The 70,023-nt window shown below is 50.6% G+C and overlaps 3 protein-coding genes across 5 annotated transcripts in view; 1 reads left to right on the forward strand and 2 right to left on the reverse strand.

Annotated features, from left to right (window-relative positions):
- Positions 1 to 4,784, reverse strand: part of Tnnt3 (troponin T3, fast skeletal type) — a 5,126-nt gene extending 342 nt beyond the window's left edge. Inside the window, exons 1-7 of the mRNA XM_052194965.1 lie at positions 4,741 to 4,784; positions 4,061 to 4,177; positions 3,892 to 3,969; positions 3,529 to 3,642; positions 3,299 to 3,408; positions 3,059 to 3,149; positions 1,279 to 1,319 (exon numbers count right to left, since the gene is read on the reverse strand). Coding sequence (XP_052050925.1) covers positions 1,279 to 1,319; positions 3,059 to 3,149; positions 3,299 to 3,408; positions 3,529 to 3,642; positions 3,892 to 3,969; positions 4,061 to 4,144 — 518 coding nt within the window. The 5' untranslated portion in view covers positions 4,145 to 4,177; positions 4,741 to 4,784. The remainder of the gene's footprint in view (positions 1 to 1,278; positions 1,320 to 3,058; positions 3,150 to 3,298; positions 3,409 to 3,528; positions 3,643 to 3,891; positions 3,970 to 4,060; positions 4,178 to 4,740) is intronic.
- Positions 4,785 to 20,789: 16,005 nt separating this feature from the next.
- Lsp1 (lymphocyte specific protein 1) lies at positions 20,790 to 56,121 on the reverse strand. Of its 3 annotated transcripts, none has more exons than XM_052195001.1 (11): positions 55,982 to 56,121; positions 31,946 to 32,092; positions 29,329 to 29,487; positions 27,288 to 27,384; positions 26,877 to 26,969; positions 26,651 to 26,694; positions 26,417 to 26,498; positions 25,326 to 25,454; positions 24,946 to 25,023; positions 24,708 to 24,814; positions 20,790 to 21,148 (listed from the first exon to the last, which is right to left on the reverse strand). In XM_052195001.1, exons 1-10 carry the CDS (start codon positions 56,047 to 56,049, stop codon positions 24,725 to 24,727), a joined length of 987 nt encoding a protein of 328 aa, XP_052050961.1. In that variant the 5' UTR covers positions 56,050 to 56,121; the 3' UTR covers positions 20,790 to 21,148; positions 24,708 to 24,724. The 3 variants fall into 3 exon arrangements, with proteins under 3 accessions (XP_052050961.1, XP_052050951.1, XP_052050971.1); XM_052194991.1 differs by having other exon boundaries at positions 20,790 to 21,153; XM_052195011.1 differs by lacking the exon at positions 29,329 to 29,487 and having other exon boundaries at positions 20,790 to 21,153.
- Positions 22,231 to 23,544, forward strand: Prr33 (proline rich 33). The gene has a single exon (XM_052194978.1). The coding sequence runs from the start codon at positions 22,231 to 22,233 to the stop codon at positions 23,542 to 23,544; it is 1,314 nt and encodes a 437-aa protein (XP_052050938.1).
- Positions 56,122 to 70,023: the final 13,902 nt, after the last annotated feature.

Genomic DNA, 70,023 nt, shown 5'->3' on the forward strand with positions numbered 1-70,023 from the left:
CCTGACAGGGCCTGGGCACTAGTGTGGTTAGGATAGTGTTAGCTGGTTACCTGGGCTCACCTTCTGTTCTCCTGCTTCGGCCAGGGGAATTACTGCAGACAGACCCATGCTATCCTAGCTTTGAAAAGCCTGTGCCTTTCAGGATGGCGGCTAAGGATAGCCAGTTCCAGGACTTAGGGACCTCATTACCTGAAACCCTCTGTACCCCAGCAAGCTGGAAGCAGGGTACGTGCTGTGTGAGGCTCTAGGCTGGCAGGAGGATGGAAGCCCGTGAGCTCTGAGCTACCCAGTGGGATCTTGGGCTGGTGATGTGGCCTCACGGGCCTTCTTGAGCACCCTGACACATGCATACACCTATGTACACATGGCGTTTCATCAAACCAACCTGTCATGATCCTCCAGCCCACCCAGTAGAGATGGGAGCCAATAGCCCCTTCCTATAGTATGGAAGGAGGGAGAAAAATCCCAAGAAACAGGAAGTCTAAACAGCTCCAGTTGATTTTGTTCTTAAAATGGGACAACCCCATATCCAGGGTAAACATCCGACACCTAGTATTATATCAAACTAAGAACCCGGTCAGGGGTCACTGTTGTAATAGGTCCTGGAGTCCTGTGGGATCTGATTCTTTGTGTGGAGGGGTTCCCCTCCTGAGGCATCGGTTCATTTATTCATTCATCCCTTCTCCACAACCCCTTCCCCTTTCTTCCCATTTCCTATCTCCCAAACTGGCCTTGAAACTTACTCTGCAGCCTATCTTGAACTTCTGATCTTCCTGCCTCTGCCTCCCTCACAAAGTTCTGGGATTATGGATGTGCTCTAATGAAGGTACTGAGATCCAAATAAGGACCTGTGCCTCCTGCACAAGCACTGTACCTACTGAGCTGTACCCTCGTGCCACCTCTATTTGTTGTTATTGTTACTGCAATTGTTATTGATTGAGATAAGCCTTCATGTAGCCCAGGCTGGCTTGATCCTGCTTCCAACTCTGGAGAGGCATGGAGGTTGCAGATATCATTACCACATCCTGTTACAGGCTCGTGGCTGGTTAGCACATCACAGAAGGGGAATGTAACACCACCTCCCCACCTGGCATGTCCTGCATGCAAGAGAGGAAAGAGCCAGTGGGTCCCAGGACCCCGTTAGTCTTGTTACTGCTCTGCTTAGGGCTGGCTACCAGGAACCCTCGTTCAGGAACTGGCTAAAATGTCAGGGTTGCGGGTGGCTGGCCCTGGGGACTCTAGGCCCAGCACAGAGCAAGAATGGACTGAGCTACTTACTGCTTCTGGGCTTGGTCAATTCGGCTCCTGAGAGTGGTGATCTGTAACAACACAGGTGACTTACTGTGACAGAGATCTGGGAAGCCCAGCCAGGCATTGGCTAGGGAACGCATGTCTTCACCACAGGGCAGGCCAACTGTGGCATCCCCACTGTATTCTCACTGCAGGGACACAGCCTCCTGTACCATTTTCCTTACTGTCTCCTGGCTCCTTTGTGGGAGGGCACTGTTCTTTGTCCTTGGACTGTGTCTTGACTTGCTCTCTCTAGCTACCGCACACAGCAGCTCCCAGCTGGCCACTTACCTTGTGGCTGCGGCAGGAGGCAGGCAGGCAGACAGAAGGGACAGGGTGGAAGTAAGGCCTTTAGACCTCTCTAAGTTCCACCACTGACTCCTGATCCTGACCTTTCTGCTCCTTGGTCCATGGTGCCTGCTCCTGACTTGGTGGCTCACAGGCTCTGGCACCAAGTGAACCTCTGAGAAGGCAAGGGCCTTTCTTTCTCATCTGCCAACAAGAGCATCGGGCCGGCCTCATAGCCACCAGCAGAAGTCAGGAGGGAGGAGCTGGGACAGGAGGGAAAGACCCTTTGCCACCAGTGTCCTCAATGACCCAAGTCTTTGCCATGCGAGATGCTAGCTGAGCATTGCACACCCACAAGCCTGGCCTATAGCAGGCTCTGCCTACTCACAACTTGGCCAGCATCTCCACTCTGGCCCGGACAGTCATGATCTAGAAAAATCAAGATGGTTACCAGGTTGGGTGGGCAGTTGAGGCTTCAAGGCCCTGATATGTATTGGGCCAGTTTTCTGATGAACAGGTAGACTCTTTGAACACAGGAGACCAGATATGGGCAGAATATATCTGGAGATTATGGGTTTCTGACCCAGCTACTGTTGCTGAAAAGAGTAGCCTGGCCTCTGGTGGATCCTTCTTTGAACTAGCTTCTGGGGTAGACTTGAGGCTGAGGGATGAATCTCTTTCTAGGGATGGCCAGTGATGGAGGTGTGGAGACCAAGGCTCTTCAACGTTGAGCAACTAAAATCTATGTCATCTACCCAGAGGTTGCAAGAAGGTTTTAGCTCATCTTCCCAGAGATTGGAAGAAGGAGCCAGGATTCATTGATTGTCTCTCTTGATGGCTGTGGAAGATGCCTATGCGTGAGTTCCTACTTCTCCCCTCACTGGGCACTTGGAGGGCCAGGAGGGAAGGACAGCACTGATTTTCCAGCGAACCCAAGGTATTTGCATTTGCCCTAAGTACAGTAGGCACCAGGACAATATCCTTCCCTGAATCCATGGTGCTTAAGAACAAACAAGCTTGCTTCTACCTCATCACTCAAGGAAGGCCCTGCCCCATTTCTGTAACTCCTTACCTTGCCCTCAATACCTATGAAGGTTGCAACCTCATCCCAGATGCCCTGACCCTACCTTGAGCCCCCAAGAGACACAGTACTGAACTCTCTTTTTCAGTTCAAAGGAATGTTTGAGTCACCCTGGCTATATGCTTGCCTTCCCTGAAGAGGCAAATGTCATGGGAATCTCAGCAGTTTGAGAACACACAACACTTCCATCTACAGCACTGGCCAATTCAGATGCAGGGCCCAAGCTGATGGATCAGGTACCTGCCCTGAAGGTTAATCTTCAGTAGTGGCCCCAGTGTGGAGCCAGGTCTCAAGGCAAAGGCAGGACCAGAGTATGACTGGGATGTGGGGAGAGAGTTGCCTCCCCCCTCCCCAGAGTAAGACTCTGCAGGCCCCAGAGCCAGAGATGCCTGGACTCACATCATATTTCTGACGTTTCAGCTTCTCCCCAAACTCGAATTTGTCAGTCTCCAGTTGGTACAATGTATCCCAGAGTTCCTTGGCCTTGTCCCTGGAAAATGGAATAAAAGGGGGTTTGATGGGGTGAAGCTAGAAAAGCAGGGCCCAGGACCTTGCTTCCTCCTCCAGCAATCACAGAGAGCTGTGACTCAGTTCTCTGGGGGAAAGGCCCGGCATGATTTGGAACCCCCGCCCCCCCACCTCAGCTTGTCATCACTAAGATGGTCGATGTTCAGAGGCTTGCGCCTTTCGGCAAGAATCTTCTTCTTCATTTCCCGGGCTGTCTGTTTCTTGCCTCTCTTCTGGTCAGCCTGGGGAGGAAAGAGAGGGGATGAAGGGCCCGGTCTCAGAAAGGTATGTGGGACAAACACCAGCCTCACCTGAAGGCTCTGGGTTCTGGTTCACTTCAGGGTTCTGAACGTGTTCCTTACCTTGGCCAGATAGCTGCTGTAGTTGGCACCCATGGAGGACAGAGCCTTTTTCTTCTTCATGTCATCTTCAGCTCTCCTCTTGGCATCCTCCTCCTCTCTTCTGGCCTTCTCCTCCTGTGGAGACCCCACCCCCACCTCAAGATCCTCAGAGGCTGTCCTTTGAGCAGAGTTCCAAGACTAGCTCTGGGCTTACAACCTCCTGGAAGGAAGTTGCTCTTTTTCTGTGTTTCTGCAGAGCAAGAAGCATTAACCTGGTAGCTCTGATTGCTGGCCCTAACAGAGGGCCCAGTATAAGGAAAATCTAAGACCCTGGGCTTTTCTGGATACATGGGCTTAGGGGCGGCAGGATGGTACAGTCCTTACCGCCAGTCTGTTCTGGCGTTCCCTCTCCTTCTCAGCGCGGATTCTTTGCTGCTCTGCCCTCTCTGCACGGCGCTTCTCCTGCAGCCAAGAGGGCAAACTGGTCAGCCCTTCCCTGTCACGCTCAATCCCTGTGGAGTACCCAGCAGCCTCCTAGGGCAGCAGTGCTCACAATTCTTTCTTTAAGTGCAATTAGCTCTTCTTCTTCTTTCTTTCTAGCTTCAAAGTGGCTGTCGATGAGGGCCTGCAGCTCCATGAGGTCCTTGTTCTGACGCTTCTTCTGGATATCCTGGGGGCGAGAAAAGTTTCTACCCCTTCTTGCCAGCTTGGAACCTACCTCCAGCTAGGGACACCTTCTGCCAGATCCCTACTGCTGCTGCCCTCCTGAAGCTCAGTATGGCCTTGACCATAGGGTCAAGGTACTACCCTTCCCATGGAGGAATCTAGGTCCTAGCTGATCATGAAGCCAGCACCATTCTTGAGGTGACCTGGTTCAGACTTGGCTCTGTCATCCTCAGAGATAGCTTCTTGGGCCTGGCAGAGAGGAAACCATGAGATTAACTTGCTGAGCACAAGGATAAGTGCTTGAACAAATAAATGGACAGATGAATCGGTGGTTAAATGGGAGACAGTTGAGAGATGGGATGGGCTGACTGGATGGATTTGTGGGTGCAAGAATGTATGGAGGGAATGGGAAGGGGTGCCAACTTTCTGGGGTCTAGGAGTGAATTAGGAGAGTGTGGCCTAGAGTTGGGCTGCCATCGGTCTGGCTGCTTGAGAGGATATGACCGGAAGCCTAGCCTAAAGTCCAAAGAGTTTGGGATGAGGGCGATCTGGACCCCATAAACTTACATCGAAGTCTACTTTCTCCCCTTCCGGGATCTTAGGAGCAGTAAGTCTGGGGAAGAGACACAGAAGTTGTTTCATAAGCAAGGACAACATCCCACAGAGGAGCCCAGCCAGCCTCGAATCTAGGCTGGCCCTCCTTCTCTTTCTTGCACCCTGGCACCCAACAGAGCGGGTACGTCTCAACTAAAGCAGTGCTTCCTAGCTCTTTGTTCTTGGGTTTCTAACCCATGCCCCCTAGAGTAGTTTGCCCCTTCCTAGAAGGTATCACCCTGCTTGTGCCCATCTCTGTTTTGCTCACTGCTTCATGCCACCTCTTTCTCAGACACACAAACAAATGCAGCCAGATCCTAGCAGAAGGCAGGGTGGCTGGCTACCACAGGCCCTCCAGGGCCAGTGACTGGCATCAGCTTCTGGGGTGAGACCTGTCCTGTGGCTCTGGACACTTTTAGTCTTTCTTTCTGAGTGCTCAAATGAACGAGAGCCTGTAAGGGGAAAAGGAGCCCCCAGCCCGCTGGCCGGCCGAGCGACCCCCTCCTCCTGCCAACACATTCCAGATGGAGCAGGGAGCCCAGACAACCGCGGCTTTTAGAAGCAGGCCACAGAAGAAAGGGGAGCGGAATAGCGATCAAAACCTGGAGAGGGAAGGGATTTTTCTAAGCTCTGAAGCCCCAAAGTTCCCTCCCAGGGAAAGCTGTGCAGATGATGTTGTGCAAATGAAAAACTTATGTATGTGGGGAAAAAAAGAGCAAAAATTGAAACGCAGAGGGGGAAAAAAACAGACCGGGGGAAAAAAAAAACCTTTTCAGCAAATACAGAGAAGATTTATATCCCTGAGTAAACGGACGATTAAGCAAACACGGAGACGTGTCAGCCACGAGATAAACGAGCAAGGGGCACAAGCCACTGACTTGCAAAGAAAGATGACCAGTTAACAAACATGGACGGTTAGTGGTGGTGCCATCAGAGGAATGCTAAGACAAACATCCATGAGATGTGGTTGGCTGTTCATCAACGGGTGAGGGGCAGACGCCCGTTCCCGCCTTTGGGCGCGGAGGGTGTGGGACACAAGACTGCTCACAGCCCACGTAGGAGACCGCCTTGGCTGGGCCCTGGTGGAAAGCAACTTGGCAGTGAATGTCAAAGTCTTCAGAGCACTGGTCTTCTTTGACCCAGTAATTCCAGTTCTGGGAATGTGGCCTAGGCAAATAGCCCTCAAGATGGAAAATGATTTCTGCCCAGCGTTATTTATGATTGTAAAATATTGGGGGAAGCCTGTGATCAGGGAATGGTTAGGAAAATTATGGTTTGTCCAATTGATGGAATATTATGTGGCCATTCAAAATATTTAAGAAGACTATGTAAAAACATGGAAAAATACTTATGAATAGTGTTACATTTTTTTAAAAGCAGAATTCAAGGCTATATAGACAGTCCCGTGCTTGAAAAAACATAGTCAAGATCTTTATTTTCCAAGAACTCCGTGTAGAAAAAGAACAGGAAGAAATAAAGATCTTTTTTCCCCTCCCTGGTCCTTTCCACAGTCTGGCTGGTGGGTGAGTGGGAGAATTATGGATGGATTTTTTTCCCCTTCATTTGACTTTTATGTATTTTCCAAATTTTCTTAATGAGGTGTTTTATTTTCATATTGAGAACATAAATAATTTTTCTAAGATGAGAAACTATCTCAGAATCCTGCATTACTTTATGTGAACTTGATTTAAAACAGCATTCAAGGGAGGAGCGTGGGCCAGTCCCTCTTCACCCAGCGCCATTCTTTTCTGGAGGATGGGGAGGGAATGAGGGCCCAGTGCCAGAAGTTCAACCTGGTTCAGAGTGGGGGGGACCGGCAGAGAGGTTCAAAGGGACGAGAAGGAGTGGTGCATAGAAGGTTGTGGGTCCATCTACCTCCTGGTGTGCTCACAAGTAAGCAAGGCCTCTGCAGAGTGACTCACGAGGGGCCCAGCCCCTGAGCAGTCTGTTCTTTTAGACCAGGTCTATCCAGAGTGGGGTCTCATCTCAAGTAGGAGATCCTCCCCTCTCAAGATCATTAAAAAAATATTTATCTGGAGACCTGGGCAGCCTCCCAGCATACTAAGGCATGGCAGACATGTGGTGCCTTCAGTCTCAGTTCTGAGCTTTAGTCTGTGGCCAGTGGCCTCCTCCTTGACTGCACTGACTGATGGGAAAGAAGCATAACCTATTGTCTTTTCTATTCATTTCTACTGGCAACTCTGGTCCCTAGTATCCTCTGCCATCTGAGCTTTTCTTGTAAAACAGGCCTGGGCTTCCCAACCCACCCTGGTCTCATTCCCCTGTAGCTCTGCCTGGACCCCACACTTACTTGGGTCTTGGTTTCTCCTCTATTCATGACAGCCAGGATGGGAAGAGAAAGAAAAAAGAGATCAGGTAAGAGAGGATAGAGCTTCCTGCCACAGGCTAGGGGTTTCTACTCAGCCCACCCAGGCCATCCTCCTTCTCAGAAGCATGGAGCCTATGAAATTCCCTAGGGGCTCTAAGAAGGCCTTAGGGTGTGGGGTGGAGGCATGGAGGCAAGAAAGGGAGAAACCACAGCAAGACATACATGTCCCTATAGGGCTGGGAGGGAGGGAAGGTAAGAAGACAAGAGGCCTGGAGGACAGATTTCTGGAAAGTCTGGGTAACACCTGGGATGCTGGCTTGTCTCTACTGACCAACCACCTGCTTCTAAGTGGCCCCCTAACTCCATGGTGGATGTACATAAAGCCTTAGCATCTTGTCACTGAGGTCTCGTGCCAGGGAGAAAAGGAAGACAGACAGAGACATGGACGGATAGAGTGAAAGGGCTGGAGAGTCAACAACATAGACACTGGACTGTTGGTTCTTCTTGCCAGAGGCCTGTGCAGGTGGAGCAGGGGGCTGCGACAGCGGCTGGCAGGCCTTACCTTCTTCGTCCTCCTCCCGCTCCTCCTCGGCGACAGCATCTTCATGGTGTGGGCGCAAGCGCACATGCAAGAAAAAAGCCACGCAGCTGCAGAAGTGCAGAGGCCACACAGCAGCGGTGGCCACATGGAACAGCAGAGGCAGGCACGCACAGAGCCCCGTGCCTGAGGGTGGCAGGGCAGCTCCTACACCTTCCCGTAGCGTTCATGGGCACTTGCTGTCCAGGCTGGCCTCTAACTCTCAATGTGGCTAAGGATGACTTTGAACTCCTTATCCTCCTGCCTCCACCTCCCAAGGGCTGTGATGATAAGTATGTGTTTGCCACACCTGGTTTATGCAGTACTGGTAATTGAACCCAGGGCTTTATGATTCCCACTGGGAAGAGCCCGAGGCTGTTCTCTACCTTCCAGTGCCTTCCATTGCTAGGCCTGTACCTGGGCACATACTGTGGTTTTTACAGTCTCTTTCTTACAAACTCTTTGTAAGTCTTTGTTCATAGAGTCTGCCTGGGATCCAAAAATATTTTTTGGCTCATCTCTATCTGTGAGCTTTGACAGGTTCAGCCCCAGGACAGGGCCTCATGATCCTGGGAACCTGCCCTCTGACCCCTGAGAGGCTTTTTCCCATGCATCTTGGTGGGGCCTCTCTTCTTCCCTTCCTTTCGAGCCTTGCTAGGCTGGTTGTCCTGAGGAAAGGCTGCTTCCTGTCAGTGTGACCCACTCCAGCAGAGGTTGGGACTGGTATTGACCACAGCTGCTCACCATCACCCTTCCTTGCACTGTCCTTTCACCCTGCTCCGGCTTCAGCAGAAGCAAGGCTGCTGACGTGCGTGCATTCTGTCTGCCTGGAACACAGTGAGACCTGACAGGGAAGCATCTAGGACTCCTAGGACCTTTGCACTTGGCCAGTAGCCAACAAGCCCCATCCAAGGTGTGTGTGTGTGTGTGTGTGGGGGGGGGGGTTCTTGCTGCCTGTTCTGACCAGTGCCCTTCTGGAATACCTAGTTCTCACCCCTCTAAAGACATACGGTTACTTAGCAACCAAAGCCTGTGGCGGCACTGCCTCAATAGGCAGCTTAGATCTACAGGAGAACCTAATGCCACTCTTGCCTAACATCTTAGGAGTGGCTGTCAAGGAAGCTGTGGAGAGCTGCAGAGCTTTCGCTTGCATGAGGTCCAGGGGCGCGGCCTAGGGAGAAGTGAAGGGGCTGATGGGCTGGCTCACTCTACCTTTATACCATTTTGGGGACAGAGAAAGATGGGGTGCTCCCAAGAGTTGTATGAGAGGCAGCTGCATAATGGCAAGGTAAGGCTTCCTCCCCCTGTGCTCTGTCTCCCCACCCTTCTGTCTGTCCATTTGTCTGTTAGAAAATCTCAGTTCTGGTCCCAGGGAGGCCTGGCAACCCAAGGTGTGTGGCCTGAGAACATCCCTGGGTCCCTCTCCTAGCACGGTCTTATCCAGGTGCTTCCTTTCAGGCCCAGCTTTTAGGAGCCTGCCAACATGTACATGGAGGGGCTGAAATGGATTCCCTGAGTCCAGCCCCTCCTCCCTTCCCCAGTGTAACCAGCCCTGCTGCTAGACTGACAGCCCCCTCCCCCAACCCTGTCAATTCCGCTTGATGGGTGTGTCTGGCGCAGGCCCAGGCGCTGGATGGGATGCCGGGATCTGACTGATTGCCTGTTCTCATGCATGGCCCCCGGCTGTTCCAGGTCTCTGACATCCCCACCTTGGGCCTCAGCCTGACTTTCTGCTTCACCCCACTTGCCCCTCCACCCTCCCTTCAGACTCACCCCTCCTTTCTTTCCTCCCTCTGGCTTGATATTTGGGGTAGGTTGGAGGTTACCTAACCAGCCTCTTTGCTTTGCTCTACATACCCTGATGAGGCCACAGAGGGTCCCCACGGATCTCCAGCACCATCTTTCTAAGATTGGCTCTGAAGACCCAGGACAGCCCATATGTCCCATTCAGTCTTCCTGATTCAGGCACAAGAAGAGCCTCGTTGCTCCTTGCCCTTAAATACTGTGACTGGGGACTGCCACTGTCAGCCACCTAGCCTAAGAGATCAGGCTAGCTTCCTTATTCTGTACTATCCTCAGCCCAGAGGCCAGCAGGGCTTAGTTGGTAGTGGGTACATTGGAAAGGGTGTGAGAGACAGTTAATCAGAGAGGGGTAAGGGAAGAGGGAAAAGCTGTGGCTGTGAGGTGGACCTGGACCTACCTTCTTGGACTTCCTCTGTGGAGCAGCACCAGGGGAGGAGAAACGGAGGGAGGAGAGAGAATGAATGAGTGGAAGGCAGTGTGGGAGAGGGGAGAGGGACAAACAGGTGTGTAGTAGGGATTGGTAAGTTACATGGCACCCTCTTGTTCCTTTTTGGCTGGCTCCTGCACACACCCCCACATGGCCACATATGTCATGTGGCATTGAAGTCACGTCACATACCTGGTTCGGGGGCTAAGGAGGGCCACGGAACAAGAGGCAAAACCACGAGTCAGAGGTCAGAGAAAGGATCCAGGTTAAAAGGAAACAGCCGGTCACCGAGGGGTGGGATACGTGCAGGAATCGAGCAAGATACTGTTAGAGTTAGCTGGGGTCACGACACCCTCAATCCCAGATTCTGGGGCCCTGCTCAGAACTTGGGAATAGGAGGGGTTGAAGAGAACCAAACTCACCCCCAACCTCTTCTGCCTCACAAACAGGGAAATTGAGCTGAGGGTTGGGACTCTGGCTCTTGCTTTCATTGCAGAGTGGTATTTGATTCCTTCCCTCATCTGCCCACCTCCTGTTTGCCCTCAGCTGGGCCCCAGTCTACAGTTGAAGCCTACTTGGAGGCTCTGGTACCCCAGGGGAACAGTCTATTCCTTTTTTTTTTTTTTTTTTTTTTTGCCATCCCAGAGCAAGGTGCAAAAGCCCTTTCCTTAGGCCATGGTATAACCCTTCAAGAGGGTTGAGATGGGCCTGTGATTGGGTTGATGGGGAACACAACTGGGTAGGGAAATTTGACTTGGTCAGTCCTCATATCAGGCCCAGAAGCAGGGCCTCTGGCTAGTCATGCATCGATTTCTAAGGACCCGAGCTCTTTGGACATTTGGCTTGATGGTTCTGGCCTGGCAAGGGTCTCAGTTATCACCATGGGCTATCGCTGGCTTCTCTGTGGAAGGGAACTCAACCTATACCTAGCTCTATAGTCCCCCCCCACACACACACTCCTGTACTAGGCTGCCCTCTAGCATTGGAAACAGCTGGCAAAATTGGGGCAGCTGTGCAGTTTGTGGGAATTCTTGAGTTCTCATTCTCTTTGGTCAAGCATTGGCCATGATTAGTGGGTTATGTGGGGCCACATGGGGGGCCCCTTGGTTGGCTGGTGCCTCCTTGCTTTCCTGCCCTCTTCCCCACACCACATGGCTCCAGCCAGACCCTGGGCTCCACATGGGGACCAGAAGTCCTGTATCCTCATACCTTCCTCCTGGACTTCTGCGGCCGAGGAATGCCCAGGGTGCAGGGTGACAGGGAGGAGAAAGGATAGGATTAGAAAGGAGCACACACGGCAGGCCCTTAGAGACAGGGGCTGAGGTCACAGCCCTCTCAGAGGGAAGGTTACATCAAATTCACCATTAGAGGGCAAGGACAAGTGGGGGTCAAGTCCTAAGCCAACTCACCTTCCTCTTGGGCCTCCTCTGAAGATGAGCAAAGGTAACAGACAGATAGCATGTAGGGAAGAGAATGAACAAGGGCAGCCATTAGAAACAGGGCCTTTCTTGGATTCTCTTGGGCCAAGCATGCCGAGCAGGTCAGATTCCCATGCTTGGCCCACAGTAGCTAGCCGCAGCGAACAGGGACCCTCAATCATCAGCCAACAGTGTTCCTGCTGGGGTACCAAGATTGTATCTTCCTCAGGCCTGGCCCACTATACCCTACATCCCATGACAGTGTTTATAATTCTGCTCTATAGGGTATGGAAGTGAAGATCAGGGGTAAGCTCATGTGTTTAACCATTTCTGACCTAGGAGCTCCCATCTAGCGGTCAGGAATGAAAGTAGGCCAAGAGATTTTGAGAAAACAAGACCCTCTGGCCAACCCTAGGGAAGGGCAGCCCCCAGGGCCACATCTCACTCAGAAACCAGCCTTTCCATCTTCTGACAGCAAGATGCTTGCTCAGGTTGTTAAGGTAGCAGGTATTTTCAAAATATTTTGAAAACACAGCACCCAGCAGCCTTTGCAGGATGGCCTGTCTGGTGAGTTGCGTGAAGTTTCCCTAAGCTGAGCAGGTGCCAGGAGCAGACAGCTTGTCAGGCCTGGGAACCTCTGTGCTGGGCTGCTCCCAGGTGCACCAAGACTCAACGTTTTGCCCGCCCACACCTGCCCAGGCACGACAAAGCCAGGGAGGGGTCTCCGGCAGCCGAAGGGTACAGTGAAGGAGAGAAGAGAGAGAGAGAAAAGGTAAGGACAGAGACAGAGAAAGATGACAGAGAGACAGAGATAAAGAGACAGGGATAGAGAAAGGCAGAGATAGAGACAGACACAGACAAAGAGGGACAGAGAAAGAGCTGGAAAGACAGATAAGGAGACTAAGAGAGAAGGTACAGTGACTGTAGGGGTTACAGTGCGTGAGGTCAAGACCCTTGTTATTAATGAATGAGTTTTAATGGCCAGAAACACACCCCACTTCACACACCGTGTACACAGTGACCTCAGGGCATGTGTGAGTGGTTAATGAGTGTCTATTAATCCATCCAAGAGATAGAGGATTAATGGTTTAATTAATGATCAAGCCATTGACCATTAATTAAATAATGGCATTATTAATCACTAACAGTTAATTAATGACGAGTGATGTTGGTTAATAGTGCATTCACAAGGAAGGGAGTAGACAGTTAATTGTCAGCTCAGGGAAGATCCCCCAAGGCCTTCCCAAGGATAGGCATTGAGAGGCCTCTGGCTTCCTGAGTTACCTTCCTCTTCGTATTGTTCTGCATTAGAATAGAAGAAAAGAAAGGAGCTGGGTTAGCAGAGAGAGAACTGCAGGGGGTGGAGGTGGGGGAGTGGGGGGGTGGGAGGTGGGGGGGTGTAAGGCGTTTGAAGGACGCGCTTTGTCCCTACACAGTCCGGTACTTTTACTGGCTAGAGATCAGGTCTGGGGATCTTCAGCCCAGTGATGCTTTGTGGTAGCTTGGGGAGATGGTCAGTCAGCAAAGTGCGATCCCAGGATTCGAATAAAAAGTCAAGTGTGGTTTACACACTCTCAAAATCCCAGTGCTGAGGAGGCAGAGATGGGAGGACCCCCAGGGGCTTGCTGGCCAGCCAGTCTAGGTTAATCATCAAACTTCAGGTTCAGTGAGAGACACCCCCGACCCCCAGCCCCCCAATCCCCCCCTGTCTCAAAAGGCAAGCTCCTGAAAATGACATCCAAGGTTGACCCACACATATGAACACATCTGAAAACACACACAGTGTGTGTGTGAGTGCACATGCGTGCACATGAACACAGAGCCTTTTTGGTCTCAGAGGGGAAAATATCTCAGCCACAAGGGATATATTGGATGTCTCTAGATTTCATGTCCTACTGTGGCCATGTGAGTGACCAAAGGTGACAAGGACAGGGAAACTGCCCACACAGACTCAAGTTCTCAGGGCTTCACAGATACTCAGGTATACAGGATTGGGGCAGGTCAAGGTGTGAGCACCACAGGGGAAAAAAGTAAGCCAGAGATTCAAGATAATTTGGGAGAGGGATGTCGTTGAAGCTCAATGACTGATCTAGCTGGTCAGGGACTCTTGGACGATGGGTCCCCGAGGGACAAGTGCTGTCCATAGTCAAAGCTCTCCTCCCCACACCAAGAGTGACTCTTCTGTCTAGAGATGGAAATATATAGAGAAAAAACAGAAGATACTTACCCTCAACTTGTTCACTGTCATGGTGGTGGGAGTAGCAGGAGAGAGAGAGAGAGAGAGAAAGAGAGAGAGAGAGAGAGAGGGAGAGAGAGAGGTGAGCTTGAGCTGCTGTCTTGAGGTAGATGTCTGTAGGTGATGCCAGGGGTCCTATCCCACCAACAAGAGGGCTGACCATACAGCAGGGTACTCACGTTTCCTCGTCAGACATAGTGGCGGTGGGTTGTGTCTGGAGATGGAGAAGGGACAAAAGGGACAGTTAGGAATTGCCTTCATTTAGAAGCCTCCCAAGAGTAGGCTCTCAGAGATTGGGGCCTAGAGGGGATGTGTATAGACAGTTGAGGGCTACCTTTTGATCCCCCTGATTGGCCTTTCTCCCCATAACTCTGATCCCCCTTCTTCTTTTTCTGGCTCTAGCCTGGAACTTAAGACTCCATAGCTGATTGGCTGATGGAAGGTTGTCATATGCATTCCACCCTGGACAATGGCTCCTCTCCAGTATTTCTAGGGAATGCAATCCAAAATGCAGAGACATGCACAGGTTGTGGGTAAGAGTTTCAGGATTCTCTGGATCTTGGGGACATCCTTGCTTGTCTGAATTGATGGCCTTTGTCTAAGAAACTACCCTAAAATGGCTGAGCCCAGCTTTAAGGGTCCAGATATGCTCAGTCTGCCAGCTCTTCTTCCCTGGGTGAGCTCAAACTTCCTACTGTGCTTCATGTTTTCCTTGGGAGTCTGACCTCCTTTGGGGTACCCCCAGGGCCTCTTTTCTGTTCTCTGAAATCCTCTGAGGTACCCCTTCAAATCAGAGAGCCCATAAACATTCAGTCTCTTTATCTCCATCCTGTGAAATACATGGAGACTGAACTCACGGGATGGGTCTGAGAAACATCTCCGTGGGAAACCTGAGCTTGACACCCATGTGCTGAATGGACTGAGCTAACAGAGCCTTAGATCTCCCAGCACCACATCTGGGACTGGGTACACAGGCTCAGGCATGGCGGCTACAGGGAGAGAGAAGTTGGTTCCTGTGAACTGGTCACTGTACATGCCTACAGTGTCTGGGGCCTGGGAACCTTCAAAGAACTGTATCAGAATGTTGACTCAGAGTTTGACAAACAAAGGTCATAAAAACACAACACAGCTGACTTGAAGACAATAGCTCTGGTGTCCCCAGGGAGCATATATATAAGAAAACTGTTGTTCAGGGGCTAAAAATGCACCAGCAGCTTGATGCTAAGAAGGGGGCGGTTTCTAAGCCCTGTTGATAACATTAGCCTTCCCAGAACAACTGAAACTTCCTGCAGAATTAACCCACAGATACCTGGGAGGCCCGTGGCCAAGCACCAGGCTCAGCCCTGCCTCATCTTAGAGCCTCTGTGTAGACTTCACCAACCATAAGGAAGCCATCCGGCCAGAGCTGCCCCATCATCTTGCTCTGCTCTCATCCCTACCAGTCCTTCTAACTGCCTTCTTTACTGTCTTCTGCACTCCCCGCCTCTAACAGGGGCACTCTGTGGGGTGGGAAGGCCAGTGGGGTGGAGCAGTTGAGCTGAGGCCCCATCTGCTTTGCCACCTCTGGTCTTCACTGGACACACACACCTGTCAGCAATGGAGGGAGGGGATAGTGGGGGGGATGTCCTGCCAGCAGTGGAGGGAGGGGGTAGTGTGTGTGTGTGTGTGTGTATGGCAGGTGTCCTGCATTTATAAGGAGTCAGTGGCAGCTGAAGTGTCCAAAAATAGGCATCAAAATTAGCAAGACTCCTCTGTCCTGAAACCCAAGATGTCAGGGGGGCAGGGTACTGAGAGTAACCCAGCCATCTTGGCTCCCCTCCTGGCTCCTACAGGCATCCACCCAGCAAGGGCAGCCTTGCACCCTTCCAAAGTGAGGTAGCAACGCTCTTGTTTGAGGTTGGGAAACTGAGGTTCCTCGTCTTCTGTAGAGGTTGGAAGGCTCACTTGAGCATATCTGTGTCTTTCCACCCCCATTTCAAGATTCCTATAAGTTGGGGAGAGGCAGAGGTGGGGTGTCAGGGACGGGACCTGGATAAACGACGGAGAGCAAAAACAGTTGTTCTGTATAGGGTTCCGGCCTTAGAAAAGGGTTCCGGCCCTAGAACCGGGTTCATGAAAATAGCCACTCACTTGCTAGGGGACTCTTATCACTTCCTGCTTTGGGCCTAGTCCTGAATAACCTTGCTAGGTCCCTTCTCCTCCAAGGATTCCCAAGGACATCTAGAAAGTTCAACTAAGGAAGTTAGGAATCCCAGCCTGGCGACTTAACAAAGGCGGGGGCCTGGAGGGCTAAGGACCACCTGGTTTCCCAGCCTCAAGATCAGATATGAGCTTCCTGCTCAGGCCCAGGGCCCTTTCATTCCCTCTGACCGGCTTCAGCTTGGCTCCTGTTTGTCTTCACCTGAACCTTAGGAATCTGCCCCAGGGGGCTCACAGATGCCTCTCCCTTGAGCTTCTACCTAGGGTGATCTGAGATAAGCTCGTATCTGCAAAATGGCAAGATAGCTTAGCTCAGGACCAGGATTCCTGGCTCCAAGGATGAGTTGAAATCACATTCTTTCTCTAAGGTCATTCTTTCAGAGTCTCAGAGGGGCTCCAGCTAGCTGCCGGGCAGGCAGCTGCAGGGAGCCCTCAGAGTTCTGGACAATGTCGCCTGACTCACTCGATCTTTATCTCACCCTCTGCCCTTCTAGATCCTACCTTAGGAGGGGTCCTTAGTCCTGAGTCATCCAGGATCCCCACTACTTCCTGCTTCCCGTGCCTTTCTATTCTGGTTTAGAGCCAGGTCTTATGTTATCCCAAGGCTCAGCTGCCATGCTTCTAGTCACTAATATAGAACCCAGCAAGAGGCATAGGACCCATTGAATCCCCCTTAGATGTTAGGCAGCCAAGCCCAGACACAGTCACCCACTCCTAGGCAGGCTGTCCACATCCATACCCACCTGCAGTTGAGTCCGAGAAAAGCCGGGGGCTCCTTGTGAACAGATCCAGCAGCAGGCACCGTCCAACAGCCTCACTCCTTCATGTTATAGTGACATCTGATCTTCTCTGGCAGCCCATTGGCCAGCAGATGGGTGGTTGGGGCATGGGGCATGGGAAGGGGGAGGGTGTGCCCAAGCAGGCCCCTGACCAAGTATAGGAATGCCCCAGAGGAGGAGGCCCAAGGAGGCAAGGATGGAGGAGACATGCCTAGAGGAGGAGGCAAGGTCCCCAACTGTTCCAGAAAGGTGTCAGCTGCTATTTTTACCTACCCTCCCCCTCAGCAATGGGCACATGCTTGATGGGCTGAGGGAGAGAGGAGGAAAGGATTGGGTCTAGACTAAGGCTATTCTTGAGTCAGGCTGTTGGGGAAGGGGCATCCGAGCCTGGGTTTTGAGTTCTTTAGTCCCCTATTCCTCTGACTAAGGTGGCCTGTAGGAGTGGGTACTTTGTTCAAGATAGGTGTCTAACTCAATGCGGTACCCCCTGCAGCTCTGCCCTACTTCTCATAGAGACAGCTCAAGATACCCACCAAATGAAGAACCCTGGGTCCCTAGCCCACGTCACACACAGCCCCTTAGAGGCCAGGCCTATTTTTCAAATGGACATCACTGGAACACATCGCATGAAAAGACAGGAGAAATGATGACCTAAACCTTGCCTGTGGTTGTCCATCTTCTTCAGTGACTGGAGAAAGCTGAGAAATGTTTGGGCCAGTTATTGATCTGGGGGCTCCATACTAAGTAGTGCACCTGGAGGTCATATCTCTGTCCAGGGACATGGACCCTGCTGAGCAGACCTGGCCATGTGCCTGGCCTTTTTTTCCTCAAGACTCCAGGGGGCACCATCCAACCATGGACACCTCTCCTGGGCCTTGTGTGCCTGGATAGCCTCTAGGGAAACTGAAGCATCAGGTAGCAAGAGACCAACCCAGCATTTGCTATTCACTCTTTCAACCACCACCCCCAGACCCCATGGCTTGGGCATAGCACATGGGGTCTGTGAAATCTGTTCAGTTTAGGGAAAATGTGAGGCGTAAAGTAATGGTAGGTGAACTCTAGGGAACACAGACAGGGCTCTGGTCCTTTTGCATCCTAAGGTTCCAGATGTCAGGATGAGCAGCAGGAGGCCCATAATATCCCAGGCTCATTTGAATCTTAAGAGTTTCTGGAAGGTTTGGATTGACCCACCACCCACTTCCTACATGTTAGAGATAGGGCCATGGAATGCCAGAGACATACAAGATCCAGCTTGTGATCAAAAGCAGAGTGGGGACAGTCTTCTAGTCTCCTGGCTCATAGAACAGAGCTTCTCTCCTGCTCTCCTCAGCTCTAAGCACTGCCCCTTAGAGGCCCCTGGAGTTTCTGGGCCACCTTAACCTTCCTGGTCAGAGCCTATGCGTCCCTCCATACCCATCCATGCCATTGGATAGATAGGGTTCAGTAAGCTCTAAATATTGTGGATGCCCAGCTCAATCTGGCCTTGAGGGTCATGTAGAGTTTATGAAGCTCCACACTAGTGCCAAAGGGATTCTAAATCTCTTCTGTGGCCAGCGCCCTTCTCATCTGGCTCTACTCTACTGAGACCAAGCACATCACTCAGCTGAAGAACAAAGAGAACAGACATGGGGGATTTGGTTCAGTCTATGGTTGTTGAACCCCTGAATCCAGAAGCTCTTGTCTCAGAGGAGTGGGGGATCCTTAGAGGTCTATAGGTGGGTATGCTCCCATCTCTGTAGTGGCTGCTCATGGCCAGCAGGGGAGGGTGGCTGCCCACTTCAGAAGCCTTTGGCATATGCTTACAGTGAGGTCAGAGAGACTAGGCAGGTCTTATTTTGAGTAACAGTCATCTCCTCCTCAGGGAATCAGGCCCAAGGTACAGCAGGACAGCATAGAGTGGGCATTGCTGGACCAACTGCTGCCGGCCACCAAAGACTTGAGCAGGTAACACATGCAAGGTAATACACAAAAGGTCTTACTTGGTCTGGCTGGGGCTTGGTGGGGAGAAGAGACAGGACAAAAGACTCCCTGGGAACCTGAGAGAGGACTAGAGACCCTGGTGGAGGTGGGGGACAAAGTCTGTTAGATGGGGTATGGATTTCTATCCAAGAGACTGAGAGGCAGTGATTTTGCAGAGTAGTTGTGGGAGATCCCTTAAAGCTGGTGAACATCTGACTTTGACCAAGCTTGGAGGACAGAGGAGGTTGAGAAGAGCCTGTCCTTCAAGTGTCTTTACTCCAGTGGCCTGTACGGATGACTCCCAGAATAGTGGGGTTTTCAGAGACCACTCAATCTGGGTGCTGAGCAGACTGGGAATGGAAGAGCCCCTACACCCTGAGCCTCACCCAGTGCCCCTACTTGACCCACTGTGGTTGGCTCTGCCAAGCCCAGGATAGGATTGGCTGACATGGCACTTGGGACTCAGCCACTGTGATCTGGGCAGCAGCTGTCCGCATGCATGACAGTGCCTCCTAGTTCTAAAAACACACTGATTGGCTCTACAGCTATTAGGGCACTTTGTGAATCCTAAAGTGAAGCAGGTCTTTAAGCAGGGCTTGGAGAAAGCAGCAGCAGCTATTGGGCCTTTCAAGAGGCTGGCAGGAAGATGGAAAGGCAGTGTCCTGGTGTCCTGGGCAGGGTGGGCAGTGTTATAGCAGAAGATAAACTATACATCTGAGGCCCAAGTAAGATTTAGTAAGTTGCACGCCTTGCACTCTCCTCTTGAGGCCAAAGTCAGGGGAGCATGGTGCAATAAACACTTTGCCTTCTGTCACTTGGCATGCCCATTTTGGCCCTATGTTAGAGTCTAGTTCCCAGTCCTGTGATGGACCTTGAAGCAGCTTCTTCCTGCTGCTCTTGGTCACCACCCCATATGAGTAGGAAGGGCAGGGAGTGTCCTTTGTCCAGAGAGAAGCTCCTGGTTGAGCAGAGTAGGGCTCTATCATGGTGATCTGTGAGCAGGAGGGATAGGCCATCTACCTGTCTGCTTCAGCTACTGTATCTGCTGAGCTTTAATCTTCCAGAGCGGAGCTGTGTGTTCCTACCAGTGGGGTTTGAAGCTTCCAAAAAGTCAAGATTCTGTGTGTCTAGGAGGATGTCACAGTCAATGTTAGACCACTGTTAGTCAAAAAGCTCCAGATTCTAGAGACAACAGGGTTTAGTCAGGCCTAGGGGTAGTCCTGGTAAAGGGAGGGTACCCCTGAGAAGGACATCCCAGCATCCAACTGCCATTCACTCACTTGTTCAGCCTTTATACACTTGCTCATCCTCCCATATTAGCTCTCATATCCACTATTTTCCTTCCTTTCTTCTCTCCTTTCAATATATATATGTATATACATATACACACATATACACCCATCTATCCGTCCATCCATCTATCCATTTCATCTTCCTACTCAACTACTTACCCATCAACCCATACAACCCACTCGCCCATCATCTATTTACCCATCCATTTGCCACTATTTACCCACCCATTATCAATTCACTTCTCCATCCATCCATTTCCCCATCCACCCATCCAGATACTCATGTATCTGTTTATCCCTCTTACTACCCATCAATTATCTGTCCTTCCATCTACATGCTCACTCACCCACTCATTTATCTGTCCATTTATCCATCTGTTCATCAATCCATTCACCCATCCATGAGCCTACCCACTCATCCATCTATCCTAGTACCCACCTGTCTATCCATCTATCATCCATCGTTCATGCATCTACCCACCCATCACCTACCTAATAACTCATCAATCATTCATCCTTCCACCCCTGTCTTCTCATCTATCTACTTACCTATCTGCCTATCCATCCATCCATTAGCTACACATTCACCTAATTTCCCATTCATCCAACAATTCTTCCATCCATCTATTCATCATCACACCTCCAGAGAGTACTCTGGGTACTGAGATAGGAAATGTCAGTGGCAGCACTTGTCCTTAGTGGACACTACCAGGAACAGACTGAAGTGCCCTTGTTCAGGTGCTATGAGGTTTATTTTGGTCCAAGCAAGGAAGTGTCACCAAAGTGTCATGTTCTGGAAGAGGAGTAGGCCACATCCATTATTGATACCTCAGCTTGGGTCACCTCATACCTCAGATCCTGTAGCATAACACACTGCAAGGCCCAAAGACGAGACAGAGTGGTTGCCCACAGAGCTGATCAAGTCTCAAGTGGCCAACAGATGTGACCCTTTCTGTTTTGATCACCATGTTCCCTGTTAGTGAGCATAGGAGATCCAAATGCATATGGGACACTGAATGTACTTTATTACACAAAAAGAGGGATCCGCAAACAGGGCAGGACTCAGGAGTCCTGAGTATTCCACATGGGGACAGTTACCCCCTGGATCTGGTTGGGATGCTTGCCTTCTCTTCTCCTTCCTTCCTTGGGAGCTCTTGGCAACTGTAGGGGCTGGTCCTTTTAGGTGATGGTGAGAAGCAGAGTTGGAGGGTTGGTCAAAGGATGAGAGGGCATAGAAGATGGAGGGTCCAGGAGCAAAAGGAGAGGCAAGCGGCAGCTGGGTTGATGGAGGCACGAGGGCAGGCCAGACTGGCAACAGGAAGCAATTCTTGGTCAGGGCTGAGAGTGGCATCTGGCTGTAATCTATCCTGGGAACATAGGCAAGGGTATGGAGACCATTAGGCTAGAGTTGAGGAAGAGGCATAGCCTGCCCCCTCCACAACCATACCTTTCTAGTGGCCATTAAACCCTACTATACCCATTCTTATTATCTGGGGAAAGCTCCTGCTTACACTTGGGAGGCCTGCTGTCAGGGTGAACTAAGTATTCTGGGCCTGGGCTGGCTTAGGAGGGACTACTGACTACCTACTGAGGCAGTCTTCTGGAATAGAAGCCAGGGTTGCCCCAATTCCCAAGTACCCTAGAGGTAGCTCAGAAGTTGGGAACAAGTGTGGGAAGACCCCCTCCAGCCCCCTTCCAGTGTTTGCTCCTGCTTCAGCAGGGGCAGCCCCTACTGTAACAGCCAAAGGCCTCCTTCCACCCCGAACCAGATGGCCTCCAGCTTGGCCCAGATGCCATTTGTCAACGTCCTTGCAAACACGTGGTGCCCAGAAACCAAGATAGGCGGCTTGGCCAGGACCACCCTCAGCAGGAGGACTATAAGGATATCCCATTTAGTATAGATCAGCGAAAACTGCTCCCGTCTTCTGGCCAATCTACCTCTAAGAATACAGCCTCAGCTTTCCTGAGCCTTTTGGCTGCCACCCCTCACCACTGTCTCAAAGCACACGGACCCGCCTGTGGTCAGGCTGGCGACAGCATGACGCCCCTCACGTGTCTGCAGGCTGCCTGCTCTCCACCACTGTCCGGCAGCTGGCCAGGCACGAGCAGTTTGCTTGAAGTTCATCAGTAGGTCTCTGTTCCCATCCTGCACTACTCTAAGTCTGGGGTCAAGCTGGCACTCAAAAGGTGGACCAGCTTTGTATTGGGCCTTCTTGGAAGACAGAGCCTTGGAGTCACCGTAAGATCACCTCCACACCAAGGTGTGGTGAAGCCACCCACAGTAACTAATGCAGATTTGGGGAGCTTGGGAAGTGAGGCTTCTAGCAGCTGAGTCTGTATATTCTCCCACGTCCTCATACGGTAGGACGACACCCAGCCTCTCCTGTGGGCAGGGGATGGAAGGCAGTCTGACCACTGTTTCTCCCCTCTACCCCAGACCAGGGATGCTCATTTCGGTTGTGTCGATACCCCCGGCAGCAGGTGGCCCAAGACCTGAGCCCTCCCCTGGGCCCCCACCACCCTTGCTGCCTAAACCAGGAAAGGACAACCAGAGACTTCAGAAGCTACTGAGAAAGGCTGCTCGGAAGAAGACGGTGGGCACGATCCCCACCCCACCTGGGGCCTTCCGTACCTCCCTGTCTCCTGTGAGTGAGGCCAGTCATGACCTGGAGACCACGGTCCAATGTCCTGCTGAAGCCCCTCACACAGTGGCCCCTTTACCCCGCTCCCCACATACCCCCATTATTCATCACGTGTCATCACCCCTGCAGAAATCCACTTTCTCTTTCAGCCTACCCCAGCAAAGGTCTTTGGCCACTCACTTCAAGGCACCGCCTAGTCTTGAAGGTCCAGCCCCAGAAACTGCCTGCCCCCGCAGTGGCTTTGCCCATGTATCTGCTCCTACAGCAGGTGGTACCCACATCACTCAAGTGCATATCCGGCTGTCACCATCCTCACATATTGGGACTTCTGAGTCCCCCAGAATGGCCCTGGATGAAGATAAAAGCCTGTGTCCTTCTAACACCCAGCCTCTTATCCCAGTGGCTCATATTCGTCCACTGCCCGCTGGGGTACAGGCAGTCAGTCCTGGGCCCAAGGAGTCCCCCATAACAAGGCCACCATCTAGCTTTCAGGCCTCAATGAACAGAGAGAGTGGTGCTAGGGTGGTGGTGCCCATAGCCCCTACATACCGCTCACCTGGACCGTCACCAAATAAACCAGCTTCAGCAGCTCCTGCCGCAGAACATCTCGAGGAGCTGCCCACAGCCAGGCCTGCCACAGAGCCCAAGCATGTCTCTAGCCTGCCTGGAGCCTCAGGAGCCTCAGACCCCCACCCCGCTCCCAAAGTTGCACCTAAGCCCTCCCTTAGTGGCTGGACACGGCTAAAGAAGCAGCTGATGGAGGAGGCCAAGGAGCCTGCATTTCCAGAGCTGGAGTCAAACCTGGAGCCAACACATCTAGAGGTGCCAGCCCCTGTGGGCCCACGGCCCCCTGCCTCCCGAGCCTCCAGGATGTGGGATGCAGTGCTGTACCGAATGTCACTGACTGAGACCCATAGAGACCACCCTGTGGGGCCTGGAAATAGGGGCCACCCTCTGGCCTGCCTTAGCCGCCTGCCTTTTCTGTGCCAACCTCGTTTCAATGCCCGGAAGCTACAGGAGGTGGTCCGGCCCCCTCCTCCCTTCCGCCCCATTCTGGAGCTGAATTCCCAGCCCAAGAATTTCAACCGGACAGCAGCAGGTTGGAGGCTCCAGTGATGAAGCCAGGTTGGCCTCTGGGACTCTGGACTGCGGCGGACAGAGACTGGCTGAGGCTGAGCATACAGAGAAGAGCTTTAACCCTCCCAAGTGAACAGGATGGGTCAGCAGGCTGTGTGACCATGGCAGCTGGGTGCTAGCTGCTAAGAGGAGCTTATTGGACAGGCACAGAGCAGTTGGTGGGAAGAGATATGGCAAGTGACAGAAGTGAATGAATCTGGGAGCATGTGGCTGGAGGTGGTTGGGGGTTGTGGAGAATGTGCATTGGAGAATGTTTATGCATGGTGGGAGCCTGACTTCAGGTCTAGGGTCTATGGGGGGGGGTGGTCTAGTCCCGGTGCAAGAGGGCTTGGATGAGGAGTATTCAGAGGCACATAGGACTGGGAAATGGAGGAAGGATTTTCTGTCATTCCCTGTGTATCCCTTCTGATTTCCTGACAGCAAGGGCTTACTGGGTAAGACTGCACTGAATGCATGGTGTAGTGAAAAATCACAGCCAAGTTTCAACAGTTGGGCAAAGGTAGGTTGAGCTAGAGGGTTACAAAGAGGCAGGAGTCAGGCATTAGAGAAGTCCCTGAGATCTCCCAGACTCTCATCAGCTGTGAGAGGAGGGATTCAGAGGCTCCAGGAGTAGCCCATTATAGCCACCATAACAAGATTCAGTGAGGATCGAGCTGGCAGCCCCACCTGGGATGTGATGGGTATCACGGTTGTGGATGGAGCCACTTAATAAATGGATGTATACTACATGGGCATCACCTTGTCTTCTTAAATGAAATGGGGAAAGCCGCAGAGGTCTCAGTGGCCTTCAGTTGGGTGGAGGGGCTAGGGCGAGGTCTCAGCTCCTTTACCGGATATGATAACCCACCCTATTAGAGGCTGTGCCACACCCACCTTCTCCAGTGCTGGTTCACATGATGATGAACCCTACTGAATAGAGTAGAAGTTCTTAAATGGAGTTTTGAGTCTTCTATGGACAGTACTGGGCCAACCCAACCCTACTTAAAGGGACTAAGTTCTAGGCTTCAGAGAGCCAAAGACAACTAGTAGCCAGACAGAAGATATGGCAACTCTAAGGCCAGGTCTTTAGCCTTCAAGATCTGAGCTAGGGCCCACCCATGTCCTCAGGAAGACCCATGTCATTCTCTGGTCCTTGGACTCACCAGGATGCATACATGGTCTATGGTGCTGAGCCCTCATCCACGAGCACTTTCTCATACTTCCCATGTCCAGTGGCCACGAACTTGTACCGCTTTCCAGATGGGGTGCTCTGTTAGGTGAGACTAAGTGTCAAGAGAAGCTATGGAAGGAAAGACCAACTCTGGGAAGTCTTTGGGGATGGCAGCAGCGGCCATCTTTGATTACTATCAGTCTGTGCTTATCACATAGAGCCCTACCTACCTTGATGGTGGATGAGATCTTGGAGCCTCCTTTCTGCTCCCACAGACTTTTCTTGCTCATGTCGCCAGCTACTATATCCTGGGGGCAGACACAGGGTCTATCACAGGACAGATACTCATCATGGGACCTTTTCTTCTGCCTGGTGTTTCCTGGTTGGAAGGTGGAGGACCTACCCACCTCACTTTTGGCAGGGAGGGAGAGTCATACTGCATGTTTATCGGGACAGCATGGACTTTTCCTTGAGCCCTGAAGCCTGTCCATCCACACTCCACTTTGGTTAACCCAGGTTAGCTTTTCTAAAGAACACCCCCCAGCCCCCATGATGGCCAACTTCCCATTCTCAGTTTTTTCAGTTCAGCCTGCCTCAGGAGGACTCCTACCTGGCAGGAAGGTGTCTTAGAAGCAGACTGCACCTCTCCTGTCTCCCAACGAGTCTTGGTACTGGCTACGGCCATGCTGGGCAGCTCTATGGAGGGCTGGCGGGACAGCTTGGGAGTTCGGCCAGCAGACTGTAGAGGAGACAGAGCCCCAAGACAATCACCATGGTAGACATCAGCAGCCCTCGTTCATCTTTGCATTTGCTGGAGGCAGGGATTCAGGACAGATGTCCTATCCTTTATTTGGCACCCTGTGAGCTATCCCAGCTTTGCCTCATGCTACATCCATGTCTTGGGGCTGGAGGAGCATTAGTTGGATGGGGTATGTGAGTTAGATGAAGAAGTTATTTGCTGTGATGGAGGAATAACTGAAGAAAGGGTGTTGGTTGAATAGAAGGATGTAGGCTTGATGGAGGACTCACAATGGAATAGAGAAAGAGCATATGGAAGAATGTTGTAGGGCTAGAGAGATGGCTCAGTGGTTAAGAGCACTGACTGCTCTTCCAGAGGTCCTGAGTTCAAATCCCAGCAACCACATGGTGGCTCACAACCATCCATAATGAAATCTGATGCCCTCTTCTGGTGTGTCTGAAGACAGCTACAGTGTACTTACACATAATAAATAAATAAATCTTTTTTAAAAATGCTTAAAAAAAAAAAAAAGAATGTTGCCTGAATGGAGGAACAGTGCTTGAGTGGAGGAATGGTGGTTGAGTAGAGAGACACTGATTGGGTGGAGGGATATTAGTTAGACAGAGATACTGATTGGACAGAGGAAGTTGGTTAGGTGGAAAGGTATCTAACAAAGAACAGTGCTGATGGAGGAGTATAGGTTAGATGGAGGGATGTTGTTTAAGTGAGTGGGCTTTGTTAGATGGAGTATGCTGTATAATGGGAGGGCACTGGCGGAATGCACAACAGGACAGAGGCATGCCTGTTGTGATGTAGGGTTTATGGAAGAGGCAGTCTGAATTGATGAAAGGACATTGGTTGGATAGATGGGGGATATGATGGGATGGAGAGAGTTGCGTAGGTGGATGCGTGATGGCATATTAAAGAGAAGGTTTGGCCTCAGAGATCTGAGTATACTTCACCTCAGTGGCCTGGGTGTACTGCTGCAGGCGCTCATCGATCGTGGAAATGGGTAAGGTTGGTTGAGACTTCTTCACACTGTTGCTAGGGGTAGAAGAAAGGATAAGCCTTATTTTACCTTCCAAAGTCCTCCCAGACCACCCAAAGCCCCTCCCAGGGCAATACATCCCCTGATCTTCACCAACAGTCACTCCCCCACCCTGTCTTTGAGAATGCCAGAGAACAGGTAGACACACCTCTTTTTAATGGAGCGGTTCAGGGACTCTGTCCTGTCAGCCAGCTGTGGAGTATGCAGAAAGGTGTGGGTCATGGATAGCAACATCAGGCCCATGTTCTATCCCCTAGTGAGTCTACCCATTACCCAAACCCACTTCCATATCACAGAGGTTTACTAGTACAGCTTGAGGTGAGAACATGAAAAGACAGGAATAGCAACAAAGGGGGTGCTCAGACTTCACCTACTTTGGTGGTGGGGCTCAGGGGAGGTGAACTCAGCTCAAGAGTGTCTTCTGAGGCCAAAGGGCTGGGGGTCCTGGCCCGATGACTTATCAGATGCTAAGGATAAGAAACACAGGCAGCTTAGATGACCCCTCCCTGCACCCAGGGCCTGTCAGAGCAGAGGTCTTCCCCTTCTGGAGCCTCAGGCCTGGTCTGGCCCTGACATGCTATACCTCTGGAATCCCTGACTGCAGGGAAGAGTCTCTTGGTCATGGAGGAGGAACTTGCCCAGAGGGTCACCAGCCTTACCGTCCTCCAAAATATGTCCTGGAAGGACTCAAGTATAGGGTTGGGGGTGATGTCTCTTCTAGGCCAGTTTATGAGACCACAGGACACATGGAGTATCACAGCCCCAGCCTCTGAGGAATCTCTCACCTTTTCAGCCTCCCCAGAACTCTCAACAGCATCCTCTGTGTTGGACTCTCTGTACCTCAGGTCTGACTCCTCCAACTGGACTTTGGCCTGATGAGAACTATGAGAGAAAAGGGACAATTGTGGAGGTTCATTTTTTTTGGGGGGGGGGGGCTTGGTTCTAGGATATTTACAGTTCCAAGTATCTGGTGTGTCATCTGTAAAATGGAGGCAGTCTAATGAGTTCGTATGCGGGGCTCACAGTGACTTAAAAAAATTGCTCTCTCGCTCTCTCTCTCTCTCTCTCTCTCTCTCTCTCTCTCTCTCTCTCTCTCTCTCTTTCTCTCTCAATATTTATTTACAGAGAGACAGGGGTATGTCAGAAGACAACTGAGGGAGTTAGTGTTCTCCTTCCATGTAGGTCCTGGGCATCAAACTCAGGGTGTTAGGCTCAGCAAACACTAAGCATCTCACAGGTCTGGCCACAGCACTTTGTGAAAGGATGTATAGGGCTTTGTTCAAAGCCAGCACTGTCTCTTCTACAGTCTCTGTGCTGAGAGGTCCTACAAGGCCCCTTTGAAGACACTAGCTACTCACTGTATAGGGCCACCCAAGTACTAACGCTGAATGCCTCCTATAGCTCTCTATCTGAGCAAGGCCAGCTTCTGGGGCTTTTGCTCTATCCATATATGGGCAAAATAGGTCAGCAGAACATAGCATTGAGGAGAGGCCATTGGGGGCCCAGGCCCAGAGTGTTTGGGGGTGCTGGGTCAGCAAAAAAACGCTCCAGGGAAGGGACTGCATTACTGAGGCGAGGGGCCTTGGGGAGGGGCAGCTAGCCAGTGGGCAGCCGGGCGTGACTCTGCATTTGAGCGGCTCTGAACCTGGAGGAGAAGATAGTAAATTCTTGTATTTTCCATGATGTCAGGCCCCTTGGTGAATATGCCAGCCAAAACCCAAACCCACCGCCCAAGGTGGGCTGGGGTCGGAGCCAGCAGCAGCCACACAGAGGGGCCATTCAAAAGCTGGCGGGCCAGGCAGTCAGGCGGGTTTGAGGGTAGGGCGGAGGCTGGAGCGCCAGAGTTCTGCTGGAAGATCTAAAGTGCCCCCTGCCGTTAAGCAGGAGAAAGGAGTGAGCTAAGGGCCGGGCTGTAGCTGCCTGCCTGGAACCCCAGAAAGAGCAGAAAGCACACAGGCAGATAAAGGGAAATCGAGGCTGGTGATGGGCAGACCCAGGATAGCTGGCAGTGGGTAGGCTCAGAATCAGGGTCCCAGGAAAAGACAAGGATTTTGGAGTGCAAAGGATGATTGTGAGTTGAAACTGAAGTTCATTAAATGAGAAAGAGTTCAGCAGTTGCTCCTGCTGGCCCAGGGGCCTCTGAGGGGCTAGGAGTGGGGTAATTGCTGAGGGAAGACAGCTCAGCCTTTGGCTCTGACCCACTCAAGGCAATAGGGCCCTGGCCTCCAATTCTGGGGCTCCCTAACAGGGCTGGAGACCCTGGGCCTGATGGAAAAGGCAGATTTATCCTCACACCTGGCCCTGAACAGTGTGGGAAGGCAAGGTGAGACTTCATCAGCAGTCCCTCATCTCCAGACCCAAGGGGGCTCTGGGCCTCCGTTCATCCTGATTTAGACAGGCACACACGTCCACACATCTGGAAAACGTGTCCCCTGGGCCGCCTCACATGCTCACATCTGGAAGTACCTGCTCTCCTTCGTGGGAATGGAGTTCAGCCAGCCTGGGGAGGGCTGGCGGGCGTGGGCTGTACATTACGTAAGTGGGCTGCAGCTGTGTGCTGATGTGGCAGCTCCCCCAGTTGGCTGCAGCTAGTCAGGATGGGGCCCCCCAGCCCTGGGGAGCCCAGGAATGCAATATCCCCATTACTCTCTCCCTGTAGCCCCCTCGCTGGACATCCTGTCCTCTATCTCCCTTTCTTCCTACCTCCTAACCCTCTTCTTACTCTTTGAGCAATTCGGGTTTTCTTTTTAGGGAAAGAGTAGGCAGAAAGAATTGCCCAGGCCCAGGCTGGAGTCAGAGAGATCCAGTGCCTTGGGCCACACTTGCCTCTCCTCTGTTTGTTCCTCCTCTGGACTCTCGCTTTGAGAAGGCTCAGTCCCCTCTGCGGTCCCCTCATTCACCCAGAACTGCTGCCGTGGCTCTGGCTTTTGGGACCAGTCACCGAAACCCTCATCTTCATCCAGTTCAGAGGACTTGAGGCTGAGGCTGAAGAGGCAGTGAAAGAGAGGGTTAGGGATGATGGTCATGCTACAGCCTATGTTCCTTCCCTTGTCTCTTCCCTTCAACCCTGACTTCCAGTGGGAGAGTGACCATCTGCTTCAGAGGTGGCTCTCCATGGCTGAGTTTGTCTCCTTGTGGTCTGAAATCACTCAAGTCAGAGCTGTGCATTGCCTAGCAGTCTATAGCTTCCTGAGAACAGACTTGTGCTTGTTTTCCTCATTCATCTATGGCTCCCTGAGGGCAGGACTATGGCTCTACCATCAGTCTAGCGTTCCACGAGGGCAGGGCTGTGGCTCCACCATCAGTCTAGGGCTCCCTGAGGAGACAGCTTTGGTTCCACTATCAGTCTAGGGCTTCCCAAGGATACGAATATGGCTTCAGCACCAGTCTAGGACTCCCTGAGGGCAGGACTATGACTCTACCATCAGTCTAGATTCCACAAGGGCAGGGCTGTGGCTCCACCTTCAGTCTAGTGCTCCCCAAGGACTCAGCTATGGCTTCACCATCAGTCTAGGGCTCCCTGAGGATAGAGCTATAGCTCTACCATCAGTCTAGGACTCCCTAAGGGCAGGACTATGGCTCCACCATCAATTCAAGGCTCTCTGAGGACCAGGTTATGCCTCCTTTATTAGCCTAGCACTCCTTGAGAGCACAGCTATGCCTTCTCCTTTGATGGAAGGCTCTCTGAGAGCGGGGATATGCATTCCTCATCAGTCTAGGGCTCCCTGAAGGCACAGATATTTCTCCCATCAGTCTTGGTCTCTCCAAGAGTATAGCTTTGTCTTTTCTTTCACACTGGGACTCCCTGAGTACAAAGTTATGCCTCTCCCATCAGTCTAGGGCTCCCTGAGCACAAGGCTATGCCTCTCCCATCAGTCTAGGGCTCCCTGAGTACAAAGTTATGCCTCTCCCATCAGTCTAGGACTCCCTGAGTACAAAGTTATGCCTCTCTCATCAGTCTAGGCTCCCTGAGTACAAAGTTATGCCTCTCCCATCAGTCTAGGGCTCCCTGAGTACAAAGTTATGCCTCTCCCATCAGTCTAGGGCTCCCTGAGTACAAAGTTATGCCTCTCCCATCAGTCTAGGGCTCTCTGAGCACAAGGCTATGCCTCTCCCATCAGTCTAGGGCTCCCTGAGTACAAATTTATGCCTCTCCCATCAGTCTAGGGCTCCCTGAGCACAAGGCTATGCCTCTCCCATCAGTCTAGGGCTCCCTGAGTACAAAGTTATGCCTCTCCCATCAGTCTAGGGCTCCCTGAGTACAAAGTTATGCCTCTCTCATCAGTCTTGGACTCCCTGAATATAAAGTTATGCCTCTCCCATCAGTCTAGGGCTCCCTGAGTACAAAGTTATGCCTCTCCCATCAGTCTAGGGCTCCCTGAGTACAAAGTTATGCCTCTCCCATCAGTCTAGGGCTCCCTGAGTACAAAGTTATGCCTCTCCCATCAGTCTAGGGCTCCCTGAGTACAAAGTTATACCTCTCCCATCAGTCTAGGGCTCCCTGAGCACAAGGCTATGCCTCTCCCATCAGTCTAGGGCTCCCTGAGCACAAGGCTATGCCTCTCCCATCAGTCTAGGGCTCCCTGAGTACAAAGCTATGCCTCTCCCATCAGTCTAGGGCTCCCTGAGCACAAGACTATGCCTCCCTCATCAGTCTAGGGCTCCCTGAGGGTAGGGCTGCGCTTCCCTCATCAATCCTCAGCTCTCCCAAAACAGGACTCTGCTTTTTCCTTCAGTCTAGGCCTCCACGAGAGAGAGCTGTGTTTTCCTCCAGCCATCTAGGGTTCCTTGAGGCTTCTATGGTCCTTGGGCTGGTCCTCACAGCCTTTCTCAGGCTACAGGGTGAGCTACTGGGTAAGAAGGAGTTGGGGGCTAGCAAGGACCCAGTAACTGAAGACCTGGCTGAGAGGCCATGACCCCAGCAGCACCCTACCCCGCCCAAAGCTGCTGACTCCGAGAAAATGGAACAAAACAGGGCCAGAAGGAAGGGGAGGGTTATTGGAAAAACAGCCCAGCCCAGCCGCGGAGGCCTCCTGGGCCTGAGGAGGAAACGAGCCGGCCCGTGGCCGCCAACTTGGACGTGGCCTCCGTGAGTCACCGGCAGCCAGGAGTTTGGGCGGGGGGCTCGGGAGCTGGGGCCTCATGGCTGGGGTCAGCACCAGTCCAAGCCAGGGCTGGGGCCATTCAGGGTGTCCAGAGCCTGAGTCAGGGCCCCTGGAGGCTGGGAGGGGGAGGCCTCACATAATTTTGTGGACCCTTTCCTTTGGCTAGTCAGCATCCCACAGATGGTGTTTACTGGAGACTATAATGATACTTGTCCCACAAGCCAGTCCCTTCCTCTAATTCCTACATTGTGGTTCCAAGGCCAAGCCTGCCCCCCAGTATGTGTTTCTGCCCGAGTCCTGTGTGGCAGTAGATAGGGGTCCAGGTCCCAGCAGCTTACAGTGCCTGCTGTCCTGGTTGTTCCAGGGAAGGGCCACCTTCATTTTCTTCATCTTTGTCCTGGTCCTGCAGCTGCCTCTCTCGGTCCCGTTGACGTTGCTCACGAGCAGCCTCTTCTTCATCTTCTTCTCTCCACTGAGCTGTGAGCCTGGAGGGGCAGACACAGAGACAGTCACGCTACGTGACCGAGATAGTCATGCTGTGAGTGACAGACAATGGACAAGCCCTGTTGCCAGCTGGTGAGGGTAAGCCCCCTGGACCAGTTTGCAGGCCTCAGTTTGAGTCTAAGATAAAGGCTATGCAAAGGCAATTGTAAAAGTGCTTGTGGCCAGGGGGAAATCCCAGGGCTGGCTCTACATACAGGTGACCCTCGGGACTCTTCCTGTCTTCACATAGGCTTCAGGCGAACCACTGTTGAGGCTGATGACCAACTGTCCTGTCCTGCCAGCTGCCTCCTAAGTTAGAGCAGAATTCCAGGTGGGAGACCAAGGAGAGCTCTGGAAAAGGTGACAGGGAGAAAAGAAAGACACACACCCACACCCACACCCACACACATACACACACGAGACAGAGACAGACAGACAGAGACAGACAGAGGCACACAGAGAGAGACAGAGAGAGTCTTGGCCATGGCTGCCAGTCAAATAGCTACCTCTAAGGTCCCATCTGAAACCTTCTGAAACATTCCCCCCAAGAATGCCATGTTGGTAGCTACCTCACAGCTTCTAAGTGTGAGATTGCATCTAGTAGCAACCAGGTCAGGCTTTCTTTGTCTTTCTTTGTCCCTTCTTCTCTTTACATTGCACTTAGGAACATTAAAGTACCTCACCCTCACCCCAGTGCTCTCTGTGGAGTCTGTGTTATTTTGAAGGAGGGAAAACTGAGGCAAGCAATACCTACAGTTCTTAGAACAAGCTGACACTCAGGCCCCTTAGAATCCCTTTCCCCTAAGCCAGGGGGACAGTCAGAAGAATCAGGCTGGCTAGGCCCAGAGGATCTGGAGACCCTACACAGCAAACCTGTGTTTCTGGTGTCCAGTAGATACCTTAGGCCTTCACCACTGCCCACTATCCTGACCCCACTCCCCCCAAAAACCCAGCTGGAGCTGAGAGGGACTGGGTTCTTTATTTGTATAGTTCTTACTGCCTCGGGCCCAAGGTGCCTGAACTGCTAAGAGTTGTCTCCTTTCTGGGGTCTCTGTGCTTCTCGGGCAGTGTCCGCCCGATGACCCCACATCCCGCTCCCCTCTGGGCCTCAGTCCCCTGGCCAGGAAGCCCTGCCAGTACATGATCTAATCTCTCCAGGTCTCCCCTAAGCCTCTCAGACGAAAGCCAGGCCTCTCCGCAGGCTCCAGGATGAGGTTCACTCCTCCCTCATCCCCCACCTCCCGCCCCACCAGCCACATGGGACTCCAGCCCTGCAAGCTGCCCGCCCGCTCCTACCTCGCACCCCCAAGCCGAGCTGCCTGCCTCAGCCTCAGAAGGGCCTTCAACTTCCAGCCTGAGAAAGCCCCTTAATTCCCTACACCTGGCTCCCATCACAGGCAGATGCCGAGGGCCTCCTGGCTCCCTCCGCGGCCTCAATCAATGTGGGGGCCGCTTTTGGCCCCTCTCCACCTAGTGAATTATAGCTCTGTGAGTCTCTCCTTGCATACACGTTTACCAGCAGCCCCCCCAAAATATCAGGGCAGGGTGGGTGGGGAGAAGAGAGCTCTCATTCTGCCTGCTTCAGAGGCAGATCATAAAGAGATACACCCTGGGGTCAGTTTGTTCTTGCTATCTGAATCTATGCACGTGCAGGGTACATGTATGTGAGCCTATGTGCAAAGTTCTTGTCTGTGTGTGCAAGCACTTTAAGACTGGAGCACAGAGCTGAGTTCAGCTCTGTGAGTATGGATATCTTGGGGTAGGGGGAAATGTCTCACTTTGAATGGGACCAGGGTTCTAACAAGGGCAACCTTCCTGCAAATATTTTTATGTGCAGGAAGTACCTTGGGGTACTTCACTCTTGGAGCAGAGAGCCCAAGCTACCACACATAGCTTGTCACCAGCACACAAAGCCTGGGGAAAGGGGCTGGGGTGGGGGGCTTGGTTTGCAATGAGTACAGGAATGAGTTCAGGGACCCAAACACAGATCTCTCTCCTGACCTGGGTGCAGGACACGTACACAGCTGGTGTGGCCACATAGGCACTCACACACAGGCCCTCATATACACGTGCTCACACATGAGTACACAGGGTCACTCTCAAACATGTGCAGGCAAGGGTAGGGAACAGGGGATCACAAACAGCAGGTCCCATCCCCTCCCAAGCTCCCTCAGGGGGCCGCCCCTGCCTCACTATTTACTGTTTTGCTAACCATCACCCCGACAACGTGGTGCCGGCCTGAGCCTGGGACTGGCAGGAGGCCAAAGTGTATTTTCTGAGAACATCCTTTGTGGGACCCACACCCCTCCAAAGTTACCCTAATTTAGCCCTTCCTGGACAAAGTCTTGGGGATACAGTGGGGGTACAGGATAGGGGTCTGCTAGCATCACCCCTCCAGTTCCTTGCTGGAAAGAAGCTTGTCCCAGCTCCTGACCCTGCTCTGAGGCTGAGGAGGCCTGGGGCCCCTTTCCCCTGCCTCTTCCCTCCCGCCTGCCTGAAGCAATGAGTAATGCGCCCCCTCCCCATGACCTCACCCCGTCACTATTCCACAGCTGGGCTCCGTTCTGGGAACTGGAAGGGGGTGGCTCTCCTGGGGTGGGTGGGGTGGGGGCCTCTGGCCTGGGAAAGGCGCCCCCCGGCCAGCGGCCCAGACCCCTTGGCACGTCCTTCGGAGCTGTCAAGACTCTGGCGATGGCCGCCCCGCCCGTGGCCCTGGCCCCGCGCAGCTGCAAGGGATTTGGCGTTCCCGTACAAACGCAATCAGACCATTTCCTGAGTCTGTTCTGGCTCGGGGGCCCAGGGCTCAGCCTAGGGGCTGAGGAATGGGGCCCTGTCCCCCCACATCCTGCCCACGCAGTCACAAGGCTTACCGCAGGCTGGGGCTGGGGTTGGAGCTGGGCCTGGGGCGGGCTGGGGCCCCACCCAGGTGCTCCAGGGTGTACAGACCCCCACCAGCTCCCACTCTGAATGGAGCTCTTTAACTCTAGGCAGTCAGTCGCTCCTGCCTTCTGCACCCCTGCTCAATGTCTTGTTCCTTTTCACCCTCTGCACCCCTGCCCCCCTCGCGCGCGCTGCCTAGATCCTGCTGAGAGGCCAGGAGTGCCCATCCTGGGTCCAGTTTTCCCAGTTACCGACCCTCTTTGTTCTCCCAAGGATAATTCCAGGTCGGCAGGCTTCAGTCCCTGTTGCAATTCTGCCCCCTGCAGGCTGCCCATGTGACTGCCCCCTCCAGCTAATTTGAAACCAAAGGTTCAAACCTGCACTGTTTCTACAATTCCCAGGGAAACACTAGAGAGGATTGGGGAGTGAAATCCTTCAGGCCTCCAACAGGGACCCCTCCCATAACCATCTCCTGAGTAGCAGGGAACCAGAAGTAGTGAGGAGCCTGGTGGCAGACACCAGAAGTGGTTGACTTGACTCTCTAGGACCACCAGGGAGTATCTTCCGCAAGGTCACAACCCTGCTCATCAGGGGTACACTTGATGTGCAAGCAGTTTAGCCTTTGGGAGAAGAGGCAGAGCAAAGGAAAAAAAAACCTCCTGGTGCAGGCTCCCAAGGATAGGGGCAGACGTCTGAAGGGGGATTCAGGGTTAGTCTTGAGGGATTGCTGTTGGTCCACACCCATGTCTCACACTTCTGAGCACCAGTCCCTGTAGCTGCTCGCTGCAGGACCCTTATTGGATCTAGGGGTCCCATTCCCTGTGGACAATCTACAGAGGGGCTTGGGTGTACAAATGCTGGATTGCTACCCACCCCCAGAAAGAGGCGTGGAGTTGTGTGTGTGGAGTGGGCTCAGAGCACAGAGCCTGGTTAGTAGGAGAGAGGTTATGTAAGGCAGGCAGGAGAGTACAGGTTCCCTCCCTGAGGCTAAGATGAGGAGAAAGGAGCCTGGTCCCCATCCCTGGACACCTGGTTCTGGTTCAGTGTTCTCTCTACCGTCTTTCTAACACAACATGGACATGGTGGCGTTACTCTTTTCTTATTGTCAGGGTCAGTGTATGGGGGGGGGGGTATTGAATTGGGCAAGACCCTGTCTCCAGTGCCGAGAAAAACACTGTAAAAAGTTGATTGGAGGGGGCACAGTCTTGACCACAGTTATGAAAGATGAATGGGACCTTTAGGCCAGAGAGAAGGAACGTGACATGAAGTCAACTGTCCAGGAAATATGCAGACCTCAGAGGGACTCCATGGCCCTCAGCGTGGCCCCTCTGGGAGTGAGCAGACCCCACATGAGGGAAGCCCTGGTTCTGTTTAGAAGCTGGCAGTGGAAGGACAGAGGAGTGAGATGCAGACCAGAAATAAGTAGGAGGGAGAAGTCAACTCTTCTAAGCTGGGAATGGAGGACAGGGAAGTGGCCTTCAGAACAACCCAGTGTCCATGACATGTGCAGCAAGACCTGTGCCTGGGCTGGGAGAGACACTGAATGGAGCCTGAATCTGCAGCATGGGATGAGAGTGCTGGAGACAGTTAGTACTAGGTCATGGTTGCCAGAGCCCCATCTTGAGGTGGAGAGCTCTAAAGGGGTCCTGCAGCCATAGCCTGAGTAGTTCAGAGGTAGCCAAGGGGAGCTGGGGTAGATGGCACAAGGAAGGCTGGGTTATTTGGCTACCTGGTACCCAGGCCTTCCCATCCAAGGGTGCTGGCCAGGTCACTGTGTGCAGCATATGCATCCAGGAGAGGAGGAAAAAACACCCAAGTTAATACCGGGGGCTCAGTCTCAGTGGCTCAGATCTCAGGCTGCTGCCCGTGGTCACAGCTATCCTGGACAGCCAAGCATATCTGTGGCATCTGGACTTCCCATTTGTAAGAACTGAGCCCTCTCTTTTGCTCTGGGTGCTCGTCTGCCCTGTCCTCAGGACACACCATCAGTCCACTTTCTTGGGACTTGGTTAGTGTTATCTGTGCAAGGGATCGCTCTGGAGGGTTGTGGTAGCCAAGCCTAAGGGGCGGGCCTTAGGAAGATTAAAAAGTTAAGATTGGTTGGCAGGGGCTATGGGAATCATAGAAGGTTCTGGGCAGGGAGAGGAGATAGGCAGAGCCAGGAAGCTTTGGCTGCCTCGAGGGTAGAAGGTCGGTGAGGGGTAAACACAGTCAGTGAGGAGTTAACTGCTGTTAAACAAACACAACATGGAGGAAGCCGCAGAATCAGGATGAACATACATGTTTCCTGCCCCGGGGAAAAGAAAAGCAGGTTAGCAGGTGGGAGGGCAGTGGGGAGGTGAGCTGGGGGGAGTCTATGGGTGCACATCCCAGGCCAGCAAGAATAAGGGTTAGGTGGGACCCCAGCTCTGCAAGGGAAGGAGGAATGAAGGAACTAAGGAACTCCCCTACACAAACACACACACACACACACACACACACACACACACAGGGCCTCAAAAGAGGCTGTGAATTCCAGCTCTCTCCTTCCCACTGGATGGAGGTGCTGTTCATCGTAGGTGGGCCAGATGTCTGCCACTCTTGGTACCCTTCGAATGAAAAGGCTCCAGGGTGGGCGGGGCTCATGGGGACCATCTTCATGAATTGACCTAGAACTGCCTACTTCCCCAGTGACAGCTAAGGCAATGTGCCTCCATCATAACCTGTGCTGTCCCCACAGGTTATTCTCCATCCCCAATTCTGCCTTTTCTTATGGGGCAGCACACGGTGTTGGAAGACATCTAGTTGCTGCTACCCAGGACCCCCAAACCTGCAGTCTTCCCAGCTGGTCTCTGCCTGGAGTTCAGGGCCAAGGACTCTTAGAGAAGGCCATTTGCCTGTCAGTCAACCACAGTGTCAGGCCGTGCTTTTGGCTTTTTCTTCTGCCTTTGTCCCACCTGACTTCTCTTGACCACTGGCTCCAAACCCCACCCAGCCAGCATCCCTTGCCGGGGAACAGAGCTGGGGTGGGGGGAACAGAGTGGAGCTGGCCCTCTATTTTCTTGCTGTTGAGGAGTAGGGAAGCAGAGGCTGCACCTGGGGCTTACCACCAGCAAGGGGAGTCAGAACCACCCCTGGCTCTGAAGGCTTAGTGACCTGCTCCTGCTCAATAACACCTTGATATCTCCTACATGCTCTACTGCCCTCCACACCAGGTGCATTTGCCTTCCTTCCTTTCTTAAGCATTTCCCTGACAACCGGAGCCAACTATGGTAAGTGTTCTAGTACCCAGTGCATCTTTGTGGTACTGAGAGGCCAGCCCTGACCCTTTAGTATAGATCAGGAGCCACAAGTTCTCTCACACAGGGCAGCGGGCAGAGACATGCAACTGACACAGTATACTGAAGATACAAGGTATCATTTCCCATGATGCCCTGCTGGCATGGTGGTGGGAGGGGCTGCTGCAGAGTGATCAGGGTGACATCTCCAGAAGGGACCATGGTTTGGGGGATCTGGAGAGGGGAAGGTGTTCAGTGCCAAAACTGGTTTTCCCCAAGAGTGTTCTCATATTCCCATCTTTAACAGAGACATATCCTCTTGTCCCTATGTCTTTGGTCTAGGCCCACAACCATCTTGTGGCTCTCTGGCCTCTGAAGACGTCACATGGGAAGGGGGAGGGTCTTGTATTTGTCTCCCATCTATCCTTACCCCACAGTCTGGAGCTACCCACTTAGTATCTTGCCACCTGTATACTCCTTCCTGGAGCAATGCACACTCAGGTGGGGCAGGCACCGTCTCTCCTCTGAGGTAAAGAAGGGATGTACCTTAAAGCCACTCTTGGGGTGGGGGTGGGGGGAAATAGATCAATCCACCTAGGGTCCACAAGACCCTTTGGAAGAGCCTGGCTGAGTCAGGTGTAGTCCACACCGGTCTACCACACAACTTAAGTTGCCCAAGCAGCCCCTCCCCACCAAGTCTGCATTTGGAAAAGGTGTCAAGACAGTCACAGCCTCAACTCAAGGTATGGCTGTTTCAGAGGAGTCTATAGCTATGTTCTGCCGAGCCTTTCTTTGTGATCTTGAGGCTGAGAACATAGGAATGGTGCACCCACACCTCCTCCAAAGACTGGGTCAAGGTTCTGCCATCAGTGTGAGGTCTAGAACCAAACTGGTTGTCCCACAAAGAAGCCCCTCCCGTCCCCTGGGTTTGGGAACCCTACCTCTTATGATGTGCTTCCTGGTCAGTCCATTGCTGGCAGCCTCCTCATTCAGGACCCCTAACTCAATCATCTCTGGCCCAATCTGACCAGTCCCAGGTCACCCTCAGGTCTAGGGGTGGACACCAGGGCCTAGACCTCCCATCAGTTACATCTTGTCATGACGGTGGCTTGCGCTGGCCTGAGCTTGCTTTCTCCCTTCACTGGCTCTGCACACTGTGTCCTCCGTGTCACTGACCAGACTTGTCACAGCCTGGGGCCAACTGCACAGCAAGCATGAGACCTCCCTGGTGCCTGAGCTCCGCTGCTCAGAACTGCCTTGTGCGTACTCATCACCAAGCTCCCCGTGGGGACTGGGCTCAGAGAGACCGTAGCTCACAGCAGCAGACAGCCCTGGCAGAATGCTCACAGGGCTCACGAGGCAAGGCTCTGGCACACTCCCTGACACGCGACGGTGGCTGGCACTGGCTTGAGACTGCCATCCCCTCCTCTTTCCTCCCTGGCTGGCTGTACCCAGATCCACCTCGCCCCAAAGGCCTGGCTACAGCTCTCTTAATGGATGCTGCTTGAAAGTCTCATCCTTCATTTGGTCACAGTCTTACACATTGTCTAACTTGGCTGCCCACCTGGACAGATGTGTGGCAGGTGACAGCGTGCAGCCAAGTCACTCTCCCAACCTATAGTCCTATGCCTGGCCCCGAGTCCCCTATGCACCCCAGTTTTCCTGCCTTGTTGAGGAGCCAGACAAGCAGCTGGGCCCCTAGCTGATTGTTTTCAACATGTATCTGTTCCCAGATCCAGGGACACCCTGCCTGGCCCCGTGGCCACATCTGTGCCCTGAGTGCTACCCAGCCCCTCTGGGACTGATCGTTCCCAGGATGCTGAGGGAGGAAGAAGTCTATCCCAGGTCAGCCTGTTTCCACTTTCAGCCTGAGATATCCTTCACAGGTCCTTAAAGCTGAACCCAGTTGCTGCATGAAGCAGGGAAGAAGGGCAAGCCTCTATGGGTCGTGAGAGACTCACACATCCCTATGGATGTCACGTCAGCTGAGGCCTGAGTTGGTCCCCCGGGGCCATTTCCTGGCCAACGCCTAGAGATAAACTGAACAACCACATTTGAGGGAAAGAACAGGAGTGACGGTTCTCACAGTGTCCCCACCACTTAGGCTGAGACTCAGAAGGGCAGCATCCTAGACCTGGGAGACCTGTGTGTGACAGGGTGAGTCCCTTGCCCTCTTCAAAATAAATGATAGGAGACAAGACAGCAACAGGAGTCGAGGGGCAGGACCTAGTCAGGGGTCCTGCTTCAAGGGGATACCAACTCCCCTCTTTCCCTTCCCACAATCTTTGTCCTTTACATCTCTTGCTAGCTCCAGGCCTCTTCCCGGCACCACCTTTATCCGTCCCCTTTCAATACCAACTGCCCCCTGCCCAGTTCAGCTAAGCAGGGACAGCACAGAAAGTACCCTCCCTCCGTTGCTGGCTAGGAACCCCCCTCTCCCCCCTCTCCCCTGTGTCTTATTCTTTTCCTCCTTCTCTGTTCTTCCTCATCTCCTTTCCTACCTGCTAAGGCATATTTCTCAGGGAACCTTCAAAGCCTCCAGGCGCACCCAATGTGTTACTTCCCTGGCACCAGCGTCTCCAGGGCAGGCCCTCTGTCTTCCCTGGTCAGCTAGTAGCAGACCCTCAGAGCCACATTCCTGATCCTTGGGAGATCAACCTGCACAGCCAGACCTTAGGCTGAGATCCAGATCTGGTCTCACTTGGTAACAGAACCTGAGAACTTTTCTCTACCCACAAAGCCGTCTCAGGGGTTTAACCCCAGATACCACCTAAAGCCCTTATGCCTACCTTTAGCCATTTGCCCACTTCAGCCCCTAGGCCCACCTGAAACCCTTTGCCCTCTTGCAATCCATGTGCCCACCTGTCCTCTGCAGACCTTGGTGGTCCATCCTGGCATTGTTCTCTGGAGAGATGCTCTGGGCCTGTAGCAGTGTCCCTCAGGGCTGTGTCCCTGCAGTTATCCCAAGGGTCCCAAGAGCCCCTGGATGTCCCCTCCTGACTCCAGCAGAAACATAGAGTGGGTGAGTCTCTGGGTGCCTTGGCGCCCTGGTTGCTGCTTGCTGCCTGATCTACCCAGCTCTGACGCACCGGCTGGGACTGGAACCGGAACCTCAGTCCTCTGGGCTCTGGCCCTGACACCCTGCCCAGGGGGCTGGGCCACTTGGTCCCTGTACCCCCTGCTGCTAGCTCGGCTAGGCTCCAGGAAGGACAGGCTCTGGCAGACAGACCACCCGGCCCGTGGGGGTGCCGCCCACCGGCCACCCGGCCTGCCAGGGTGGGGCTACCCCACCCTCGGGATCTCGGCCTCCAATGGGCCCGTGGAGCCACGCCTCCCTGGACACTGTGGTTGGAGGCCTGGCTTCCCCTCCCCCCACTGGGCCACCCAGCAGACTGCCAGCCCCATCTGCTACCCTCTGCCACACTGGGATCCCCAGGGACCCAGCAGGCCACATGTTGGGGGTGGGAGCCGGCCGGAAGAGTCTTACACCCCTGGGGAGCCATAGACAGATGGCATGCTATCTGCTGGTCGATGGGTGCTGGAACAGATGAGACAGAGACTCATACTACCCAAGGGAGCTTTGGTTGGTGATGCTGGCCAAGGTGACTCCCGGCTCAGACTCTTAGGCCAGAATCAACACAAGGTGCTCCTGACCAGCCCAGCTGCTCTTAAATCTAAGGAGGACTGAAGAACTAGGTAGCTGGTTGAGAGCCCAGGTGATCATCCTTAACCCTGGCCTGACCTATGATGGACCTGGAAGGACCCTGACTCTCCTGGGACAGGAAGTAGCTACCTAAATCCCTAGCACAAGGGAGTAGGAGTAAGCTTGAGGTTTGGCCAGCGACATGTTACGACCCCAATTCCCACCCAGACTCAAACTAGGTGACTTGGGGGGGGTCATACTATCTGTTTTCTCATTAGTCCATAAAATTGTTTTTTATGACTTTAAACTGGATTCACTTTGCACCTTGGCCTCTGCTGACCACACAGCCACCCCTCCAGAGCTTGTCACAGAAAGGGCCTCTGCTACCAGGTGTGGTGAGAACCCTTAGGTTCCTGGGGAAGGATCTAGACAAAGGCAATGGATGGGGGGAGGAAGGTTTGCCATTGCCTGCTGGGGGACCTTGAGTAAGTCACTCGACCTCTCTGAATCTACTTTCTTTGTATGTCTAACCGAGACAAAGTAGAGACCTGTCCTCCAGGGATGGATGAAGTGGACAGTGTTGGATGCTTACAGACATGCGGACAAGAACATGAAGGGGCCAGGGGTGGAGGGTATAATGATACAAGATGGTAGCATACATATGTCTGCACATATATATGTATCAATACACATGAGGGGGTGTGACCTCAGTTCAATCACAGGACCAGGCTCCCAAAGATACACAGCTTAGCATATATCTACCCCAGACACCACCCCATTTCATCTATTTTAGATCCACTGTACACGTGGACAAGTATTTCGCCATCAACTCCCACAAGGGATAAGCCCCTGGATCTTCTCCCCCTCTGTCCTCTACACATCAGAGTTCCCTAAGACCTCCCAGGGACCTCCCCCTCCCCCTACCCCCCCACTGTCCTGCCCACTGCTTAACCATTGCAGGCCTTGGTCTCTGGGTCTCCTTCTACATTTCTTCAGCTCAAGACTTTGAACGGTGCCAAACCTAACCCCTGCTCAAGGTCTTGCCTTGTCTAGAGCTTTAATGGCCCCATCGCCCTGCTTCTGGGTTACCAGGACATCAGTTTGGTGGTAGGACTTGAGGCGCTGTCACCTCACAGTCACCAGGCTAGTGGGACCAGTTTCCTGCTTGTTATATGGCGCTAGTGAGTTGGTAAGATTGATCAAAGCTGCTCCTAAGTTTCCAGGACACAGGACACCATAAGGGATGGTGACAAAAGAGGGTACATCCCAGCCTGGACCAGAGGGACGTCTAGCCTGTGTGAGGTGACCATGCATAAGGACCCCTGAGCAGGTTGGATTAGGCCTGAAAGACTGGCATGAAGCACGGACATAGTAATTACCCGGGGGCTGGTGTGGAGAAAGGCAAGGAGGCCAGCTTAGACCCACTGCTGGTCTTGACCTTGGTTGCCAGCTCGGACCATGGTAGAGCTAGAATGTAGAGGAAGCCATCTGCCCACCACCCCATCTGTGCCCTGTCTCACCACCGAGAGCCAGGACCAAAACACACACAAGTATAAAGCAATGCCAGTCACACCCTTCAGGAGCATGGGGTTTAAGCAGCCATGGAAGTGGGCCAGGGAACAGGCCACCAGCTGAGAGAGGAGCTGAACCTTCCTGACTAGGAAGACCAGGGCAGGCTTCTTGGAGGAGGTGGTAATGCAGCAGAGCCTTAATGATGGAAGAGGGAAGAAAAGGAAGGGCACCACAGGTGGCTCAGAGAGCAGCAATGATCTCTTAATGACTGGAAGTACCTGAGAGTTGCAGGTTCCGGGCTTACTGTTGTCTCCTCTCTTGCATACGCTTTACATAGGAGAAAACAGACTCTCAGAGCAAAGCCTCAAAGGCCTAAGGTCTACTGTCCAGAGAGTCAGGGTACCCAAGGGGGCCTATGGCTGCAAGTCCAATCTCTTTGGTAAAGTGGGGGTGACTAAGGTTAGTTCCCAGGGACAGCAGAAAAACATGGCAGGGGTGGGGTGGGGTTGTGGCAGCTACTCTGAGGATAGATTCTCTGTGGGTCCTGGGGACACACAGGGGGTAATGGGGGGAAAGAGTGCAGCGGGCTGGCTGGCCAAGATGATGGTTTTGTGCAAGGCTTCACTATCTACCTGGACATGTGCATAGGCAGCCGTGCACAGCCTGTGGGCCACATATCTTGCCAGTCTGGGTGCAGGGGGCTACCACTGTTGGCAAGGGCACCGCGGGCACCGTGGGCACTGTGCCTGGGCTGGGAGGGACCTACCTCAGCAGCTTCTCCAGGCCCCGTTTGCTAGCATTTCTCCTCAGGAGTGCGGGGCCATTCATGCTGCAGGCCTGCCCGACGACGCTGGCTGGTGACCTGGCCTGACCCCTGGCCCTGGGGACACAGCCTGCAGCTTCAAAGGCTCCTGGTGCTCTGGCCCAGCACCTCTGCTCTCCTCTGCCTTCTCCTTCTAGTCTTTCCCCTTCCCTTCTTTCTTTTCCTCTCTTCTTCCCTGCCCTGCCCTGTTCCTTCTCCTTGTCCTTCTCTTTGTGTCCTTGTCCCTACCCTCCTCCCCCTGTCAGTCTGTCTGGTCTCTCAGGCTCTGACACCCCTTCCCTGTCTCCTCCATCTGTCTGTCTGAAGGATGTCTGTCTATCTCAGCCCCTCCAGCCCTTGGGGGCGGGGGTCTGGGGCTGGCTCCCAGATGGCAGCCCTAGGCCCTTCCACTGTCCCTGGACCCTGTCTCTGTGGGTCTCTCTCCCCTCTCCTTTCTCAGGATGCTTAGCAGCTGCTTTCCTTTTGTCCCCCAGCCCCCTTCTCCGCCCCCTTGGTCTCCTCCACCTCCACCACCTCCTCCTCCTTCCGAGACTAGTAAAAATGTCAGAGAGAAACCCTCCCAGCCCCGCAGTGTGGGGGCCTGGCTGGACCTCCACGCCCGCTTGTGGGCAGCATGGTGGTATGCCCCCTCAGATCACCTTGGCAGCTTCTGTCATTTCCCACCTCTCTGCCTACCACTTCACTCTGGGTGCCTGGCCCACAGGTCACCTCGCCATCCTCAGAGCCTCTTGCCCACCTCTGCCTGCCTGCTGGTCCCTGCTTTGAGCCCTGCTCTTCCTGACCCCTGGTCCTCTCCTCCCAGGTCTGGGCCTCAGCTGCCCCTGACCTGGCTGACTGCCCCTCCTTGCCCTTTTCTTCTCTGGCGGTTTCATCCCTATCTCAGTATTCCTCCTACCTTCCCTCCCCCATTCCCTTCCCTCCCTTCTTTTTCTCCCTCCTCCCCCTCCCTCCTCCCCCTCCCTCTGGGTCTTCCTTTTCCCTCTGTTTATTCCCAGCTCCCTGCTCTTGTATAACCTCCAGGGGAGGCTGGGCACCCCAGGAATCTTCCCAGGTCCTTTAGTTGGGAGGCTACTGCCCTCCCCAGAACCTCAGGCTACATCCAGAGCAGGGAGTAGATGCCGCAGAGAGCATCTTCCTTGGTGCAGGGAGCCAAAGTTCCCAGAGTGGAGGAGGGTACTGGGTGCCCTCACCAGCCAGCCCCCCTACCCCATTCTCTGGCTCAGACCCAGGGACAAAGCAGCCCAGCCCATTGTTTTTCTGGTTGGGCTTAATCACTGTGACTCACTGGAGAACACTGGAGGCTAGTGGCTGGGCTGGGGGGAAGTTGCTATAGGCCAGTTTTGGGTGAGTAGGCTTACTTCTGGTGGCTTCCCGGATCACCCACACTCAGAGCTGTGGATAAGCAGTACTGCTAGACCCATGAGCCGGATGGGAAAACCAAGGCTGGCCAACAGCACTGGGCCAGGTCACAGAGCCAGAGTCTGGCAGAGCCAAGACCATAGTTGAGTCATTGACTGCCAGCAACTGCCCACTGTGTCTCTGTCTACACAGCTGGCCCCTAGTTGTCCTCTATCTCCATACTTGGAAAATAGGCACACACAAGTTACTGTGACTTCTAGGTGGGCCAGGAAGTCAGATCCCAGGAAACCTGGGGACTACAGAGGACAGAGGTAGCGTTGGGGTGGTCACATGAGCAGCTCACTGGAGGCAAGGAGATATGCCTTAAAGGTGGCAATACAGATGCAGTTACACACAGGTCCCCAGCTCAGATCTAAAGTGACCAAAAAGCTGGCTACCCGCCTTTCCCGCCACACTTGCTACCGGATGAGATCCGGCTGTTCTGAGCACAGTAGTTACAGCATCTCCCTCCCCCAGCATCTCCCAGGAGGAGATGGAGCCAGGGTGCCGAGCAGAGACAGCACAGTCTACTGTGCTTCCTTAATAGCACAAAGACACAAAAGAAACAACACACTCTGAAACTCCCTCTGGTGAGCCCATGCTAAAGAGGTCACCCAGTGGAACCAGATTGCCCAGGAAACCAGCTTGTTCTGTGCCTGCATCATAACTTACCACACCACTTCCTGGCCCCTGTTCCTATTCCAGCTAGACAGCCAGGAATGACATGTGGTTGGGGCAATTTGGGTTCAAAAGAAGGGAGAATGTTTCCAGACAGAGGAGGGCTGCCTTAATCAGTGGTAGTTTTCCTGAAGAGATGTGGAATGATTTAAGGTTTTTAAGCCATGTCATATATAGACAAGAAGACAGAGTGATATTTGTCTTACTGGCTATTATTTTTCTACCACCCACCCACTCATTCATTTATCCATGAATGAATGGATATGTACACCCACTCATATACTCATATACCTGCATACTCATTCATTTATCCACTTACCTATCCATCCATCCATCCATCCATCCATCCATCCATCCATCCATCATCCATCCTGTCTTTATTTTGCTTGTATTTTTATGTATCATTTGTCAACCTGTCAAGTCTTCATCATGCTTATCCATCCCCTTACATGAATATAGCATATCCTACTACTCAGTTATTTCAAGCAACTATTAATACATCAATACCCGTGTCTACTTGTTTTTCATTACATTTCTCCATTGAAAAAGAATCTGTCAATTGACCAACACATCCATGTACCTATTCATCCATTCATCTTCCTATTATTCATCCATGTACCCATTCATCCATCTATCTATCCATCCATCTGTTCATCTGTACATCCATCTATCCACCTACCACTTACTAAAACATCTTTAAAATTTTTTAAATTTATTATTATTAAGGGAGACTGTGTGTACCACAGTAAGCATGCAGGGGTCAGAAGACATCTTTGTGGAGCTGGTTCCATCCTTCCATCTTTACATAGATTTTGGAGATCTAACTCAGGATACCAAGCTTGTGTGGAAATTACTATTTTACCACACTGAGTTATTTTATTAGTACACTCAGAAGAAATGTTCAGCACAAAAATGTTGGAGCACAATAACCTCCCATTACATACTAACTAATACTATCTACAAATTCATCCCTCAATTTTTATGTGCATTTGTCTAGCCAGGAACATTTCTTCAATCCATGCTTTCATATCCAAATAGTCTTTTGCTCTTATTTTCATTCATCTGCACAGATATCTATGTTTCATTTATACATTTTCTATATTAATTCATACATCTGTCTAATACATCTTCTAGGAAGCTGCACATATAGCTGCATACATCTTTGTATGTGATACTGTATGCATGGTCATCCAAGCAAGCCAATAACATTATAGGAAATCAGCCTCCAGTCCGGTTATCATTATCCACTGTTCCCAACCCCAGCCATCCTTCTACTTACATATCCATGTAATTGCCCACACATTTATCCATCAGTCTGTATGTTTATTCAAGAAGCATGAACTAAATCCCAATAACTTTTAATGTGCTGGGAATTCAGCCACACTCTTCAGGGCCCATAATGCTGACATTTTAGTAGAAACAAATAAGTAAATATGTATCAACACATTACAGATGATGGTTAATGCTGCTAAAAGTATAAGTCAAGGCAAGGAAATGGGGGTGGGAGACCAGGGGACTGAGATACTTTGTATGATAGTTAAGGAAGAAGAAAAGTTCAGTGGGAAGGAATAAGTATTTCCTGGTTTAGGAAGGATGGAGACTGACTTTCTCACAATGGGAAAAAGTATTTCAGAAAAATAGTACAACATTTATGATGGAAAGGTGTCTTTTTATACATCTGTATCTTCAATAGTTCACCTCATACCAATTTATCCATTTCTTGATTTGTCATTTGTTTATCTTGCCACCCACAAATCTATTGTTATATCTACTTATCCATTATTGTTATATCTATTTATCCACTATTTATTTATCAAGACAGTCACAATCTGCCTGTCTTGATATTATATCTGTCCAGTCAATTATCTATGTCCTACCTGTCTCCTCATTAATCTACCTATTCTTTCATCCCATGTACCCATCCTCCAACACATCCATTTATCTATTCCCTGCATCCATTTATCCACCTATACATCTATCCATGCACATATCCATCTACCACTTATCCACTCTCATGTACTTATCTATCCAACCTCTGTCCATCCATGTATCTATCCACTCATTTACTCACCCATCCACCCATTTATCCAACCACCCACTTACCCATCCACCCATCTATCCACTTATAAATCTACTCATCCACCAACCAGATCACCCACTTATCAATGCAATTATCCACCCAGATCCATCCACCCACCCATATATTATCTACCCATTTACCCATCTATCCATCAATCCATCTATCCGTCCACACACCCATATTCCATCCACCCACCTATCCATTCATCGATCCATCCTTCCATCCAGCTACCCCTTATTCATCTATCCACCTACATATCCACCCAGTCAGTCATCCATTTACTACTGCACTCATTCACTCACCCAATTATCCATCCATCTATCTCTCATCCATTCATCCACCCACTCAACTTCCCACTCACCACTCATCATATATGCACCTGTTCATCCATCTTCCTACATACCCATCTTCTTACATATATATATATATATATATATATATATATATATATATATATATATATATATTCATCAATCCATCTATATAACCCCGTCTACCTACCCATTCATCCATCCACCCATCTATATGTCCAACCAACATTCAGTCACCTATTCATCCTCCCATTCATCTACACACCCATTTATCTATCCAACTATCTATTCGTCCGTGTATTCATCTATCCATACATCTATTCACCAATATACCTACCCATTTATACATCTATCCACATTTCCATCCACCCTTATATTTTCATATCATCCACTCGCCCATATATCAATCCATTCAGTCATCCATTCGCCCCTTCATTCATCCACATACCTGGTCATCCATCTATTCACCCTCATCCATTCATACCTCTTCCTTCCATACACCCATCCACATATCCACTCATCCATCCAACAACCCATTCACACATCTACCCATCTATCCATTCATCTATCCATCCATCACTTCTTACTTATCTACATACCCACTCACCTATCTATCCACTCATGCATTCATTCATCTACCCATCTATTCACCCATTTTCCTACTCATATATTCAGTCATCTACTCACCCATTCATTCATCTACCCATCCACTTATTCATACATCTATCCATCCATCTGCTTATTCATCCATCCATCCATCCAACCACCCACTCACCCACCCATTCACCCACATATCTACCCATTCACCAATTCATCCACCCACTCATCAATACATCCATTCACTACACATTCATCCCTCCACACCTATTCATACATCAACCATATATCCATCCATCCATTCATCCATTTTCTACTTCATTCATCTACTCACTAATGTATCTACCCATTCAGTCATTTATTCACCTACTTCATCCACCTATACATCCATCCGGTCACCCATCCACTCACATATCTACTCATTTATTCAGCCACTTATCAATCCTTTTATCTTTCCATCTATCTATCTACTCATTCATCCATCTATTCAGTCACTCATCCACCCATCCATCCAACCATCCATCTACCAACTCATTCATCTACCCATATATGCATGGGGATTCAGTCATCCACTCATCTCCCATTCATTCATCCATCCACCCATTTATTTATCAGTCCATCCACTCATCCATCTAACTCTGCTCACCCATTTGCCCACTTATCCACCAACCTATATATCCACCCATTTGGTCATCCATTCACCCCCATTATCTACTCACTCATAAATCTACCCATCCACCAACCAACTTACCCATTCATCAATTCACCTATCCACCCTGCATTCACCCAATCAATCATCCATCCATCCATCTATACACTCAATTATATATCACCCACCCACCCATCTGTCTCTCCATTCATCCATCCAGCCACTTCCTATTCATCCACCTACCCATCCATCCATGCATCCTTCCTCCCACATACACATATATCCACCTATCCACCTACTTATCAATCAGTCACTGACCCCATTCATCTATCTATCCTTTTATGTATCCATTCATCTGTAAATTTATTGATCTATCCACAGATCTATCGACACACTCATCTATCCACCCACCCATCCATACATTCATCTGTCTACCCATCTTGCTGTTCCCATACTTCCTTTTTCATCCACCTTTCCCTATATTCATAAATTTTCCATTACTGATTCTTCTTTTATTTTCTTATTTTCTTATTTTTTTTAAATGACTAGACATGGTTCAAAAGTTCATGACTTGAGAATAAAGCCTAAGGAGGTCAGGTCTCTCTTATAACATAGACCCTAAGCAGAACTTGGGAAACATAGATCTTCTCCCTTGTCCAAATACCTTCATAACCCCCAGTAGAAATATTCTAACAGACATGCTCACAGACCAGTGTATTATATGGAGAAAAACACAATAAGTCTACTGGCAGAGGGGTCTGGGATAGTGGCTTTTAATAGTAATGTGGCTCTGATTTACATAATAGGAACTCTCCAAATGTTTCCCCATACTCATCAGCTCCATGTGTTCCCCTTTCCAAGCAAGGTCTGGTGGGCCAGAGCTAAGGGCGGGGCCAGGGATCCGGGTGTGGTGATGAAGCCAACTGTGGTTGGAGCTGAGACTAGGAGAAAGGGTAACAGACTCTTTCCAGATTTCTTTGGAATAAACTAGCTATATTCATCTGTCTTGAGTTCTATTGCTCTTTGGGGCGATGTTCCTGGGAGAGGAAGGGGTAGAAGATGGGATAGAAGAGGAGGAGGAGGGAAGAAAGGAGAAGGGAAAATAAAAGAAGAGAGAGGAGGGAGAGAGAGGAGGGGAGAAGGAAGGGGGAAGGAGAGGAAGAAGAGAGGAAAGGAGGAGAGAGGGAGAAGAGGCAAAAGAAAGGAGGAAAAAGAGAGGAGAGGAAAAATAAAGGGAAGAGAGGGAAGTGAAGGGAATAGAGGGGAGGGAAGGAAAGGGAAGAGAAGGGAGGGGAAGAAAAGAGACAGGAAGTCTTTCCTAAAGGCTGCTTTTAGGAAAGAGGGTACAGTCACCTTGGGATGGGAGGGTGGTTCTACTTCATGCAGATAGAAGGATGTGAACCTAAGAGGACCTATGTGCTAGGGATGAGACCCCATCCTCATGAACTCATCCAAAGGGCAGATGGTAAAACCAAGGTTCTGGGGCTGGAGAGATGGCTCAGCGCTTAAGAGCACTGACTGTTCTTCTGAAGGTCCTGAATTCAAATCCCAGCAACCACAAGATGGCACATGATCATCCATAATGAGATCTGACACCCTCTTCTGGAGTGTCTGAAGACAGCTACAGCATACTTAGATAAAATAATAAATAAATCTTAAAAACAAAACAAAAAAACGAGGCTCTGGAAGGACCCATGCCACCCATGGCAGACAGGATCTCCAAGACATTCTAGACAGCCTTTCCATAGCACCTGGTCACACCGGGCTAGGGTTTGTACTGGCCCTATCTATACTGCCCACAACCTGCCTTGTTCCACCTCTGAGGTGTCCTGATAGGAGGAAGGGCTCAGAGGGAACAGATGCATCTTGAATTTGCAGATTACTTCCTTCTGCCAACCAATGGGGGCAGTCTTTCTTCCATGCCAACTTACAACTTCCCAACTTGGAGGTGGTCAGCAAATGGGACCTGGTAATAGTGGCCTGGAGACAAGAAAAAAACGGGCTTTCCTGACTTACCCACTGTCCACTCTCAAACTCCTTCACTCTAAACCCATAGCCCCTTGCTTTTCTGCAAGCTCCTTGGTGCTGGGTAGGAGTGACTGGCTGGTGAAAACTTAATCCTGGGAATTGGATGGGCCTTTATCCAAACCTGTCCTCTGCAAGAATCAAAGCATTGCCATGCAAAGAGAGACTCTGATGTCTCAAGGTCAATGGGAAGCCACCCAAAAGTTACTTTGTGACAGGAAGACTGGTTCTGTTGACCCAGAAGAACTCCCCACAGCCCTGGGGTCCAGTGCTACTGGAGCAGATGCAGAGACTCCTGGCTATTCTGGCCTGGACAGTGCCCCACAGAACACTTCTACTGAAGCCTGAGATCTCCCCACAGATCACTTGCCACTTAACCTGGGCTTTTCCCACAAAGGATCCCTCACCCTGACCCAGTCTATGTCCAGCAAAGACCACTGGTTCTTTATCAACCTCTTTAGCATAGCAGTGGGTACATTCTGGGAACTCTCACTAGAGATTCCTAAGAAGCAATCTGGAACAGCCTAACCTAGGTCCAAGCTCTTCACCCTAAGCCCATAGAGGGCATGTCTAGTCACAGAAAGCCATCCCTAAAAGGACCATTCTTGCGGGGATGGTGTTACAAGATCTTTGCATGCTAGAGTCTTAAAGAGCTTGGCAAAGACACTCAGACCAGGGATGCTAGAAGTAAGCAGCTACATTCTGAGTGCGTAGTTGGGGAAAATGAGTCACGAGAGGGTGACACTTTGCCCTTCTCCCCCTCACCTTGAGATGGCATCTTAACCCCTATCCAAAAAGTCCAAGTTCCTAGAGGAAAAGGCCTGGTCTACTTCCCGTGGGTCTCTTCCCCAGACAAGCCTTTACCTCCTCAGGGCTCACTAAGTCCTTGCACATAACCCTCTTAGGGAAACTGAAGCAGAGGGAACCACTAGTATAATAGTAGTGTCACCATGGTAGGGACATCCCATCCTGGGCCGTCTGCCTCCAGATTCATCTGGATCTGCCAACCTCAAGTGGGAAAAGGTTGGGCCTGTGATGTTCCAAATGTGCCAGGCATCTGTTTCCCCCTCCCCAACCCAAGATGGGGATCTGAAGAAGCTGGATGGAAAGTTATAGAAAGCCTAGGACCTACCAGGGGGAAGACTACTGTTTGGATAAAGTTTGGCCTCCTCTCTGTCTTCAGGAAGCTCTGACTTGGCCTACCTGGTTCAGCTCTGCCATCTGGAGAGAGAGCTCCAGGACTCAGCTTCTAGGTTTTCAATCCTCAGAGCGTACCTTAGGAGGGCAAGGTTGGGGGTCCCTCTACTGGGCTTCTGCCTCTCAGAAGAAGACTCTCAATACTGTTCAAGGCCTCTGACTTAGAGCTCAGAGAGGGTCAGAGGAACAGGTGGTCCAGAAAGGACCCTTAGATTATCCTGTTGATCAGCAGGTTTGGGAATAGGCCAGAAAGGTTTCCAGGGTAGATGAGGTTCCAGAGCAGGACCCTCAGCAAAACAGCATCAGATGCTTAAAAAAAAAAATCAGAATGTAGACATCCCAGGGGCAGGATAAGCCATGCAAATGAGAGGACAGATGGCCAGGCAGAATGGGCCAGGCCTGTGCAGACTGCGCAGAGACATCCCTCTACCTGAGTCTGCTCCCAGAGAGAGGAGGTGTGGCTCCATGCAGACCTAGGGTTCCAAGATATGGATAGTGTTTGAATCTGAGGCCCGTGAGGGCATGCTGAACCTCTCTCTGTGAGCAACATGACTGCCTTGTAGCTCCTGAGGTACTGCATAGTGGAGGTGAAGGGGAGTTGAAGTTCAGTATTAGAGCAAGACATTCCCTCAGTGTCACCCAGCAGTCTCAGCAAGCCATTTGCAGTCCTGTGGAGATGGCACACCCTGCTCCCAAGGGACAGGAACAAGCTAATGACCCTGTGTTGGGTATCCAGGCAGGGAGAGAGGAGCCCAGCAGAGGAAGAATGGCAGCCGTGCATCAGTGGTGTGGGGAACGTGGGAGAGGTACACGGCAGCCTTCCTGCCTTCTGAGGCCCTGTGGGAGGGGCTTGCCTGCCTTGGGCTTGGTGTTCACATGTGTTCTGCCACACTCACCCTGGTATACCAGGGCAGGTATGAAGGAAGTACCCAGCCTTTGCCTGATCTACCCGGCCCTCTGTGGACAGCCGGCATGGGGATTCCCCTGATCTGATCCAGCCAAACTGACCCTGTTCCGCTCTGGATTTCTGGGGCTTCCTGAATGGGAAATTCTTAGACCAAATAACCCCTTCTGGGCACCGGGGACTTTCTTACCACTTCAAACAGGAGAATCCCTTGGTCTTTGAGCCACCTTGTAAAGGCACAGTGCCTTCTTCTCCGGGGTCTCGGTTTCATTTTGAAAGGTCAGTTTGCTCTTTCTTCCTCCATTTTGGGGAGGATATCTTTAGGGGGCTCCCAGGCCCCTTAAGGCCTTAGGGTCGTGGAACAGGAGTTCCTGACAGACAGGCACAGGTGTAGCCCAGTTCTGGTCCTACAGTAAGATGGCTAGGGATGGGCTGTGACTGCCAGAGCTGTGGGCACCCTTCACTGTGCTGCTTAGACCGCGGCATTTGAGACAGCTGAGAGAGGGGGCCGAGGAAGGGCCTAGGAGGAGGGCAGGGCCAGCTTGGCTGCTTGTAGCTGCCCTTCTATGGGCACAAGGTGGCAGGGGCACTGACGTGAGGGCATTTCTGAACAGGGTCACAGCTGTTGCCTGATCACCCTGTTCCACACTCCCCATGGCTTGTGTCCTCACCCAGCCTGGGCAGAGTGTCCTTGGAACCCTTCTTGGGATGTCACGATGCATGTCCCCCTTCCCAGGAGACAGCCTTCATAAAGCCTTTCTGGGAACAACATGGCCCTGGAATCCCAAGGGTGGCACAAGGGTACTGACCCAGGCCAGGCCAATCTCTGCTTAGTCTCAGACTCCTTTCCTGGCCTGGGGGTTTCCTGAACAGTTTTCAAACCAGGGTACAAATGCAAAGCAGTAGTGGAGAGACCCCCAACATGCACCCCTCAAAGTGAAGCTTCTTCCTATTATCACTGATAGGGACTGAAGAGTCACTGTTCCTGCCCAAGATCTAGAGTCTGGCTCCATCTTACAAGGCAACTCGTGAACTGAAGAGACCCTGCAACCCCTGCTAAGGTGGGTTTTCTCTCCTTGAGAAGGGCCACACCCTCCCAGACAGCCTGACAGCTCTGGTAGCAATTTTAGGTCTTACCTCTTTCTTCCCCTTCTTCTTACACACCTGGACTGCAGCCCCTACATCCTGCTCCAATGAGGCTGCTAGCCTCTGACCTGTCCCCAAGACCTGACACTCAGAAGAGAGACCTGCTCCTGGGACAGGACAGAGCAAGTACCAATGGCCTGAGTCTTCATGTCTGCCCACTAACAGCTTCCCTTCTCATGACCACTCCACCCCTCACCTTATGACCTAACACAGTGAAGAACCTTAGCATCCCTTCAATTCACAGGCACCCTTAAGCAGCTAGTAGCCTACAGGCCTCCTCAGCCCTGCCTGTGGCAGGGCAGCGGCCCCCTTTACCTCTACCAATGTGTGTCCCATACCCACTGTACCCAACAGCATTGCCTGATCCACAAGGCACGATTGACCTCCTCTCTCCCCACTTAACAGCTTTGGGAACCCCTGAAGCCTGGTCATCTCTCAGTATCTTAAGGCAGGCCAGACCTCCTCATACAAGCCTACAGGTGAGAGATTAGAATTCCTAGGCCCAGTTTCTCCCAACACAGCTCTTGCTCTCTCCCACTGTTCAGGCCATATCCAGGCACTCCCAGTACCTCCCACACCAAGCATCCACCCTCTTTGTCCTGGCTATGAACCCTAGCCAGGGAGACCTAGCCTTCCCCAGTTAGGCCAAGCTACAGAGGCAGATAGAAGACACACACACCTCTGTGGTAAGAGAGGGTTTCTGAAGGCTAAGTCCAAAATTGGTAACTACTCTCTGAGACGCTGCCTACTCAGGACTTGACACAAGGCAAGCTGCCCACAGTGGTACTCACCCTTTGCTGTCTTCTGCATGTAGCTCTTCCTGCTCCTCACATATGGGATCACTGGCAGCCTCAGCCATGGTCCTGGTGTCTTTGGTGTGGGTGCACTTGTAATGGCTCCTGGTGCTTCTCTGTAGATAGGCGGTGGCCTAGAGCCTCAGCACCCCCCCCCCGCACCCCCTCACCCCCAGGTTTCACTTCCTCCTTCCTGTAGCAGGTTGAGGTTTGAAACCTATGGGGCTTGAGTAAAAAACAAAAAAAACTAAACCCAAACCACTCATCAGGAAGTGTTGAGCAAGCTGCAGCCTCCTAGAGTGACAGAAAAGGGGCTCATGGCAGAGGTAAGGATGTTCCTCACAGCTCCAGCCCATGTAGCTGGGACCCCCCTGCGAATCTCTTACCAGCAGACCTGAGAGTAGCTAGCTCTCCCAAAATGTCTAGAATCCATGATCCCTTTAGTGTCTGTGGACTGCTTTCAACTGATTTGCAAGAAAATCCTCTGTGCTTCTAAGTGTTCTCATAAAACATGGTGGAACCAGTTCTTAATGCTTCAAGGTCTAGGACACTTTTAACTAGCCTTTGCTCTCCAGCCATGACCCACACATGGCATTCCCATAGTATGTGATTCTAGAGCTTGGTCTCAATCTGCCTCCATTCCTAGCTCCTGGATGTTCCTGTCTCCCTGCTCTGTCAGCTCAGTTCTCTCTAATCCTGCCTCTGTGCTCTGGGCATTTGGAACCAATCACAGAGTTGGTTGGTGTTCCCAGCTATGATGGGGTGGGCCATGGGTTCTCCTGAGAGGCAGCACCAGAGGAAGGACTGAGGCTTTTGGGAGGGAACCAAAGGGACTATGAAGGAATGGGGAATGTGAGGACCAGATCCCAAAGTCCTGGGACTTGGGCTGAAGTGTCACGGGGCCAAGTTGGGGCAGCCACAGCATGGTAGAGACTCTCTCCTTGAAGCCTGCTGGCCCAAGAGATAGAAAGGAAGGAGTCTGTGCCCTCTTTTCCAGCACAGTGGGCAGTGGGTGACCCCAGAAATCTCACTATGAGATCTTGCAGGAGAAGAGGAGCAGAAAGGAAAGAGGGGGCTTAGGGTGCTGGGAAACTGTGGAAGCCATCGAGTGTCATCTAGAGGTAGACCTGTGTTTGCAAGCCTGCCTGACTTCAGTGAGCCCTTTCACACCCTCATGGCCCAGTGGTAGGCAGAGCCTGGCTCACTCTATCCCAGTCCTGAGGAAGAGGCAACAAGACGACGGAGGTGAGCAGTGTTCAGAGGATGGGGCAGAACACCTGCCTGCTTTCTCTTCAGCCTCCTCTCCCCTTTCGCACTTTGCTTCCTCAGGACCCTCCTAAGTGCTCTGTTGATAAGTGACTGGGAATGCATTTGGCAGGTGACAGAGCTATGCCACTTCTGTTCTGACACCTCTTAAGAGGTTTTCACTAGTTCCTCTGTCAGTCACAGGGCTCTGCCATCCATGCACCTTATCTGTGCATTCCAGCCACTAATCTATGAACTTTCTCTGGCCTGCTTGTCCTTAGGGCTGGGGGATGGGGAGTTGGAGACCATTGGGTACCTACAGACTGGATTGGTTTCCTAGTTTTCAGGACCTCTTTCAGATGGAAATTCGGACCCTAACAGCACAGACTCTTCAAGCTTGCAGAGCCAGCTCTGCCCAAGGGGGAAACCCCAGTCTGGTTCTCTCAAAACTGAAGTGTTGTAAAGTCAGGCCCAAGAGTTGCAGTGTGGAAGGCAGGACTCTTGAGAGAGGATGGGTCTTATACACAGGTCATATTACAGGAGTGACTTTCCTGTGAAAGTAAATTCTGGGCTGGCAAGATGGCTCAGTAGGCAAAGGTGTTTGAGACCAAGCCTGATGATCTGGGCTTCAATCCATCGGACCCACGTGGTGAAAGGAGAGAACCAGTTCCTACAAGTTGTCCTCTTGCCCACATACATGCCCTGATACATACACAGTGGCATTATTTGGGAATTCCAGACACTATCCTATATGACTGCCCTTTGGCCTGATGGTTGATTCTTAAGGCTGAAGGACAGGAAGATGGAAAGCATTAGCCACTATAGGTTGTACTGACTTCCTAATTTTCAGGCCTCTGATTTAGCAGCAGCTAACATTTTCCAAACAGAAATTCAGACCCTACCAGCAGAGGTGTGTGTGTGTGTGTGTGTGTGTGTGTGTGTATGTGTGTGTGTGTATGACAACCCTCCCTAACACGGTTGTCTTGCTACTTTGATGGGTATCAAGAAGACCTCACCAGGAGTCACCCCATGTTCCTGTATATCCAGTCTCCAGAGCTGTGAACTAAACATGTCTTTGTTGTTTATAAGTCACTCTGCCTCAGGGATGCTGTGTAGCAGAAGAAAGCACATTAAGATCCCTGGGACTTGTGGGTGCTATGTGAGCTGCCTCATTCATTATTTTAATCCCATCTGAAATGGGAGATTTTTACCTTCTCTGAGTTTCATGCAGACCCCAGCCATCAAAGAGGGTGCCCCTTCTTTCCTGGCCTGTCTCCATCTTCCCAGACTGCTGCAGAGGCTGAGCCCGCCCATTAAGGATTGGATTGCATACTCCAAGATGCATATGTTGAAGCCTTAAACCTCAGGACTTCAGAATGTGACCTTATTTGGAAATTGCCTGGTTGCAGATGTAACCAGTTAGGATGAGGTCATTGAGGGGAAGGGCCTGCTCCAAGATGATTGGTGTCCTTACAAAAAGAGGAAATTTAGGCACACACACACACACACACACACACACACACACACACACACACACACACGAGACACACACACACAGAGAGAATAGCCCCACTTAGCCCCATACATAGAGCCTTCTCTATCTGTCTAGTCTTCTGCCTCCAGAATGAGAAAAATATGTCCATTGTTCATAAGGTTTAGATCTGAAGTTTTTCTCACAAGCTCATGTTTTGAATGATAAGTCCCTAGCTTGTGATATTGTGTGTGCTGCTGGAATAAAACCCAGAGCCGTGCACAAGCCAGGCAAGGGATCTGCCCCTGAGCTGTATCCTCAGCCCTTTGTGGTGCTAATTTTAAAGAGTGTTGTGCAGGCTGCATACACTCACTTTGAAGCCTTTGTGAGGTGGGGCCAGGCTCTGGCAGAAGTAGGTCAGTAAGGACATAACTTCCCAGGTCCCCCTAATTTTGTTTCTGGGTTGTTTTCTCTACTTTCTAGTGAGCCTCTGTTGAGATCAGGCTGTGCCCTACTCTAAGGGACTCCATATGGTATAAAACAGTGGTTTTTGAGGCTGTAGACGTTGCTTTGGGAGACTCCATTTCACAAACAACTTTGCTCTGACTCCATTTTGTTGAAGGAAGACTGCAGCCACTGGTGGGACTCAGAACTGCACCACCTGTCAGGCACTCCCTATACCAGTACAGACTGATTAATAAGTACTTCCTGGGAACAGAAAGGGAGCCACAGCATAAGTGTGTGTGTGTGTGTGTGTGTGTGTGTGAATTAAAACTGTACAGGCATGTGGGTGCATTAAAATCATAGAAACCAGACCCAAGAACTTATTAGACACCTGGCACCAAGAGGAGGGTGTCACTTCCTCACTTGCCCCCCACAAACTGATGGTCACCTAACACTGCAGGGGCATGGGCCACACCAACCTATCGTCTGATTCCTGGTGTCGAGGACTGACAAGCAGAGCAATCCCCGACATGTCTCAGGAGCTTCGTCTGAGCTCAGTCCCCTCTGTTGATATGTCCCCCTTGACTGCCTGACAGTCTACTTTCATCCCTCAGGACCTGAACCCCCAGTTCCCTGCTCCAGACCCCTTTGGATCTTTCACCTGGCACCTAGACTCAACAGCTTTACTCTCACACCTTGACTGTAGCAGCTGCTCACCCAGCACTGGCTTGGTTTGTTATCTTATCAATACAGACCCTCTCTCAGCCTGCCTCTGGAACCTCTTGAACTCTGCAGGAGCCTGGGCCTTGCATTCCTTCTGCAAACTGCATATGACACTATGGATACAGATGCACTTATTGTGTGCTCTGTGGGATCTGAGAGTTAATATTAGCAATTAAGATTGCAAAGCAAGAACCTGCATGTGTTTCAGCCAGGCTACAAGGGGGCAAGTTGCGGTCACTGAAACCACTAAACTTTATAAATGTATTGCTAATTAATTCATTCTTACACTGTTTAAAGTCATGAACTCTTTGTTTCTTATATAGTGTGCTCGGGGCAGCCTCTACCACCTGTTTCTCACTGTCCAGGAAGGAGCCCCTCTACCCTGTGATGAACTGAAATGTTCCTCGAACCAAGCACCAACATAAATTGTTCATTCCTTAAATTGTGTCTGTCAGGTATGGGGCTACAGCTGTATATAATGGTTTAGTCACCATTTATAGAACACCCAGTGCTGACCTTCTTCTGTGTGTCTGTCAAACAGGCCCAGACCCTCGAAGGCCTACAGGACAGGAAGTTTCCCTATCTTCCGGGACCTGTAGGGGTTGTATCCACAGGCTACATGATGATGCTCTGAAGCCTAGAGGGCCCTTAGGGCGCCTTAGAGTCATGCACACCCACTCTTTCCTCCCCCTCCCCTCCTCTCTCAATAGACTACTTATCTGTCCCTCCTGCTTCTCAGGGGACATTCAAACCAGGGTTCTAGGTGTCCTCATGAAGGTCCTTTCCAAATAGGAGAGCAGACAGGCTCTCATTGACTGCAGCATTCCTTGAGCCCTAGGCTCTAACCGTCCCACATTTCAGGGTCACCCCATTATACAGTCCTCCCCATCTCTTTCAGGGCTCCATTCTCTATCATTACCTTTATTTCATCTAGACCAACAAGTGTGCTGAGATAGGATGCTCCTGGTAGGAAGTGCTGGCCATTTGGTCTATGGTGTATGTGTGTATGTGTGTATGTGTGTGTGTGTGTGTGTGTGTGTGCACTGTCTGAACTCCCTGCTGACAAAATCCCTTGTCAGACACAGCCCTTCCTCCTGAGCATCACCCCAGTTCACCCACATTATTCATTCACTCAGAGTCATTGACTCCTCAAACTCCAAGGGGGTTAGTTAGTACAGTACAGGATCAGGACAAACCCTATCTCTACACCTAGGGTCTAGGGTCAAGAGACTAGGGTCAAAAGCAAGGGAGGTTTCAAGCTAATGCTGCTCTGCTTGGGAAGACAGGGTGAGCAGGCATAGCTGAGGAGAATGGCTATGAACCAGGCAGAGCAGGGTACCTGGAGCCCTGAGAGCTGAAAATGTCTCCCAAAGGCTACTGCAGGAACAAGACCTGGGCAAGTCCACTTCTGGTTTGTTCCCAGCAGTGGACAGAACTGCAGGCAGCTGAGGTGGCCCCTAGGAGGACAGGGGTATGGGTAGAGTGACAGGGGTGGGGCACTATGGAGATTGGATGGCCTCACTTGAATAAGGGACTGCAGGGACAGTATGACACCCAGGACCTGGATGGTGAGCCCAGGTGGAACTTTGACCAGCAGGTAAACAGAAAGAAAGGCAGGCTTGGAGGGCTGAGGTTTGCCTGTAATTTAAGTGTAAGAGTACTAAAGATCCCCAGGCTATGGCCTGGATTTCTTTTTGTGGGGTATAAAGGAAAGGGGGTGGGGTGGGTACTGTTAGAAATACATTCAGGACCACAAAGAAAGAGACCATCTTTCCAACTGAAATGTCCAGACAAAGCAAACTTTCCTGCTGATCAAGACTATTCTGACTTAGGTGGTGACTGTCTTTTTCCCACTCGCAGGGGCCCTCAGTCCTAATTTAGTTGTGTAGTCTGAAAAGAATCAGCATACAGGGAATGAGGGAGGAAAGGGAAAAGGGTCACTGCTCCAGGCCCTCAAATTCTTGGAATGCAGCAGGGAGCCTTTGTATAAACAAAGGTTTTACTGAGTGGGGAAATTAAACAATTTGTGTAAGTCTTACAAGGTGGGGGAGATAAAAATATTTGAATTCCTTGTTCTTAACACAAGTTTTATAGTCTTTGATAGAAAAGACTCATATTTGATATTGCTTCCTTATTTTTAACCATTCCTGTTCAGCCTTAAAGTTGTACAATGAAATGGGGAGGGAGTACCTGTCTAGTAATAGTTGACTTAACAGTAGATAGTTAGGTCTTCACAAAGAATTGCACCTATTTCACAAGCATGGTTATGGTGAACCCCCTTCCTAGGGGTAGTCTCTTGACCAGGAGACTGGCCTGGCTCCATTGAAATGTTAAATCGGCACCCAGATCAAAGATCCTATTGTTTTGATCAGGGAGGGTTTTCTCTTAAAGTACTGTTATTACTACTTTATTATTCTGCCCCTCTAAAGACCCTAGAAGCACTTGAGAACAAGATCAGACATCTCAAAACACTTTTGGTATCTTTGGCCCCCGGCAATGATGAAACTGCCAAGAGTCCTAAAGGACATTTCTAGCTTGTAGTCAAGAGCGAAATTGGTTACTTTTCTTTGGGATCTTTTTACCCTAAACTGCCTAGTCAGTTTCCACCTCCTGATCTTATCCTTCCTCCCTCTGAAGAGGTAACCCTAACTGCCATTATAGCATTGGGTTCCTGACTGGTCTGGCAGCTTCCAGCTTGTCAGGTCCAAAAGAAACTCTCTGATCCAGGGTTTCGGCACCAGATGTATAAAATGAGGCATGATTGCTCCAAGGTGTGGTGGAGGAGGAGGTTTTTATTGTAGATATAAAGAAAAGTGCAGCCAGAGGCATCTGGAATAGTCCAAAGCAGGGAGAGAAACTAGTAGACTAAACATGAGCAGCAGATTGAACCAGGCCATGGGAAGAAAGAGAGAAGGAGAGAAAGAAAGGAAGAGAAGGGAAGGGAAGAGGAGGGGAGAGGAGGGGAGGGGAGGGGCAGGCTATATGATGATGCTCTGGAGCCTAGGGGGCTCTATAAGGAGCCTTAGAGTCATGCACACCCACTCTTTCCTCCCCCCTCCCGTCCCCTCCCCTCTCAATAGAATACTTGTCTGTTCCTCCTGCTTCTCAGGGGACATTCAAACCACAGTTCTAGGTGTCCTTGTGAAGGTCCCTTCCTTTATGGGAGGGGAGGGGAAGGGAGGGAAGGAAAGGGAAGGGAAGGGAAGGGAAGGGAAGGGAAGGGAAGGGAAGGGAAGGGAAGGGAAGGGAAGGGAAGGGAAGGGAAGGGAAGGGAAGGGAAGGGAAGGGAAGGGAAGGGAAGGGAAGAGAGATTGAGAACAAAGAGGAGAGAAGGCCAAGAGAGAGGGGGCTGAAGAGAGGAACAAAAGAATGCATAGCCCAAATGACAGGGTTAGATAGGAATGGAAAGCTAGGGGAGGGGAAGCCCATGAACGGGAGAGGTTTAGGGTAGAGGCAGGGCAACAAGAGCTAAGAAGAGCCAGGATGCCAGTGTGGCCTCTGTAACAGGTGCCTGCAATGCTGAGGGAGCCTGGAGGCCAGTGTGTACTTTGATAATAAACCCCAGTTAGCCATTTGCCCTGGTTTCTTTTAGACCTGACATGGCTGAATTTGGGTTGTCAGGTATGGCAGTTTGGGGTACCCCTCAAGAGGGCCTATCTAAAATACCCCCAACTGTTAGACAGAGGAAAAAGGAAGTCCTTGACTGATGTCTAGAATGGATTTTAAAATGACCAAATAAAAGTCCATTATAATCTCTTGAGCTCACGAGAGCCTTCGTCTATTGGGCTCTTTGTTCTTCAGCCCTTAAGGTTGGTTTCCAGAGTGATGAATGCACAGTTTGCATTTATGCCTTTTGACATCTGTTGGATCAGATAAGTTAGCATGATGTCCTTCCCATATGGCTTCTAGATAGGGAAAGAAGAGATACTGGGCTGTTATTTAAATTTTAGGTAAAAACAATAGCAGACTTGTCTTCCTTGGCTGCAGGCAGGTACTGCGGTGAGCCAAGTCTTATATCTGGTCAATCTTTTTATCAAGAAGAAAATATTAGTGAGATATAGTTGTCTAAATAACATCTTCTGAAGACTTATGTCTAATGTCTGGGGTGTGTGATCCATTGGACGGTTACCAATCCTCTTGGTTTCCAGTTATACCTTCCTGCAGGGTGTTTAAAACCATGAAGGGTGGGGCATGGTGGTGCATGCCTGTAATCCCAGTACTTGGGAGGCTGAGTCTGGCGGATTTCTGAGTTCGAGGCCAGCCTGGTCTACAGAGTGAGTTCCAGGATAGCCAGGGCTACACAGAGAAACCCTGTCTTGAAAGACCAAAACCAAAACCAAAACCAAAAAAAAAAAAAAAAAAAAAAAAAAGACCATGAAGGTGGTCAAGATTATTTGTCTCTGTACTGTCAAGGTCAGTTGAGGATCTGGTCCTCAGGGGTCATGTGGGTTTAAGAGGCGTCTCTGACTCCCTGAGCCCTTCTTTACCAGCTGTCCATATCTGTGAGATCGTCTAAGGCTTTGCGTGGCCTGACTGTAGCTTTCCTCGGAAGTGCTGAGGAAATCTCCCTTCTGTATTGAGCTGGGATGCTGGTCAGAACTCACTGAGTGGGTCTCCACAGCCTTTCTGAACAAGAGAATAGGTGACTGTTCACACTTGCAGAACATTTTGAGATGGATCAAGGTCCACTGGGACTTGAGTGATCTTGGAAGGAGAATATTCTCCTGTCAATAATCCCTCTAACTGAATTAGTATAGTTTCCAAGGATGGTTATTGAACATCCAGAAGATCAGTTACACCTGTCTGGTCCTTTTAACTACTGTATAATATTTTAAAAACCAGTTATTACTAAATAAACTTTGACAAGAAATCCATTTAGCTATCCTTAAAATTATTGATTTTTAAACTTAGAAAGCTGAAAGACATTAATCTATCTATCTATCTATCTATCTATCTATCTATCTATCTCCCCCTTTCCCCCCTCTCTTCTCTCTCATACTCACAGACACTGACACATATACATATACACAGACACACAAATGAAGTTATGTTACTTGCGCTAATATCATATACATCATCTCAAAGTCTCATCCTTTATGTATCTTAAGTATCTTACTCAAACCTTCATAATTTACATAAGCTTTCTAGACTTTTCCATTCTGGAAACATCTAGCCATTTTAATCTTCATATATAAATCCTTCTTTACTAAAACAATTGCCACATCTACCTCCTTCTAACATTTTCTTTTCTTTTTCTTTTTCTTTTTTTACTGGTATCTTTCTTAATACTCTGAGATATAATAGCATTAACCAATGAATTTATTATTTGTTGTGAAAATTTTCTTCCTGAGGGATTCTTTTTTTTGTTGTTGTTTTTTGTTTTTTTTGTTTTTTTGAGACAGGGTTTCTCTGTGTAGCCCTGGCTGTCCTGGAACTCACTCTGTAGACCAGGCTGACCTCGAACTCAGAAATCCGCCTGCCTCTGCCTCCCAAGTGCTGGGATTACAGGTGTGTGCCACCACGCCCGGCTCCCTGCGGGATTCTTAAGCAATATATATCCTCTCTTCATAAAGTTCCAAAAGGTTCAGTTTCACCAAAGTTCATCCTGGGGGAAGCAATGAACTTATTGGGCTTACTTACTCACTATAGGTGAGGGGTTCCTGGCTGGAGTGTGGGTTCACAAAAGCAGCCACACTGGGAAGTCTACACTCAGTGTGTATAATGGCTTTCCTCTAGCTGCACCACCTTCTCCCTTATCTTTTCTGGCATATAGTCTTTTAGAATATGTGATTAGGGCAGAATTGCATATAACTGCACAGGAGAGAGGCTAGATACTCAAATGATGGCCCAATGACCCTTATTACCCACTTCCTTCTATAAAAAAATATCAACTGTCAACAAACACAGCATTGGTCATCTTGTGAGAAGGTAGAACTGACCTTGTGAAGACAGTGATGGCTTGGCTTAGGATAGAGCTGGACAGGACCACCTGAATAAAAGAAAGCAGAATAAAAATGACACACATGATAATCATTTATTAATTAACATTACCTAGGTCCATACTGTTAATTGTGAGGCTTTGAGAGTGCCCACGGGAACCTTATAAAAAGACAAGACAGTCTTTATAGACTGTATGAAGTCACTGGCACAACCACATTTTTGGTTCTGAATGAGTGCATGTAGCAGGTACACAGAAGCAGTAGATACATAGCAGAATACCATCGCATTGTGTTTACAGCGTACAACAAAACTCAACTAAGAAATCCCTGTTAAAACTGTGATGCTGAAGTTATTGAGAGATATTTAGACAGAGAGTCCCTCTATCTTCTCCACAGATAGCATCCCATTAGCTGTTTTTACCACAGACATTTTTATCTTGTGAGATAAACACTACTATGCACATAGTTCCTTTATAAAACTGAACCCATCAGTTTACATTGGACAAGGGACTTGCTGTTGACACCAGTGGTAATTAGTTGGGCCAAAAGCACCTGCATTCCTTATATTCTGAATAGATTTGTCCAGATGAGTGTCATCATCTGTTGGGTCATATATTGGGAAGAAGGATTAAAAGAGACAGAATATGTATGTACATATATTATATATACTAATAATATATATTATTATATATATATTAGAGTACTGTACTAGATAGAAAACTTGAATCTGAATGGGCACCTTCTCATGATGGTGGCAGTCAGCATCCATGATTGGGGAGGATCAAGCAGATAGAAGTGTCTGGGACCATCCCTGGATAGACTTGAATTGGCCAGTACTGACAGTTTAGATGCATCTGTCAATGGAGGCAGACAATCTGAAAAAAGTATCCTCCTCCCTATAAAGAAAATAAGTTGTTAGACAATACAATACTCTTATTTTTCTATAAAGGCCACCTTTTCTCCTCTAGCTCATATTCAGATGAGGCCTGTGTGTAGAAAAATATTAGGCATTTCTTTCTTAAGGCCCACGGATGAAAGCCAAATGGATAAGGATACAGTGAGGGGGAGACTTTACCGAGAGCTACCCACCCATATGTGAGACAAAAGGAAGATATTCTGGAATGTCTCCCAGATCTCTTTTGTCTTCTTCTGGAGAGTTCCTAGCTCTTATCCCTTCCCCCTTGAGTAACCACAAAGAAAGGAGATATCTATCACATTAGTGGCTTTGTTGATACGGACCTGGTACCTATATACTTCCTGTCCTAATTAGCCACCATGAAAAAGAGTCTCTCCAGATTATCCATGCTTACAGATGTGACTCTAATAACCTGCGACCTTACTGAATTCTCTCTGTATTTTTCCTGGCTGATTTTAATCTGTTTATGCTAGATTCCCATCCAGTATAACTCCTGGAGAAACTATATTCTCATATGCCAAAGAAATCAATCAGCTTCTAATGATTGTATAAGTTAGGTTGGATCTTGGCTCCCTTGTGGATTAAACTTCCAATGTTGCCTTTAAACACTCCCTTTCACCCTTCACATTTACAATCTCCCAACCTCAGTTACATTTATCAGTCTGAATAGGAGGCAAACATGAGAGTACTCAGGGTGACTTCCTCTTTTTAAAGATGGCTTTCTATCACTTGGGCTGCCTGGGTTAGAAAAGACATAGTATAATTTACTGCACACTGTCTTGGGATAAGTATTCATAATTTAGAAAATATAGAACACAGAAAGCATTCACAATCACTCGGCAAGAGACAACATCAGAATATTCTTTGCACTTTGCCTGTTTATGTCAAATCAACCAGACAGTGGGATCCAGGGAATGATGGGGCAAAATAAGTGGACAAGAGGTATGGAGCAGAGGAGACCTGAGTAGCTTAGAGACAAAGAGTCTTGGATATTCTAGGCACCAAAAGCAGGCATTAAGACATAGCCTGCATCTCCAGCCTTGTGCCCAAGAAGATAGGTTCTTCCTTGCCTCCATCTCTTGTAGCTGTACAGCTGCTCAGCTTGTCTAGCACCTGGCAATGTATTCTTTTTGTTCCCTTGTGAGTGTCCTAGTTAGGGTTACCATAGCTATGATGAAATACCATGGCCAAAACCAAGTTTGTGAGGAGAGTGTTGATTTAGCTCACACTTCCTCATTGTGGTTTCATCACTGAAGGAAGCAGGGCTGGAACTGAAGCAGAACAGGAACCTGAAGGCAGGAGTTGATGCAGAGGCCATGGAGGAGTGCTGCTTACTGGGTCTTGTTTTAACATCCACTCAGCCCCTTGGCACCATTTTTTTCCCACTCAAGTCTGTTGGGGCTAAGATCAGATAGATCTGTGATTCCCCATGTTGGCTAGAATTTAAGACCTTTGGAAATCAACTAGTTAAAATAGTTAATCCTAATTTAAAACTTTAGTAGCCTTGAGTGGCACTTTTACCCAGCTAGAAAATCAGCTGTTGGATGGCATCGTCCAAGGAGGTCAGATTTAACCACACCAAGAGACTTTTACTTCTTACACCAGACCTGGTGTAAATTTTCCCAGGTTCTTTGAGAGAATTGGGTAGAAAGAGAAAGAAGAAAAAAATTCAGTGCTCAGAGAGATAGTGATTCTTTTATAAGGCTAAGATAGAAACTCAGGCTGGGCCTGGGGGCTCAAGCCTGAAATGCTAGTTATTTGGAAGGCTTGAGGCAGTAGGATCCAAGCTCGAGGCCAGCCTAGGCAATTTAGTGAGACCTTGTCTTAAATAATCAAACAAACAGCTTAATGGCAGATCATTTGCCCAGTGCGCTTGAGACCCTAGGTTCATTCCCAAGCACTTAAAACATAAGAAAGATGGGGATCCAGAACTTCAATAGAAGAAGCTCAGGTTTACATGGCCTGGGGGACACAGACAGTTGGGTCCATAAAAGGGGTTTCTAAGAGAAGACTAGGTGAGGAGCACAGGCTTGGTGACAGATGGGAGATGGTTAATGAGTTGAGGTAAGAACAGTCTAAAGTGTGATACCAAGGATTCAGACAGGCCAAGACAGGAGAGCAAAGGCAAGTCTGCTTTAGTGATAGCTTCTTTAGTAGCTTTGGTAGAAAGCACAGGCAGAGTCTGTGCAGAGTCCCATCCAGCAGCAAGGAGGCAAGTCATTAGTACGGCTTGTCTTTCCAGGATCATGACAGGTTGAGGAGTGGGTAGGATCCCACCTGAAATGGGGGGAACAAACCATGGGCCATGCACATGGCACAGCAGAGTCCTGGTAATGGTCTCATGGCAAGTTGGTCGTTGCATGGATGTCATTGAAGATGGGAGTTAGACAGAGAAGCAGAAAGACAAAGGGAAAGGTTGGAAGCCAGGCAGGAAGCTGAGGTTCTGAAGTGAAGTGGTCCCCAGGGCTCAGGGCCCGGCCCACCTTTGTCTGGCTTTGCTTGCAACCCCACACACACTTCCCATTCTTACCACCCACCCTCCTAAGCCCTACTTCCTTGGTCTTCAGCAGCCAGTTTTAAAAGCAAAGCCTCACACTCAAAAGTGTTTTTTTTTTTTTTGTTTTTTTTTTTAAGGTTTTTTTTTTTTTAAGGTTTTTTTTTTTTAATTTATTTTTATTTTGTTTTGTTTTTTTGGATTTTTTTGGTTTTTTTTTTCCCCGAGACAGGGTTTCTCTGTATAGCCCTGACTGTCCTGGAGCTCACTCTGTAGACCAGGCTGGCCTCGAACTCAGAAATCCGCCTGCCTCTGCCTCCCAGAGTGCTGGGATTACAGGCGTGTGCCACCACCGCCTGGCTACTCAAAAGTTTTAAAAGCAAAACCTCAGCATGTATCGTATGGGATATCAGGGGTTCCTCAATTGTTGCCTGCACTGCGTTCCTGTAGAGAGTTTTACCCTTGTCTTTCCTGCCTCCTCCTCTCTTGCCACTTGCCCTAGGCCCGCCTCATGTCCAGAGAGACCTTGATTAGGATCTCAGTCCAGATCCTACTTCTAGCCCTTACCCAAGGAATTCCTCCAGACACCCAGACAGCCAGGCCCATACCCTGCACCATTCAGCCTTGCTGCTTTGTGGATGTATGACCTGTCAGCTAAGGCAAGACAGGGTCATTCTGAGGGGGTCACAGACAGCATTAGGCACAGGGGCAGGGCCCTTGGGTCAGTCGGCTTGGTTTGATTTGTGGAGGTCTCTTTCATTCATTCACTGAAAAATGTAGCAAGTATCCATAAATCTGCCATCCCCC

Source organism: Apodemus sylvaticus, chromosome 1, assembly GCF_947179515.1.
Source record: "Apodemus sylvaticus chromosome 1, mApoSyl1.1, whole genome shotgun sequence".
Lineage (NCBI taxonomy): Eukaryota > Metazoa > Chordata > Mammalia > Rodentia > Muridae > Apodemus > Apodemus sylvaticus.

Bases quoted from the DNA above. Each gene is read 5' to 3' on its own strand.
- Lsp1 (XM_052195001.1), bottom strand. From the start codon at position 56,049: ATGGCTGAGGCTGCCAGTGATCCCATATGTGAGGAGCAGGAAGAGCTA. The intron at 26,970-27,287 runs GTGAGAGATTCC...TCTTATCCTTAG, and splicing joins GTTCTGGGGAGGCTGAAAAG to CATCTGATAAGTCATCGGGC. The intron at 25,024-25,325 runs GTAGGAGTCCTC...GTCTGCCCCCAG, and splicing joins CTAAGACACCTTCCTGCCAG to GATATAGTAGCTGGCGACAT.
- Prr33 (XM_052194978.1), top strand. From the start codon at position 22,231: ATGCTCATTTCGGTTGTGTCGATACCCCCGGCAGCAGGTGGCCCAAGA.